Raw genomic sequence first — 72089 nt, 5'->3', positions numbered from 1 at the left:
CCAGAGCTGGGGTTATAGGCACAAGCAGCCATGTAGGGTTTTGTTTATGGGTGCTGGGAGTTTGAACTCAGGGCCTCACCCTGCAGCATGAGCTCTCTTACCCACTCTCGCAGCCCCACCCTAGACATTCCTGTGGGAGATGAGGTGGCAGCCTCTACTTGGAGACAAGCCATGTGTCTATTCTCCTATCCAGAGGACAAGGGGTGCTCAGTGTCCCTTTAGTGGCACCCACAGGGAGCCCTGGGAACTCACCTCCTACCTCATGCACTGAGTTCACAAAAGCTAACCATTCCCACAGCCTCAGTATCCCAAAGATCACAGGACAATGCTGCCTGTCATCCTTGCTGCCCGCCCAGGAAACCACCATCAGGCGTTCCCACAGTAACCAGTGTGCTGTCAAGGGAACCCTGAGCCCTCAGCACCAGATGCCCACACCTGTCTTTTCACTGAGTGAAAGCCAGAGGCTTGAAAAGTAGCCTGCTTCCCTACCATGCCTTGTGTGAGTCTCCTACAGCCACTCTGCAAAGTCCCAAAGCCTGGCCTCGAGCACCAGAAGTCTGCTGTAGGTGTCAAAGTCACAACTCTGGACCTCCAGGGAGATCCATGTGAGAAATACTGCACTCCCCCAGCCCCTCAAACTTCAGAAGAGAGTCTCTCTGCATCCTTCAGCTCCTGTGGCCTCAAGCATCCTTGAGATGTGGCCATCTCTTTTATCATCACCATCATCATCATCACCATCATCATCACCATCACCATCATCATCATCACCATCACCATCATCATCATCACCATTATTATCATCATCACCATCACCATCACCATCACCATCATCATCACCATCACCATCATCACCATCATCATCACCATCATTATCATCATCATCATACACCACACACATCACATCACACCACATCATCACCATCATCATCACCACCATCACCATCATCACCATCATCATCACCATCATTATCATCATCATCACCATCATCATCATCATCACCATCATCATCATCACCATCATCATCACCATCACCATCATCATCACCATCATCACCATCATCATCATCACCATTATTCATCATCATCATCACCATCATCATCACCATCACCATCATCATCATCATCACCATCATTATCATCATCACCATCATCACCATCATCATCACCATCACCATCATCACCATCATCATCACCATCATTATCATCATCACCATCATCATCATCATCATCATCATGCATATGTAAGATGTATATACGGATACATGTGCTATGACACAGAAGTGAATGTCAGAGAACTGCTTGATGGAGTCTGTCCTCTCTCTCCTTATGCAGGTTCTGAGGCCCAAACTCAGGCCACCAGATTTGTACAACAAGCACTTAACCCCCTACGCCCATGGCTGCATTTCTCCAGGCTCTGCCTTGGTTTCACGAGGCTCCTCCTCCATCACCAAGCTTCCTTTGGCCTCTATGCAAGGGCTCTAATGGCATTAGGAGACTAGCAAGAGTATCTAGGCCATCTCCCCCACACAATTCAACCCAGTCATGTTGGCAGCTCCCTTTGGGCCATACAGGATCAAGGGATAGGGTTCTGTGGGTCCAAGGCCATCTGTCAACCTGCCACATGCATCTGGTGGCAGATTCCTCAAAGCAATCTCAGAGAGGACAAAGATGGTTCATCAACTTTGGTAGGTCCTTGAGCTCAGCTACTGCCATCCAGCTTGATGGCACTCACTGAGAGAGGGTCATTGGCTCCCATGATACCCAATGATAGACCAGGCCCAGGCCCAGATCTAGGCTCTGGGCATCTAGAGAACAGAATGGCCTGATTTTGCTTGTATTGCATGAACAGCATTAAGACAGGAGAACAGCCCCCACTCTCCACAGGCAAGCTCCTAAGAAGACAGGGCCATATTCCCTGTCCATACTCCTGGGATCTCCAGACTTCATCTCCCAGGAGGCCTCACATCTGATCATAGGCCTAGGGACCAGCACATCAGGCCTACAAAGGCCAGTTTTCTCAAGTATAGTCTCCTGGCAAACATGTAAGGAAGTGCTGCACACTAGGCTAGGCCCCAGGGAATCCTGGGGTGAGTTGTTCTCTCCCCATTGAGAGAGCCGAGGACCCAGGACCCTGACTAGAATGTTGGTGACATCCAGCTACCATTTCCTTTCACTAGTGACACCCAGCTGCTGTCTCCCCACATACAGCCCAGTCACACCTAATTGTGCACCCAGCCCTCTGCACATGAAGTTATTCAGCAGAAGCCACCATGAGGTTCTAAAGTGTCACCCAACCTCTTGACTCCCAGGCCTCAAATTTCTCAGGACAAAGAGGTAGGACAACCTCCCACAGCACAGACAGGCCTGTTGGTGGTCAGATGAAATCCTTCCAAACCCGTGATAGGACAGCTCTGCATACCCACTAGGATGGCAATAATCACACAGATCCTCAGAGGTTAAACAGCACCCACTGTGAGGCATGAGAAAGCTATATCCTACAGGATATAGCTATATGATACACAATATGCCTCCCCAAATGCAATAGCCCCCATAAGAAAGAATAAAGCTCAAATACACACTATAACATGCAGCAAACATCACACTCTGGTCAGATCTGATTCTACCTGTGTCAAGTCCACAGTCAAATCCATATACACAGAAGCCTGGGAGTGGGGGAGTAAGTGTTCAACAGGGCAGAGCTTCCTTCTGGGAAGCCACTAGTCATGGCCACATGAAGGAATAGAAGGCACCAAACTATCCAGTGAAAACCGTTACAGTGGGAAGTTTGTGTTATGTGCATTTTACCACAACCAACAAACTAAAATTTTATTTCCAGAAAAGGCAATGGGCAGTTTAAATCCCCAGCACCCACGTAGAGCTGTGCAAGCAGCACACATCTGTAACGCCAGTGACGGAGGGCAGAAAAAGACAACCTGTACTCCAGGGTTAGCAAGAGGTCCTGTCTCAAAACATACACTGGAAAACATTAGAGGAGAACCCCCAACACTGAACACATGTGCATATACAGATGTGCACCTGTACACACTACACACACACACACACCCCACATCACAGAAACAATCTAACAATGTTTGGGCAGGTTCATGGTTTTATCTTGGGCAACATCAGCACTGTCCCTGTGACAGGACAAGGGTCCAGGTTCCACTCACCAGAGGTGTCAGCACGCCTGGTCCCACAGGAAGGCTTCCTACAGCCGCCACAGTCTGCACTCTGGATGGCCGAGGTGGGGAGAGTGGAGATGCTTCTAGACCTGTGAAGACAGGAGCCAGGGCACTGTCAGGTGGGACTGCAAGGGACACAGGGTCCAACTTTCTACAGATCTTGGGTTTTCTGAGATTAAAAACCAACAGTTAAATTTTTTCTTTAGACAGGTGTAAACTGAACTGGTTCCCTTCCCCAATGCAACTGGCCCCAGATGCCAGATGCAAAGCAAACAGGATTCTGGGAGGTGGGCCGGGGGTGCGGGTGGGGGACATCTGTGAGTGTCCTGGGTTCTTTCGCCTCATCAACCCACACTGATTTGTTGTGTAGCTATTTCCTCAGGGACCCAGGGTGCCCAGGACTAAGGAAATTAATGCTGGGGAAGTTAAAAGCCTAGCCAAGGCTGATGAATGGGGAGGAGAGGAGACTTCTCAGGGGAGCTGCCAGCAAGCTGTGCTGGAAGCCCCCTGGGATGCAGCTTTCATGGGTCACCAGCCATGCTGGGTGAGGGGCTTTCTGGTGATGCAGCTGCCTTTAAATCATCCATGCTCCTGCATATGTAACTCCCACCCATGGCTCCTGTGAGTAACCCTTGTGCGTCTTCTTGTAAGTACCCCTCACACATAATCGTCTGTTAGTAAGCTCACTGGTCCACTGAGTGAGACTCTGGTGGAATGATTTCTTTGGTCTGTGCTTTGGTCATTGGTGCTCTATCTAGAGTGAATAGATATTGCTCATGTCATCCCAGGAAAAGTCACACAGTCATGACAGACCAGCCCATACTTCTCCTGTCCCACCAATCCCAGTGGGACAGGAGAAATCCCATAACTAAAGTCCTCGTCTTCAGTCAAAGGATAGTTTAGCAACTCTGGCCAGACACTCAGAACCAAGGTCCCTACCTGCCCCTGCAGCAAGGCCAAGTGAGAGCTTGGATTTCTACTCTGTATGGCTGTATCAGGGCCCCTAACTGCCAAGCAGGGAGGTGGGGAGTGGGACATCACCACTGGCATTAAGGATCCTCTCCTCCCCTTCTGTACTGGCTTGGCCATCTCAGGCAGGGCCTCCAGTCCAGGCTGCTGCAGCACAGCTCTTCCCTGTGCTATGGTCCAGTATCAGAAGACAAGGAGAGGCAGGGCTGCCACCACTGTCTGGGGACAACAGGGCTACTCCACCAATGACATCAGTAGAAGCCATATGGAGGGCCAGAACTCCCGCACCTTCCAGTAGAGAAGGAAGCTTCTCCAGGTGGGCATTTGTAGAGGCCATGGACTCCAGCTCCGCCTGAAGGCAGTGAGGCAGGGCTCGTGTCCACCTTCCCTATGGAGGCATCATTAGCAAAGAAGAACTAGCCCAGGGTGGTGATGCATATCTAAAATCCCAGCACCAGAGAGTTGAAGGCAGGAGGATCAGAAATTCAAGGCCAGCAATAACCATACAGTGTGTTCTAGGTTAGCCTGGGCTACATTGGATCCTGTCTTCAAGGTGAAAAGGAAAGAGGAAGGTAGGAGAAGAAGAGGGGGAAAGGATAAACCCATGCAGTTCCATATCAAGTTTCATAATTATGAAATGTGTGAAAACTAATGTCAATGGGAAAGTCTAGAAAACAATGCCTTAAATATAAGGCAATGGCCATGAAAAGAAGGGCTGGCCTTCTCATCAAGAACTATGGAGTCAGAAGGCAGCACAGGACTTAGCGAATGAAGACAGAGCAGACTGCCAAATGCTCTATGTGGGAGGACAGAACAGAGCACTCACACAGATCTGTCAGCAGCAGACATGTCATGTTGTCAAGATGGCCAAAGTGAGGCCAGCAAGATGGCTCAGCCAGATACAGGCCCGATGACCTGAGTTCATCTCGGGGACCCACCTGCCTTAATCAGCTCTGATTGTCAACTTGACACAGCCTAGAGTCACCTGAGAAGGGAGTCTCAGCTGAAGGACTGTCCAGCTTAGACTGACCTGAGCACGTCTGTGGGAGACTGTCTTGATTGTTAATTGATGTTGTAGGGCCCAGACCACTAAACATGAGCCTGTGAGTGAGCCAGAAAGGTGTGTTCCTCCATGGTTTCTGCTTCAAATTCCTGCCATGATCCCCACCCACCCACCCATCTAGGGACTATGCCCTCAAAGTATTAGCAAATACACTTTCCTCTCCAAGTTGTTTCTGGTCAAAGCGTTGCATCACAGCCACAGAAAGGAAACTAGACCACATCAAGCTGCAAGGAGAGAACCAACTCCACAAAGTTGTCCTCTGACCTCCACACGTGCTATATGACACATGCACTACACTCACATACATACACACACACACACACACACACACACACACACACACACATATATATATATATATATATATATATACATACATATATATACAATATATATACACAATAGTAATAAATGCAATATTTTTAAAAGATGGCTAAAGTAACTTCTTCAAACAAAGAAATAATTAAAGAAGGAAGACTGTGAAGCAGGAGAGGAAAATGCATACGATGAGCAAAAATACACAATCTCCCCCTTCTCAAATGTCCTAAATTACATAGAAAAGACTATGCAGCACATCTGATATGACTCTCAATGCATGTGGAGGAAACACTTGGCAATTATAAGTGGGGAGGGCAAAGGGCCATAAAAGGACATAAAGTGTATTACTCCAACTTGTCCTGAAGTTAAGTGGTGATAAGCTAGTGTGTATAGTGCCTAGAGCAAACTCTTGGTTATGCAACAGATGCACTCAAAAACACTGAACGCAGATAAGCCAAAAGGAGATTCTGTTAAGAGTCACATAACCCACAAAAAGAAAGGAAAAGAAAACAGAAGACCCCAAGGAACTAACAAAAGCCTTTACAGGCAGTGATTCCATTTAAATGTAAATGGTCAAAATTATGCTAATTAAAAGACAGTAGTTTGCTAAAAGACATAATCATATCATGTCTACAAAGATTCACTTCCAGTACAATGCCATAGGCAGGAAGGAAATAGAAGGATGGAAGACACATTTTGCAACATAAATCCAAGACAATCAAGATGGCAGTGACAATGCAGATAGAGCATACTATGAAAAAAAAAAACACAGAAAAGAACAGTATATAATGATTAAAATGGCAATTGACAAAGCAGCAGCAATTCTGATATACACGCACAAACAGGAGCAGCAGAGACATGACAAAGCTGACAGACTTAGGAAAGGGGCAGTTCCACACGTGACCCCACCCAGAGCAGCATGACGCATTCTTTTCAATTGCTCGTGGAAATCCACAGTTCTCAATGTATACATTACAAATGCATAGGAATCTTGACTTCTACATTCCTACATCAAGAAACTTGAAAGTAGACAGCAAATCTTACACATAGGCAACCCTTGCTGGAACTGGAGGCCATCCGATGGGGGAAATAAGCCAGGCACAGAAAGACAAATTCTACGTAGTCCTATTTATAGAAGTTGAGAAGTTGATTATCTAGGACCACAGAGTAGAACGGGGGTCTCAAGAGTCAAGGACATGGAGGGGAAGGAAGGAGTAAGGAGAAGATGGATACCAGACATCAGAACACAGCACAGGAGAGAAGCAATCTTAGAGGAATTGCAAAAAGTACAACCACCACGTTCTACAGTTAATTATGTTTCAAAATAACTAGAGAAGGTGTTGAAGGTTCCCAATAGGTGGAAAGAATAACATGAAAAGGTGGGAGTGTTAATCACCCTGATTTGAGCAGTACACACGGTATACATATCAGTCCTATGTTATATCCAACACACAGAAAAATGTTGAGGCATCACCACAGACCACAAACTACCTCAGGGATGATGCAGGAGGCATTAGCACAGACCACACAGGCAGAGGCTATGGCAAAACACTACAATCAACTTCACACCTGTATATTTCGTAGAAAGAATGAAATAAGGCAATTCATCAAGAAATGAAATTACAACATGCCCAATGAGAATGGGTAATTTCAATAATTCCCTATGCCTATTAGGAAATTAAATTCCTAGTTTTAAAACTTACAGTTTTGTAAGAAAAAAATGAGAGACCTTCTGATACATCTGATTTCACTGGGGAATTGCATGAAATATTTAAAGGAGAAATGGTAAGGCAGGGTGAATAAGACCAAAATACATTAAATACATGTGTGAAATGATCAAAAATGATTAAAAATATTTGTAAAAGAAGAATTAATAATTCCAATTATACACAATGTCTCCTAGAAAACAGAAAACACGTCCCAGTGCACTGTATGGGGCCCTTCGGTAAGAACACTGGTATCAACAACAGAAAAATAAAATTTTATGAAAAACCTTGGTTATCAAAACCAGATTCAACAACAACAACAAAACAAACAAACAAACAAACAAAAAACCCCAAGACTTGAACATGAATTCCCTGATGGGAAATCCTTGAAAATATTCACAAATGCGTCTGGAGCTACAGCTCAGTTGGGAGAGCTCTCACCTGGCACACACAAGCCCCCAGTTCCATTCCCAACAGTGCATGAAAAGAGCATGGTGGGTGGTGTGCAGTGTAAGCAAAGCACTTGAGAGGTGGAGGCAGGAGGGTCAGAAGTTCAAAGGTCACCTTTGGCTACAAAATGAGTTCAAAATCAGCCTGGGATACCTGAGATCATGTCTCTCTCTCTCTCTCTGTGTGTGTGTGTGTGTGTGTGTGTCTGTCTGTCTGTGTGTCTGTCTGTCTGTCTGTCTGTGTCTGTCTGTCTCTTTCTCTCACACACACACATACACACACAATACAATATTTATATATAAATATATATTAGCAACTATAATTCAGTCATATACAAAAAATAAATATACACTATGACCAAGTAGAATTTAGTCCAGCATGCAAGGCTGGTTCAACATTTTGTTTTTAAAAAGTTAATTTTTAAAAGGTGTCACCCTGAAAAAAAAAAAAAAACATTCAACAAAATTCAGTATCTATTTGTGGCAAAAACTCTCCTAAAAATAAGATGGGAAATTCCTCAACTTAATAAACACTATCTACCAGGAAACCCATCATCTGCCAGTCATTAAGAAGTCAAGGAATAAGTGCCTTCCTGGAAATGCTTGTGCCCTCTGGAAGAGGCGAAGGTAACAGCTGTCACTGCTGCTGCTGGGCACAGCACCAGATGCTCCCACAAGTATAACAAGGTAGAAAAAGTAAAACCAATCTAGGAGCAAACTGTCCCTGGTTCTCAATTATAGAAAACCACAGGGAATCTAGAAAATCAAAAATTCTCCAGAAATCATACATGAGTCATGGAGGTCTTGAGATATAAGATGAGCACTCAGGGCCAGAAAGATGGCTCAATAGGAAAAAAAAAAGCTTGCTGCCAAGTCTCAGGACCTGAGTTCAAACCCTGTGCCCTGAATAGTGGATGGAAAGAACTGACTCGTCCCCCAGGATGACCTCTGACCTCCACATGCTCACCTATGCTACCCCACATGAACACAAAATAAATCAAGAAGTGTAGAAAATGAAATTCTTAGGTATAAATAAAATAAAACATGTCTAGGAGGTGTGCCCTGACTCTACACAATGATGAAAGAAATCACATATTTATTTTTTAAAGATTTACTTATTTTTATTTTATGTGTGTGGGTGTTCTGCCTACGCGTATGTACATGCACCATGTGTGTGCAGTGCCCTCAGAAGTCAGAAGAAGGCATCAGATCCCTTGGAATTAAAGATCAAGACAGTTGTGATCCATCAGGTGGGTGCTGGGAATAGAACCCAGGTCCTCTGCAAGAGCAGCTTGTGCTCTTAATTGTCAAGCCATCTCTTCAACTTGCCTAACACAATGGGAGCCCTGGGCTGGATTGTCAGCTTACACAAGTGCACATGCACACACACACACACACACACACACACACACACACACACACACACACACACACTACTGCAAAAGAAGAAGAAAGTTAGAAGAATCCATCCACCCAATTTCAAGCTTTATTGTGTAGCCACAGTAATCAAGTCTGGCTGGTTCTGGTGGAGAGACAGAGGCATAGCTATAGACCTATGTGGAGAGCCTAGGATGAGACACACATGTGCAAGTACACAGGCAGAGAGAGAGAGAGAGAGAGAGAGAGAGAGAGAGAGAGAGAGAGAGAGAGAGAGAGAGAGAGCAAGAGAGCTGGTTCCCAGTAAGGGCACAGACAGTTCAGTGAGGCAGGGTCATTTACAGCAAACAATACTAGAAGGGCTACACATGCACAGGAAAAGTAAGAGTATCAAACAAGCATGCCTTGCACAGAATTTCATGAAAATGCACAATAACCTTCCATGAGGAAGAGGAGACCTGAAGCTTTCAGAAAAACTGGGATGAAATCTTCCGGATGCAGGTGAGGCAGCACCTGCTTAGATCCTGCAAACAGCGAAGTCTAGGAACGCAGCAGCCAAGGCAGGACCACAGGGAGGGCAAAGCCTCTCCTCCTGACTGGCCTGATAAGGGGACAAAGACACAAACCACAGAGTGAACATCTGCAAACCACACACTTGAGGGCGCAGAGCACTCAGCACCTTGCAGTGAAACCGCAAACCATGACAATCCAGGTCAGGTGTCGGCAGAACATTTGGGGAATATTTTACAAAGGAAGAAACATGAACTGCCGTAAGCCCATAAAGCTGTTCATCCCAGCCATCGATGGCACAAATGTCACCCTTGGAAGATTAGGGAAGGAGCCAGAATTAGCACCAGACACACCCGCATGGCTTCATATAGTGCCACATAGTAAGTTATGGGCCCAGGTCCATCAGCAGGTAAAGAAAATGTGACAGATACACAATGGAGTATTATTCAGCCATAATGAAGAACAAAATATCTCTTGTAGAATAAAGTAGATGTGGTTGGCTATTATATGAAGTGAAATAAGCCAAACTCAGAAAGACACTGGCTCTTTCTCTCTCCCAGTGGAATCCTAGGAAGATTCTCTGGGGAAACGAGGGAGAATAGTGGGAGGCAGAGGAGGAGAGGGGTACAGGGGGTGTGGGGGGGTACGGGGAGAGTGTGGTCAGAGTGAATGAAACAGTTGAATGAGGCATCTTTATGACGCCCTCACCACTCACTATGAACATACACTGATAAAGTGTCCTTACAGCCAAAACATTAACTAAAATAAGCTATGACTCCATCCCTACCAGGACAGCTAAAATATGAAATATTAATGCTGTCTGGTGTCAAGAAAGTGGAAGAACTGCATGGAACTGGATCGTGCAGACGTGGCTGGTGGGGAAATTAAAGGGCAAAGCTGCTCTGGAAAACTACTTTTAATTTAAATTTGATTTGGGGTTTGGGTGGGGGTTTTGTTTATTTGTTTGCTCCCTTTTAAACATTTATTTGTTGATTTTGTTTTATGTGTGTGAGTGTTTTGTCTGAATGCATAAGAGAGCATCAGAGCCTCTGGAACTGGAGTTACAGATGGTTGGGAGATGCCAGCGCTCTTTAACACTGAGTCCCCAGCTCCCCTTGTTTGCTTTTTTTTTTTTTGAAGTGTGGTCTCATGCATCAGAGGCTGGCCTCAAATTCACTCTGTGGCAGAGGATGGTAGAGAACTCTCAATGCCCCTTCCTCCCCCATTCAAATAAAACATGAGAGATTCTTCACAGCAGCGCTCAGGAGGAAACCTATGTCTGCGGGTGTCTACACCAATAGTTGTGGAGCCCCCATAGGACTAGACTAGGCCCTCTGGATATGGGAGGTAGTTGTGTAGCTTGAACTGTTTGGGGGGGGGGTCCCCAGGCAGGGGGATCAGGATCTGTCTCTTGGTACATGGGCAGGCTTTTTGGAGCCCAGTGCCTAGGGTGTGACACCAGTGCCTAGGGTGTGCACAGCCTTGGTGCAGTGGGGAGGGGCTTGGACCTGCCTCAGCTGAGTGCCAGGCTCTGCTGAGTCCTCATGGGAGACCTTCCTTGACTTGGGAAATGTGGGAATGGGGAGTGGGTTGGGGGGGAAGGCTAGGGGGTGGGAAGAAGGAAGAGGGGGGGATCTGTGGTTGGTATGTAAAGTGAATAGAAAATTTCTTAATAATAATAATAACAACAAAGGAAGAAGCAGGCCCGAGAACACAGCTCCACAGCACAGTGCCTGACTAGCAAGCACTCAATGCCCAACACTAAAAACAGCTGCTAGAAAATTCTCACCTCAGAGGCAGCATAACCTTCCGTCCAACAGGAGTAGACAAAAAAAGGCAGACTCTGGTGAAGGGCACAGGAGGAACAGAAACAATACAGAGCAGAATCCAGCCAGTCTGGACTGGAAAAGCCATGGAGGGGCGAGGAGGACCATGTTATTCATCTCAAGAGTGTGACAGCTAGAGACCCTTTCTCTCCTGAAGGGAAGCACGGGGGCTGGGGAGCCCAATGATGGAAGAGAGGAAAGGCCGGGGTGTCCAGTGACCGAAGTGGGAAGGACAGTACTGTGAACTGACCACACTAGGAAACGGGGCGGGGGTCTGAGCAACTTCAAATGGGCACGCCTCTGGATGGGTAACAAAGTCACAGATTCCATTCTCAGCACCTGCACTGGGCAGTTCATAACCACAATCACCTCTAACTGCAGCTTCAGGGGACCCAATACCTCTGGCCTCCGTGGCCCTGACCTCATCCACACACACAGATATAGACGTAATTTAATAGTTTTGTAAAGAAGCAATCTGGGCAGATCTCTAATGAGCAGAAACTGAAATAATCATTTGAAAACTCCCACAAAGAAAACCTCAGGCCGAGGTGGCCTCTCAACAAATGTTAAGCATTGAAGAAACTCAGGACAATTCCTCAGTCTCCCCTGAGAATGGAAGTGATTTCTTCCCAACTCGTCTCCAGTGCCATCCTGGTCCCCAACCCTACATTACACCCCAGTGTCTCTTGAGAATGCACTTGCAGATGCTGAGGAAACCCCAGCTGTTCTGGAGCAGGTGCAGGGGACAGTGAACCCTGGTGAGCAGGATTAATCCCTGGAATTGATGGAAATGTCCAGGACTCAGTGTCCCACACCAAACTAACAGAATAATTGGCAAAGGGGTGTTCATCATCTCAAAAGCAACAGAAAAAGCATTTAACAGGATCCCATACCCTATGAACACCCTCAGTTCAGTAAAGGGTTTTTACAAAACCAAACCCACAGAGTGAGAGATGACGTCACACCCAGAATCAGGACCAACCAATGTCCACTCTTGCCACTGCCATTCAACCCTGCCCTGGAGGTCAGCAAGGCAATGTGGCAGAGAAATAGAATAAAATACTGGAGAAGGGAGAGGCTGGGAGCAGAGGGGGGACTCCAGCTACTGGCAGTCCTGGCTGCTGGGGGAGGAATGTATTGGCCTTTGCTGAGTTGCCCATGCGCCTGCTGATAGCTCCATGCCTGGGCCCACACAGATACTCTGTTTAAATTCAGTGGGTCACAAAACAAAACCAACACATAAAGGCAGGAAGGAAATTTGCCCTGAGGAGCAGGGACTGAGCAGGGTGGGATGGGGATAAGAGATGGTGAGGAGGTGTGATCGAAGGTATTATGTACATGTGAAATTGGCAAAGAACAAATTAAAATTTGAATTTTTTTTAAAGATGGATATTTAAGATCCCATTTTCCTGGGCCTGGACTTAAATGCAAAACTACAAATACTAAAGAATCATGTAAGCCGAGCAGTGGTGGTGCATGCCTTTAATCCCAGCACTCAGGAGGTAGAGCCAGGCGGATCTCTGTGAGTTCGAGGTCTACCAAGTGAGTTCCAGGAAAGGCGCAAAGCTACACAGAGAAACCCTGTCTCAAAAAACAAAAAAACAAACAAACAAACAAAAAAACAAAAACAAAAACAAAAAAACATGTAAACCTAGTATTTTATAAGCTTTCAAATAAATGTATGCATACATATACACATACATGTGTATACATGCATATTTAATTCTTAAACCTTTTTAGACTTGTTTATATGCATATGAATGTTTTGCTTGCATATATATATACCATATGCATGGCTGGTACCCATAAAGGCCAGAAGAGGGCGTTGGATCTCCTGGAACTGGAATTATAGATTGTTGTGAGCTGACACATGGGTGCTGGGAATCAAACCCAATTTGCCACGTACTAAAATACGTCTTTTAAACGAAGTTACCTTATATAGGGGTGAATGTTCCTTCCAGAAGCCACAGGCTGTCAAAACCCCCAGCAATGGGTAAGGGTACTATCTTCCCTTCCAGTTGTTGGTCAGAGGTGCCCCACGCCTCCCTCTGCTGGACAACACAAGCTGCTGCCATTGCTCTTGGTCACCCACTGGCGCCCAGTGATAAGACACCACCTACTTTGGAAGTGAACTGGTACCAAAACAGAAGCTTCCTCCCTGCTGGACAGCTTTCATAGCACCCAAAACTGCTGTGCAGACTCTGAGGGAAAAAGTAATCAACAGTCTTACCCAGCTGTGAACCTTGTGGGCCACATAGTGACTGTCGCAGCAAAACATGGCTGTGAACGCAACAGTGGCATGACTATTATGGAGGAACCAGCCACTTTCTGCTTGGATTTACGATCCACTCCACAGGAGAAAACACATCTCTGATAGAGTAAATGTGGCCAAGAATCCATGATGTGGAGATCACAGGCCCCAGGGGGAGAAACTTTGCTAAACATATATAGTATCAAACTGCCCTCTAAATATTTATCTTTAGACCCATAGATTAGAGCAGCTCCCAGCCCCATCAGAGAAGCTTCTTCTTGCGGTGGACAGTGGTCAATACAGAGACTCCTAGTTTGTCAAAGTGCAGAGAGTAAGTCTGTGGAGTTCTCAGCCCCAGATGGGACATCTATGTCACACCCCTGTCACCAAGGCTCAGGAAACATTGTGGAAGAGGAGGCAGTAAGACTGTAAGAGCCAGAAGGTGGGGAAGAAAGCTGATCTACCGTGTCTTCAGGACATTGCAAGGCCATTGCACCCGTGAACTTGGAAACTGTGGCTGCCTGTAGAAGATCAAGCCAGGCAGCATCCCAGCATGGGTGATGGAGGGCCTCAGGAGTCTCCGCCCTCCACCCTGTCACCCAGGCTGAGGAATTATTAAGAACATCTGACTTCTAAGGGAAAGAAAATCAGATTTTTTTTTCAGGGCTGTGGCTCTGAAAGGATTGACCATGCTCCAAAGGATGCTTCATGCCAATGGGCATTCGGGTGCTACTAATTCCAGATTCTGTGTGTGATAAAAAGTGAAAAAGAAGAGGAGAACATGGAGTTGGGGTGGGAAAGGGGGACAGAGGTGTCTGGAGGGAGTAAGAGAGGAGTGTTGGGGTGAATATCAACAAAGCACATTGTAAACATGTGGCATTCTCAAAGAATAAATAAAAAATTCTAAAAACTGCTTCTGTAGTAGATATTGCAGACAAAATAAATAAGTAAATAAATAAATAAGATTAGAAGGGAAGAAAAAGAATTATCTAGGGCTGGCATGAAGCTCAGTGGCACAGAACTTGCCTGACTTACAGGCCTGGCACTGGAATGGGGGAGGGGAGGGGAAGAGGAAGGGAGGGAGAAGGTGGGAGGAAGGCAAGAGGGGAAGGGCAGAGAAAATGGTATCTACAGAAGATGACATCATACTATACTTAGCAATCCTAAAGAATCCACCCAAAACTATTACAACCAATAATAAACAGGCTTGGCAGCTCCAGATACCACCAAATATCCAAACGTCACTTGCGTATCTCAGGCAGGGAGCTTGGAACCTGGGGCCTTGAGCTTGTCAGGCAAGCCCCCTACCACTGAGCCCCAGAGTCTTAACTCTTTTTCTTTAAGATTATTTTTATTTTATGTGTCTGGGTGTGTGCCTGCACATGTGTCTGTGTAGCACAGACCAGAAGAGGGAGGTAGCTGCCTGAAACAGGAGTCACTATATAGGTGCTAGGAACCAATCCTGGGTTCCCTGCAAGAGCAGCCAGTGCTCTTAACCACAGAGCTGCCCTTCCCACTCCTTAATTCTATCTCTATTCAATTTGAAAGTGAAATTTAGAAGACAGCAGCATTTATCATCTCATTTGAAAATTAAACTCTTGGAGACAGAGATGGCTCAGTGGCCCCAGCCTAGATGGAGAAGGAAATGCAGGACATTCTAAGGATGGAGCTCAGCCTCCCAGGCAGTGCAAGGCCTTTCCTGGAGCTGCTGCAGTCAGCTGGAGCATCTGTCCCATTACTGAGCACAGAGGTGAGAGGAGGCTGGTCTGGAAAGACAGGCAAGGCCCAGGATAGCCTGGCTTGACAACAGCTTCACAGGGTCCAACCCAGGACAAACTTCATCTACCACAGAAACTACAAAAAGACTTAGTAAGATATGACCTTGAGGCTCACACATCCACTGTGTCATGTCTTCTGTTACCACATTGCCAAGATTCCAGATCAGGGAAAGTTCCAGAACCCTAATTTCTACAGTGGTGGTGGCAACCAAAAGACAAAACACACAGAACCAGGACTGAGCAGGTCTTCTGTAGCTGTAGAATGACGGGGTTCCTGGTGTCCGTGTGAACAGACTTATTTATTCAACAAACATCCCATCCCAACAGGATGCCTGTTACCACTCATCCCATTGTGCCCAGTGTACGTATCCAGTGTCCTAAGAAGAGTGTATGGACAGGGAATGTTCCGGCTTCAGCCGTGATATCAACTCTAAAATTATCAGCACTCATGTATTCCCAAGGTTCACCCTGGAGCTCCTGAAGACATTCAACTAAGCTAGAGTGTTTCCTCCTTTATGGAGGCTTCTGCCCAGTGAGCCCCCTGCTCCTCACTTTGCGTCCCTCCCTCACTTGGGGTGACAGCAATCAGCCTGCAAGGTTTTTCTGTATTCCATGTCTTTCCCCTACATTCCTCTCCTCATCCCTCTACAGACAGCCTTAAATATTTTCCCATGCCCCTTTCCAACACCTGTCCAGGATGTGCTCAGCCCAGACCCAGCAGAAGAACAAAGTTATCTATGACCAAAGCCAAGAGAGGGAGGTGTCCAAGAACCCACAAGCCACGGACTTAGTTGTTCATAACCAACCATCACCATGCACTTGGGTGAAGCCTCTGAGACAGCTGTGTCTTCCCAAGACAAACCTTGGCATGCATGCACCTCTGGTCTCTGTCTTACAGGAAGGACTAGCAATGCTCTTCTTCATCCTTTCTGGGTGACAGACTACAGAACAGGAGTGACAGAAGGCCATGTGTGGGAGGCTACAGAGCCAAGGCCTCAAGGGATTCTCTGAAGTTCCCTTCTTTCCATCCCAGCCAGTCTCTATAAGGAAGCTCCTCGTCCCAAATGCCAAGGGAAGCTTTCTCTTCCATCAGCCTCCTATGACTATCTTCCATCAATGCTGTCTTTGTCCCGCAGGTCCTTCCAAATGACAGTCCCTGGCACATATCCAAAAACAACTTTGCTGTCTCCAGTGCTATTGACAGAACTGCCTGGCTTCTTAGCCCTGTGAAACAATTTACCTTTAGTCATGCTAGAACACACAAGCTCAGTTGGATTGCAATGAGCCACCATGTGGTTTCTTTGGGTGCATTTTCTCCAGTGCTCCTTTCAGTTTCTTAGGGTTGGCTTGGGCCATGACTTCTTTTAAGGTCTTTGGTCAAAATCAAACATGGAGAGAATTTTGAAGGTAGAAAGACAAAAGTTGACTCCTTAGAGACAAAGGAACACTCACTCATATTACTAACCGGATTTTCACCAACTATACCCAGCAAAACTGTCCTTCACAAGTGAAAAGGAGACAGAGACTTTCCCCAGCAAGCAAAAGCTTGTGAGAGCTTTTTTTTTTTTTTTAACCACTGACTTACAAAGGCTAAAGGGAGTTCTCCAAGCTGAAAGGAAAGAAAACTAAAAGGCAACACCACAACACAAAGAATGAAACTCACGGGTGAGTAATAAACAAAGACTTGTGCAAAACTCTGCACTGCTTGCTGCAGTGGAGGCGGGAAGCCCTGAATCAGAGGATGAGCACTAAAAGGCCAAAAGATGACTGAAAGGTACACAGCAGGAGACGTAAATTGTGACAATGGTCAAAAAATCAAGTCAGAGAGTAGTTAAACTATTGAATGCAACTAACTAACCAGCTTAAATTAACTGTTAGATATTTTTACATATGCCTCAGTCATACACAGTGTGTGACTACAGAATTTACAATATAGTTACACCTTTGAGAAGAGAGTCCCAGGGCCGGAGAGATGGCTCAGCAATTAAGAACACTTGCTACTCTTCCAGAAGACCAGGATGCAGTTCCCAGCACCCACATGGTGACTCACAACCATCCATGGCTCTAGTTCCAGTGGATCTGATGATCTCTTGTGCCCTCCCCAGACATGCACATGGTACACACACATACATGCAGACAAGTGCTCATCACATAAAGTAAATTATTAAAAAAGTCATGGGGCTGGAGAGATGGCTCAGCACTTACAAATGCTTGCTGCTCTTGCAGAGGACCCAAGTTTGGATCCCAGCATCCACATCAGGTGGCTCACAACCACCTTCAACTATAGCTCTAGGAGATCTAATGCCCTCTTCTGACCTCCACAGGTTCACATACCCACATATATACACATAAATAAAAATAAAAATCTTTTCAAAAGAGAAGACAGTCGCTCACCCCACCCAATCCACCTGTGGATGGATTCAGGCACTTAACCTCCCCTAACCCATATCCAGGCTCACATTCCTCTCTTTCCAGGCACTTCCCATTCTTGCTAGGAAGGCTCTTACTCCACTCCAGGCAGTGCAGGTTCATGGTACCCCTGCCTGGACAGTCTCGAAAGGCAGAGTCCCTGATCCCTGTCCATCTTGTCACTGCTCAGGCCCATGTCACCCAGCTCCAAGAAAACCTCCTCCATCCCACTCCCCCTGTGAACTCCTCCCTCCAATCCTTCTGGCAGTCAACACCTGCAGAGACCTCTCTGAGATCCTGTTCTCAGGTGCTCACCGTTGGACAGCAAAGCCTGACAAACCAAAGAGCTGCCATCCCCATGAGCTCAGCTGTCTCTGCAAGGAAAGTTAGCACAGCTGGACTTGACTGACATTCCCTCATCAAGGAGGAGATGGGGAGACTTGTGAGAGCCTGACTTGAGTATCCAGCCACACCTCCCAAGCAGTTGTAGGTAACTGTTGTATTGTGTCCTAAATCACACATGGCTTCAAGGCCTCTGGGACGGGCCAGAGAATAGGCACAGGAAGGACTAGGAAAGAGGCTCCATCTCTGTAGCCATCTACAGCCATGCAGAAGCCATCATCCATGCTTGGTGTAGACCTCACAATGTGGCTGCCTTAGGGTCCCCTGTGCTCCTGTGAGTAAGCCCAATAAATTCACTGGCTCCCAAGGTAAATTTGATGGAATTGAACTTGGGTTTGTCATTGGGACCTTGGACAGAGTGGGTGTGCTGCCTAGTCAGCACACCCACCTCCCGTACCCATGGGGGAAATTCTGGTAACATCTACCTTGTCTCTCTTTGAAAACTGGCCAATCGTTCTGCTTGCATCTTCTAGACCTCCAGAGACACTAACAGGCCTCCTCCATTCTGCAGCCTGGAAGGTGGCCCTGACTGCCCCTACAATCTTAGATTCTGAAATGTTTTCTTCAGATGAGGACCACTTAGTGACCATTTAGAGCCCCCAACCAAATTTCAAATACATCTTGAATGGCAAGAAAAGAGGCCATTTATTGTTCCCAACTCCCACATGACAAATCTGACTTTCAGATCTAGGTCCTCCTGTTCTTCAAGTTGGGCCCATGCTCATTCCAGTGGTTCTCAATGTGTGGTCCAGGAAACACTGATGGTTCCCCATGGCCCTTTCAAACCATGTTCATAATAATATTAAGATGTAATTAACTTAACAATATTCTCACTCTCCATGTACAGTGGATTGTGCCGGAGACTGCATAAGTGAGACCGAGACAGAGGCTTCAGAAGCAGAGACACAAGGCCAGCTCTGTCTGCACGGCAGGCCACTTAGAAGCTTTGCAAAAACAGTCTGGAGTGATGTTCTTGCAAGTGTTGGTTTCATTTTGGGAAATACTTGGTGTTCTAGTTTGCTTCCTGTAGCTGTGATACAAAAACTAGATAAAAGCAACTTGGGGATGAAAGGGTTTATTTAGCTTAAAGTTCATCATGAAGGGAAGTGAGTGCAGGAACTCAACAAGACAGGAAGCAGGAAGCAGGACCTGAAGCACAGGCCAGCAGGTAATGCTGCTTACCAGCTTGCTCCTCCTGGCTTGCTCCGATTGCTTGCTTTTTTGTTTTGTTTCTTTCTCAAGACAGGGTTTCTCTGTGTAGCCCTGGCTGTCCTGGAACTCTCTCTGTAGACCAGGCTAGATTCAAACTCAGTGATTCTCCTGCCTCAGACTCCCCAAGTGCTGAGATTAAAGGGGTGTGCCACCACCAGCTTTGCTTTCTTAGGTGGCCCTGAACCACCTGCTCAGGGGTGGCCCCTCCCTCAGTGGGCGGGGCCTTCCCCACATCAATCATTAATCAAGAATGCTCTGCAGGCCAATCTGATGGAAGCAATTCCTGGATCGAAGTTGCCTCTTCCCAGATGTGTCAAGTTGACAACAAAACTATGACAGTTGTGTTGGGACCTCAAGATGGTTCAGAGTGTAAAGGTCCTTGTCATCAAGCAGGATAACCTGAGTTTGATCCCCAGAACCCACATGGTGGAATGCAAACACCAACTCCAGCAGGTTGTCCTCTGACCTCCATGTGTGCATTCATGCATATACACACACATCCACATCTCACACACCACACGCACACACACACCCACACACACACACACACACAAAGTAAGTAAAATAAAATGTAAAAACGATTCAAAGAAATAAATTTCATTTGTTCAGAATTAACTATATTGAAGGAATTTTTATGTTAACAGCTAATAACTTTATTACTAATATGAAAAATATATTAATACATATTTTAACTTTTCTTTCACAATTTCCTTTTATAAGTTTTTGGCAAGGCCAAGATTGGAACCCAGAATCTTGCACACACTGTGCTGCTGGGCTGCTCCCACAACCCCCTCTCTGTTTCCAGTGGTGGGAATTTAACTCAGGCTTTACCCATGCTAAGCTCTCTCACTGGGCCAAATTCCCAGTCCTCTTTCCACTGTGACAGAACTATCAGCAAACATACTCGCAGACACACAACACTCTCTGGGTCCCTGAATCCTGTTGTAAGAGGTCAAAGAGGTCCCGAGCCCCTGAGACTGTTGGTCCCAAATTTGAGAATCACAGTGTTTCCCTCAAATTAGAAACAGGAAAACAAGCCAGCTTGTCTCCCAGGAAGTGACCTGTAGTGATAAAAGCTCCTTGTGATGAAGTGGTGACTGCCTGGTCCCATCCCAGCCATATGACCTTTAGCAGATCCAGTATGTTCTGCCTCCATCTATTTCCCCCAGAAAAGGGAAGGTGTCGTGGAACCTATCTTCTCAGGGCTGGGATGAAGATAATGCTGTACTGAGCGGCCAAGAGCTCCCTTCACGAAAATCCAATTACTTTCCCAGTACGGCCACTGTGAAGGCCCAAGAAGGAGAGAGAAATGGAAGGAACCAAGAGGGAGGACTCCTTTGACCTGAGATGACCCTGACTACCCTAAAGAGCAGGTGGGGGTGGGAGGGCAGCACCCTGCGAAACCAGGTCTGTGACAGCTAATATTGCCAGCTTGATGGGCTCTAGAATCACCTAGCATACCCGTGAAAGAGTTTCACAGTTAGCTTAACGGAGGTGGGAAGACCCAGCCTGAGTGTGGGCAGCACCATTCTGTAGGCTTGGGTCCTGCCCTTGGGAGAAAGATGAGCACCGTGTTCATCTGTCTGCTTCCTGACTATGGATGCTGCCTCACACTCTGGCCACCATGACTTCCCTGCCTTAATGGGCTGCATCCTCAAGCTGTGAGCCAGAATAAACTCTTCCTTATGTTGCTTTTTGTCAGTGTTTGTCGCAGCGGTGAGAGAAGTAACCAACATAGGATCACCACTACCCTGACCAAGCTGAGTTAAAGGTGAACTACACCCACAGAAAGCTATCTCCCTGTGACCAAAGCCAGACTGGAAGCCATTATATGTGTTGCAGCCTCAGGGTTAAGTGGCCCAGTACTTTGAAATACTCACCTCAACCCCTTCACCTAAACTCACTTACACCCCCCAAAACCTTGTCAAAAGTAGGTATCTCAAATGACCAGGACAAGAGCAGGGTATAGCCCCGGCCAGGAAGAAAACCCACAGCCACCCAGCATAAGCCACTTCGAGCCAGAAGGCTGAGACATTCCCCACCAGGACCCCCAAAGACTCAGAACAAACAAGAGATAGGTTGTTTTTGTTTTTGTTTTTGTTTTTATGTTGCTTTGGCAATGGGCTGTCCCTGAATTCCAGAAATTGGTGGCATTCCCACCTCTCCCCTCAAGGAGCTCCAGAAACAGGAGTGAGGCATTTGTCCTTGTGTGTAGAGAATTATTAACAGTAAACCCTGGCCTTACTAGGGCTTCAGGAATGTCCCTCTCAGCTGCATGTGGACTCTGTGTTTGTTTTCAACAGAAAATTCACTATTTACCCACGGCCACTCACCCCCATGCCCTCTTGCACGCAGCTTCAGTAAACATCCTGGAAATGCCAACCTGAGTTGCACGAGGTCTGTGCCTCCTGTGGGGAAACCCACCACTCCCAGGCCCAGAGTGTCCAGCTGCTGGGTCTCCAAGGCCTCTGAGGGCAAATGCTGTTTAAATTAGGGGAAGATGTGAACACTGTCCACCCTCTTAAGGTCCTAATGACAAACCAAAGTTTGAGTCTGCCCAAGTTCATCCCAAGGAAGCCGTGAGTTTACTGGGCTCACTTACACAGTATGGGAAGGGGTGACTGGCAGGAACATGGGGGACCTCAGGGCAGTCACACTGGAAAGTCTTCACCCAGCAGGGGTGGTGACTTCCCCACAGCTGGCAGATGGAGCTCCCTTTTCCCTAGCCTTCCCTGATGTACATATTCTAGCCCCCCCCCCCCCCCCCCCCCCCCCCCCCCCGGCACCATGGCACATGCAGTTAGAGCAGTATTGGCTGAGAAGACTGACCAGATTCAAGCAGGAGTCCAGAGACCCTCATACCCTCTGTGATGGTCAAATGAAAATGGTCTCCACAGGCTCATAAGAAGTGGCGCTATTGAGAAGTGTGGCCTTTTGGGAGTAGGTGTGGCTTGTTGGAGGAAGTGTGTCAATGGGGGTGAGCTAGAGTTTTCAGAAGCTCAAGCCAGGCCCCATGTCACTCTCTCTTCCTGATGTCTGCCAATCCGGATGTAGAACTCTGAGCTACCTCCCCAGCACCATGTCTGGCTGCATGCCGGCCATGCTTCCCGCCACGACAATAACGGACTAAACCTCTGAACTGTAAGTGAGCCCCAGTTAAATGCTTTCCTTTATAACAGTTGCTGTGGTCATGGTGTCTCTTCACAGCAAGAGAAACCCTACAACACCCTCCTCCTAAGTGGGACCGTCAACAGTCCACAAGCCCCGTCCTAATGGATGCTCACAAGCTGGCATAGCTGATCTCAGGAAGATGGCGGCAGGTTAGCTGGAAGGAAAGAACAGGCCAGAGGCTGTTGGCTAACTTCTTATTGCTGAGTGACATTGGAGAGACACAAAGTCTGGAATCAGGGTGCCCGGCAATGGGGCACTTCATCCCCAGGGACCTGATGCCGGGTGCAGGAGGAGGTAGGTGGGGCAGATCCTAATAGCTTGCCAGGCCCCACTGCTGGGACTTGAGGAGGTGTGGGGGGTGACACACAGTAACCTGCCACAGCTAAAGGAGGAGTGATGTCTACTATTGAGGCAGGGAGCCCCTAATGAGAGTACCCAGGTCTCATGTGTGCTGGGGAACCACTGGGGCAGCCCCCTGTGCTCCTCTCTGAGCATCTCCTTCCCACAGAAGTGACCAAGGATAGGACTTCCCACAAAGTTAAGGCTCCAAGCTCACACGCCACCTGTCAGGCTACACAGCACAAGCACATTCTTCTGTTCAACCCTGCAAAGTTGGGAGCATGACACCTTCAAATCCCCAAGGCGATAATGAACTCTAGGCCAAGAGGCCATGCATGTGCAAAGCTCACTAGTTAGACACTCCTTTACCTAGGTCTCCCCATACCCCGATGAATCTTGATGCAGGTAAAATGCATTTTGCCAACTTGGGGGTTGAGGAGACATCTTAGTCTGTAAATCACTTGCAAGCATGAGACCTTGAGTTCAATGCCAAAAAGTCATGTTAAGATGCATGGAGCATACATGTAATCCCAGCACTGGGGAGGTGCAGACAAGAGGATCACTGGGACTCAGTGACCAGACAGTCTATCCCCCTTGGTGAGCTCCAGGCCAATGACAGCCTAGAAGTGGACAGTGTTCCTAAGGATGATACCTGAGAATGACCTCTGATCTCCACACACATAGACACACTTTTTCCCTCTCCATGTCTTAATGGCACTTGGTCTGCCATGATCAGCAGACACTGCCCTGCTGTCTCAATCCACAAGTGACTTTCACAGACTGTGACTAAGGTCACAGAAAATCTTTAAAACATCCATTTATATACTTTTTTTCTTGCTGAGGAGCTGCTAGGTTAATTAATAAAAGACCCAGGAGCATAAAACATACTACATTAGATGAAAATTCTTGGGAGGAAATAGCCACATAAAGAATAAAGGGAACAGGGCTGGGGCACGGCTCAGTGGGAGAGCACCTACCTAGAATGCCCTGTAAGGGGATGAGGGTGTGGCTCAGTGGGAGAGCACCTACCTAGAATCTCTGAGTGAGGGGTTAGGGACATAGATCAGTGAAACACTTGCTCAGCACTATCAAGTACAAATCCCCAACACCCTCCAAATTTTTAAGGAACACCAATAGCTCCATAAAACTCATTCATTTGACTTAGTGGAGCCATGGTGGTCTATGAGTTTACACTGCTTGGGTGCTATAAAAGAGTTAGCCAACAATCCTTTCCAACTTTCAATAACCACAACACCAAAGACAAACTGGCATCCACTAAAAACATGTAAACCTATGAAGATTTAGATAGACTCACAAATGTATGAGAAGTCTAACCAAAGGTTAACAGCAGAGTGTGAGAGAGCATAACAGGTTTACCATGCAATTTGCTCTAGCTTTGCCAGGTATAGGAATGCCTCAAAAGAAAATACTCAGGAAATGAGTAGACACAATATCTAGGTTTAAAAGTAATGCTTTTAGAGAGGAAAGGCGAGAAAGGGAAAATGCTTTTTCGAGAGACCTGGCTCCAGCCCAGCAGGGCCACTGTAAGTGTGCAAAAATTATATCCCTAATGGATGCATCAGGGCGGAGGGTGGGGGTGGGAGTCTCCCAGAAGGAGGCTTCTAAGCTAAGCATCTCAGGACTTGCTCCTACTGTCTTTTCTACTAAAAACTTGAAATTTCTCAAAGTGGATTCGTGGAACTCCTGTAGGCAGAATCCCGGGGTTCTCAGCAGCAGAAATGGGACAGGAGCCCTCCTGCACCCCTGCAGCCCATCTGGAATCCCCAGACCCAGCACCCCTGCAGTCTATCATGTGGAACTCACAGACACAGCCTGAGAGTCTGTGCCTATCAACCCCACAGCCCCACTGAGCCCAGGGACTGGGCTGGGGCAAGCACACCCAAGCACTGCAGTTTTTAGACAACATTCCCATCCATCTGTGCTAGCCCTCTGCTCAGAGGAGACATCTGGCAGCCAATCACAGAGCTCTGCTACAACCCATGGACCCCACTTCTCCCGAAGGTTTTTAAGAGCTTATCTCTCAGGAAATGTTGTGTGCTGCAGCTGTTCTATCCCCCGGACCAGGCGTCAAAGAGACCCCGTTGCTGACCCTGAGCAGGCTCTGGGTACCAGGAGGGGCACATCATGTCCCTTCCTGGTTAAGACTAGGACATCCCCTTGATCAGGAGAAAAGTTCCCATCAGAGGCAACCTGTTACCCAGAAAACCTCAATATTCCCACAAGAGCCCAGAGTGGACCCTGTGAGCCATGTCAAATGGCTCCAAGAAGCTGCTTTCAACATGATAAAAATGCACATCCTATCAAGTAGCATGCTCAGAAACTTCAGCTTTCGCCCACTAACTCAATTTCACACCACAGGAACAAGACAACTAATTTTCTGCCACATTCTGGTGGCACTTCCCGCTGGGTGATATGTGTTTGACTCTGGTAGGGTGTGGGAATGTGGGCTGAGCTCCCTGGGGCTGGCTAAGATACAACTGAAGCTCCTCATTCACTACATGTGGGAACCATGGGCAAGGGGCACTACCAGAGCCTCGGGGTACTGACCTGGAAAGGGGAACAGAAGTCAGCTCACTCTCTCTCCTCCCCAGGGGTGCTGGGACATCAGAACAGCAAAAACATAATAAAGATGCCTTGGAAAGGACAGTGTGCAGAATAGCTTATTCTGTCCATTCTGCAGCTGCTAAGTGCCACTGTCGACCCAAGTCCTAGGTGATGTGTGTGGTCATCAATAGCTGTGCAAAGGCCCTGCCCAATCCAGAGAAGGAAGTCATCCTATTCTTCTAGGTGGTTTGTACAACCCCCTTCATGACAGTCAGAGGCCTCTCTGTGCTCTACAGCACCCAAAAGTCACATGTAACCATCCTCTATCCCCACCAGCCTAGAAGCATCCTTCATCCAGCTCCAGGCCAGACACACAGCAGCAGACCCCCAGATAAGATCTGTTTAGCTTATTTTAATGAAATACAGAGAAACAGGGCCAACTACATCCAGCTCATCTCTGCCCCACAGAAGATGACAGACCTCTCCTTGGGGTGGGCTGGTTAGCTTCTGTACCCAGCCCAAACAAAGGTCACAAGTTTAGGAATGAGGGGATTCCAGGCTCCCAGCCCATCTCTCAATCTGTTTACATTCTTCCTACATCCACATACCAATGCCCAGGTGATGAAAGACAAGCCTGTAGTGGGTCTCCACTTCTATCCTGACTAAGAGGGTCACAAAATTACCAAGAGGTTTGGGGTAACATGCACGAGCCTCCTCAATGTTACTTCCTGTGGGGGTCACAGCAATGGGTGAGGTTCTTGATGAGGTCAAAATGCAAATTTGAGCAGGTGGCTATGACCAGACCTCCCTGCTACCCTAAGGAACCACTGAGGCTGCAAGTCCTGTAGCATCAGGAAAGGGGTCAGCAGGGAGGGCATAACCTTATTTGGAGATCCGTAACATCTGCAGGGTTCCTTGGCCTTCACAGCAGCTCTGTCCCACCCATAGCAAATTTTGTACATGCCCCCATTACTCCCTGGAGCCTGTAGAGACTCTAGAGCCCTATCATTTAGGACTCTTAAGTATTCAGAAACAAAGTACATTATGTCATAGACCCAACTTATAAGGCTCCATCTCTAGGGCTGCTTCCCTGTGGATCGGATAACTCCCAGCATGCTCTTCTGTCACACTTTCTTCCTCATGAGGGAATATAAAACCCCATGCTATCCCCAACTCCTTCACAGGATCCAAATGAAACTCCTCACATCTCAGTGCCCCACCCCGAAGACCCAGTGTTCTAGATAGTACCTCAATCTCCAAGCCTGGACCAGTAGCCTTCCCATGATCACAGCTGTGCATGCAACCTTGAGGTGGGTTAAATAAATGAGTCAGTGACTTGGACTACATACAAACAAGGCTTTCTAAAAAGGCACTTGAGATACTAGGCAGAGATTCCCCAATGCCCAGTTTACCAAGGGCTGTGGGCAGGATCCCTAGTAGCCACCTTCAGCAGCACCCCAGCCTCCTGACACAGGGGCCTAAAGATAGCCAGTTGGCCACTTAGTTCCTCCTTCTTGGAAAAGTCCCTGGTTCCATTTCCTTGAAAATACTTCACACCTGGGAGCTGTGACTTCCAACCACTATGAGCTAGATTTCTTCTTCTTCTTTAGTTAGTTAGTTAGTTAGTTAGTTAGTTAGTTAGTTTGTTTGAGACAGGGTTTCTCTGTGTAGTTTTGAAGCCTGTCCTGGAACTCACTCTGTAGACCAGGCTGGCTTCAAACTCACAGAGATCCGCCTGCCTCTGCCTCCTGAGTCCTGGGATTAAAGGCCTGTGCCACCACTGCCAGGCTCAGATTTATTCTTCTTATCCACTTTAAGCATAGGTGACCCCCCCTTTCCGCCCTCCTTTCCAGGCTACCACTACTCTCCCCCATTCACCTGTGTCCAAGACCTTTCTCAGCTCACTTCAACTGCAGCAATGGAAGGTTCCAGGCTCCACCAGCCTCAGCCTGCTGTCACCTACATGTGGTTGTAATGATTCCAATCAAGACACCTCCAGGGGCCCTTATGGACATGCCACACACTATCCAGCTGCAGGGTGCCAGCCCTGAAGTGGGACCTGGGTCAAGGCTGAAGCTGCAAATGGAGACCCACCTGCTGAACCTCCCCTAGCCAGGTCAGCAAGATCCAGGGTTCAATCCTAGTTGGAGGTCACAAGTCATTCTCCAAGCCAAACTTCCAAAATTATCTCTGCATGCCAAAGCTCAGCTTAATTAGCTGGTTGACCTCATTAACGTTCAAACTTCAGTTCGAAAAAGAGGTCACACACCTACTTAATTTACTACCTCGAATTTCCACGCAGAAACCACTATTTTCAGATGTCCTCTGAAGGCTTCCAGGACTGTGCCCGCAAGCAATCTGTAAACCATCGGGGAGGCCCCTGAGACCCCCACACCGGTGGGCCCAAGATGGAACAGCCCGCATCCCCTTTAAAAGCTCAGCCATCAAAAATTAGTCTCTAGAATAAACCTCTCACCCACTGGGCACCCCCGACCAAGCCCCAGAACCTCTCAGCACCCCACCCACTTGGAGCTGAACAGCTGGAGTGCTTCATGCTGCAACCCCTTGCACTTACTGCAAATGGGTGAGAAGGTCCATGGAAGCCCACCCGCTCTGCGCCCCAGCTGCAGCTTTCAACTCTCCAGGAAGACAAGTTTCACTGGATACCCTAGCCCTCTACCACCGGTCAGAGATGTTAAGGGCGACTCACCCTACACACCCCAGCGATGAGGTCCAACGGATGCCCCACGCCCTTGGACACCGGAGGTGAGGTCCCGCGCGACCCCAGCATCCTGGCAACGAAGTCCTGCACGCACAGGTCCTGCAATGCACCCTCTTCACCCAAGACGAAGTTTACCCGGTGATGTCACCTGGGTCGCACCTGCTGGCTTCTTCAGAGGCCCTAGTCCAGGGGGCAAGGGCGTGATCGGAGTCTGCGTCTTCCCGAGCCCTCCCGGTAACCGGGAACTCAGGGCTGCGCTGCCAGGCCGCCCGGGGAAGGCGTCTGGGGCCCCGGGCGCGCGGGAGGAGCTGCCCGCTGCGCCGGAGGAGGGATGCCCGGGCGAAAGTTGCCAGGGAAACTTGAGCAACTCGAACACCGGTGCCAGCCTCCTGCATAATTCACGGGCAGCGGCGGACGGAGGCGGGGGCCACTCCTCTGCGCCCGCCGGGTCCCCACACCCCTACTACGGTGCGTGGCGGGCAGGGGTCGGGCACCCGGCGGGGGCTCCGTGCGACCCCCGACCTCCCAGAGCCAGCTGCTGCCGCGGCAATCGCGAGCAAAGCCAGCAACTGGGCAGAGTCTCAGAGAGCGCAGAGTCTCAAGGGACAGAGAGATCAGGGCGCAGGTCCCCGCCCAGCGCGCCCCCTGGCGGCCCTATGGCAGCTCCTCTTCTGGGCTTTGCCGGCCCAGGTCCCCAAGAAACATGCTATCTACATACAGGACAGGAGATCCCGGGCATGGGACAGAGGCTGATCCACCTGCGCTGACCCGATGTAGGAGTCAGAAGCGCTGAAAGAAGCAGAGGTTCACAGGCTTAGGGGACAAAGAACTACTGAGCTCTGCACTCAGGTTGCTTTCAAGGCTCTGTAACTGGCCCCTGCCGGGGCAAGGTCTTGGGGGGAGGGGTGTCCCTTAAGAGACGCGAGCCCCACCTGCACGCGCGCATCCCTCTTTTCCAGCTCTCATCCTCAGCCTCTATGAGTACCGGGCCGTGCTGACCTGGTCGCCGTTGCTTCTGGAATGCAGAGGCACGCACATGCCTCAAGAGCCGGGTTAGGTACGCGAAGGCCACCCACTATCCTTCCCCGCCCGTGCGTCTCACCTGGCTCCCACGTCGGGGGCGGGCCCAAGCCCAGGAGAGGAATTGAGATCGCGAACCCGGCTCGGTCCGGGAGGACCAAGCGGCGCCGCGCCCAGTAGGGCAGGAGGTTTGGGGGTGCAGAGCGCAGCCCCGCCCCGTCCTGCGCCGCAGGCGACCTGGGGCGCCGGGGCGTAATGCAACCACGGGCTCTGGCAGCGTGGGGGAGGGGTCCTCTCACAGGCGACCCGCCCCTGTCGCACCTGTCCCGGTCTCTCGCAGTGGCCGTGGTAGCGCCGAGTGTGGGGTCTGTTGTAGCAACCCAGGGAGACGCCGGGCGCCCCGCCCCGGGCTGCGTGGCTCGCGCGCCACCCCCTCCCAGACCAGAAAGTCTCTCCGGATGGTAGAGCCCAACCCCTTTCTGCAAGATTATCCCGACCTCAACCCGCACCATCCGGAGCATGTTAATAGGATTGGGAAACCGAGGCCCAAGGCTCGGAAAACGTTTGCAGCGCGCTTGAAAACTTTGTACCTGGGTAACACGCCTGCGTCTGCCTTCCAGGCCTCCAGAGCTAGAGCACCTTCCGCCCAGGGGAGGAGACCGGGCGGAGCTGGTAGGGAAGGAGAGACAACTGCCAGAATCCTACAGGTGAAACTCTCGGGAGACGCCCAGGGATTTTATTATCTGCAGTGGCAGGCTTTTGCTTCAGCCGAGAGGGAGTTCTAGGCCCCCAACTCCGCACCATGGCAACATGCCCAATCTGTTGGAGGGACCATGGCTAATAATCTCCAAAAACCTTAATAATTTACTGACAGCTCTCCACCCTGCACAAGCTGTATGTCTCTGGGCAAGCTATTGGGGAAGAGGAGTCTGTGTTTTTCAATATTTTGGGAAAGGAGTTTATTGTCTTGGAAATCTACAGTTCAAAGAGGCTGGGGCGAGAACAGAGATCCAGCCTGCAGGTCCAGGCTGTGATTCAGAACCTTGACATTAGGCAGGTCCCAATCTGCACCCTCCTCAGAAAGAATGGAGACACAAATGAAGTTAGTCTTGTAGGATATGCCTGAGAGATTTTCGTGGACAGGTGAGTTCAACATACCAAGAGCAAAGTTAAATATTTGATCTGGATACTTTTTTTCTCCTTGAATAATTGGCCCACATTTCAAAGAAGTCTTTAAGCACTTGAAATTAAAAAAATAAAATAAAATTGTGTTGGGGCCTATTTCAGGACACACGTGGAGTAATGTGGTACCTCCTGGGGAGAGCTGCCAGCTGCAAATTCCAGCCCTCCTCTGCTTCCCGAGACATAAGAGCTGATAGCACATTAGTTGAATGAAGAAAGCAGGAATCCTCAGACAGCAAGAAAAGAAGCCCTGGCTGGATCCCGCAGGCTGATTTCTTGGGAGGGATCCTTAGAGGACTCTGATAGAGTCTTTGAGTTCCTTGCAAGCAACTGGCCATGGCTCCACCTTCCCCGAATTCCATCAATCCTGACCTCAGAGAGCGCATGTCACAGAAATGAAAAATGGATTTTTGGCCCCAAGAACCCAAGTGTAAGATGCATGCCAAGACACCCTGCTTCTGCCAGACCCCAAGCTCCAAGTGCCTGCCTGTCCCCAAGCCTCACTCCTGCAGCCTGTGCTCAGACAGTAAGGGAAGCACTGGAGGCAGAAGTCAGCCTTGAACTTTCTACTGTCCCCATGGAAGGCTCCAGTGCCAACACCATTGTTATGTTCAATAAAGGCTTCTCTTGGGACTCCAGCTTCCACCAGCCCATCGCCGGAGTAGGTGCCCTGACTCACCCATGTCCACACCCCACTGTCTACCCCACATACATACACCTTGCTCTGCTTGCTGCCTGGAGCCTTCAGTTTGGCATTTTAAGGACAGGATCCTGCCTGTGCCCCAGTTTCTTTGTGTCCCTGTATCCAGTGCAGCCTTGTCCTCAGCTCAAGCCACATCCTTGGATCTAACTCCTCACATGGAAAGATAGAGGATGGGGAAACACCAGCGAGAGCCTGAGGTGATATCTCAGACACAAATACACCCCTCACCCTGTCTGTCTGTAAGCCTACTGTGTGCTTTCAAAGGTCCCTAGACCACCACTCATCCGAGTCAGGGCCTCTTCAGGTGTTCTTGCTTCTGGTGGGTCTGCAACTGTGCACATTACCCAGATCCCTGCTTTTTGTTTCAGTTTGTCTGTTTTCCTTCAGTGTAGGAGAGGGGGCATCAGCCTTGGCGCTGCTGAGTTTCTGAGCCCCTCATTTGGTTCTGCACGCTGGCTGCACATGTGAAGATGTGGAAGGAAGGACTGGATGACCTTGCATCTGATAGTGGGTCCTTTTGTCTTGCAATCCCTGGGACAGGCATCTGCCCACCCCAATATTCACAAACCTCATGTTAGGATTTCTCTGAAAGGGATACATACAGAGACCTAGAAGCCAGAGCATCATGCTGTGGAGATTCCAGACAGAACCACCTTCTGGGCCCTGGGAAAACCATTATCAACATATTGTAACTAACATTAGCCCAATACTCACTACACTCAACAGCTTCTGGAGAAGCCCTAGGTTGGGGTTTCAGGCTGTGGGGGCAGGATGGCTCCAGGCTGCCTGAGGGGAATGAACTGACCCAGTGCTTTGGCTAGCAGGAGAAACACTGAAGGCTAAGGATGGGAGGGATACATGGGTGAGTGCACGCAAGGCAGGTGGTGTGTAGAACTGAAGGCAGGCATGTCCTGGTAAAAAGCAGCAGCTTCAGGCAGCACATCTCTCCCCTCCTGGTCCTTGCCAGATCTCTTATACTTCTGTGATGTTTTGAACCTGGTTCCACTGTAGAAAAAGCTCCAGTTCCTTCGTATTCCCTGGAGTAACATGTTTGGAAATGCATTCCTCTCTCAGCTTCTAGTTTGGAACCCCCCACATCCCCTGCAGCTGCACCCCCCCCCATATCCTACCTGTGTCCTAACACAGACATTTAGTGCCTTCCACTCACGTTTCATGGGTTCATTTCCCCATGTTTGTTCTGGAACACCTCCTGGCACTTTATCAGCACACAGGAGCCCAGAGCCTGTTAACTAAACTATGCAGTAGAAAGATGCTGAGCTTGTTCTGGACCAATTTCTGTCTGAAGAGTCTTCCTGGAGGATATGTGGACAGTGGGCAGGAGGGGAAGCTGGCTAGACAGAGGGCCTGCTGGGTTCTAGCCCGGCTGCAGGGTCATCTCTCCAACCCTATGTATTCTCTCTCATCTTCCTGCCTCCTGTTGGTGGTGTAGCCTGAAGACTGTAGGAGTCAACCAGATAGGCTGATACATGCCAGTACTCGAATGTAGGACCGGAAGAATCACAAGTTCAAGGCCAGCATCAGCTAGTGCTGAAGCCCTATCTGAAATGAACAAACAAAAAGAACAGAGGTGTGGATGCTCCAGGGGCGGCTTGCAATCAATGTGGAAGCAGGGTGGACAGTAGTCGGGGGCACCCAGGTCTCTTAAAGCAGGGGAACAGCCTGCAGAAGTTGCCAGGACCTCTTGAGGTGCCTTATGGAGTTTTCCCTCCTGATAGCAAAGACCCAGACAAGAAACTTTCATTGGGTGCCTTGTCATCTGTCTCTTCCATGGCAAGCAAATAAGTAAGTAGAACCTTTCCATGAATGATAGATGGACAGAGTGCCACAGGGCTTGTAGACAGAATCCATCCAGTGCGACTCTGGCTTATTCTGATATGTGTTGACATATCAGCAAACAAATTAAGAAGTATGTCTGGTCAAACAGAGTTGTTACGTCACAAGCTGTATCATTTGAGGATATTTTAATATTCAGTTTAAATTGCACTAAAACACACTTTATGTTTAGATATGAAATGCTATATCAGTAGAATGTGATGCAGGAACAAGAAGAACAAGGCTTCTCACACTACAAGACCTCAAAAATACCTGCCAAGGGCTGTAGAGAGGTCTCAGTGGGAAAAGGTGCTTGTCACCAAGCATGATGACCTGAGTTCCACCCTTTGAGCCCACATGTTAGAAAGAGAGAAGGACTTCCACAATTGTCCTTGGACCTCCACAAGCTCTGTTCTGTAGTACACATGTGTGAACACACACAACACACTAATTAATTAAGTAATTAAAATACCAGCTAATGCAATCAAGAAAAATTAATCAAGAAACACAAGCATTGGAAACAGAGGTCGACTTCCCATCCAGGGCGGTATCTTATTGGAGAGTCTAAGGAAATAATGCTAGAACAGCTTGTCTACTCATGAACAATAGTTATCTGGAAATACAGAGAAAAGCAAAACCATTCCTGAGATTAAGTATGGAAGGACAAAAAGTGCCAAGACACAAATGTGGAGGGCTTTGTGTCAGAGCTGATGTCCTGATTGCCTGGACCTCTCTCCCTCCAGGGACCGCACTGTAACTCTCTCGTACCCAGGATCTGCAGCTCCTCCATGGAACCTGGCAGGTGGGTTCTCTCTCTCTCTTCACCCTGGTCTTAGCAAATGAAGGGAGGAAGCAGAGGAAAGAGGAGAGAAGAAAGGAGAGGGGGAAGGAAATGACTCAGGAATGGGGAGGAAGGGAGAGAACGAACCAGGAAAGGAAGTGGGGAGGGTTGGAGGGAGGGGAGTGTAAGAGGGAGCTTAGTCCAATGTAACTTCCTGTAAACGATAAAGAGAAGACATATCCAGTAAACCATATAGTAACTCAGACATGTTAACTTTTTAAAAAATGTATAGCTAAATCTCTAAGCCATTCTCACAACAAGATAAATTACAGATGCCCTAATGCCTTAACCCTTGAATCTGAAATGACACCATGTGTCCTAGATAGCTTTCTGTTGCTGTGATAAATACCATGGCCGAAAGCAAATTGGGAAGGAAAGGGTTTATTTCATCTTTACAGCTTACAATCCATCAGAGAGAAGTCAGGGCAGGACCTCAAAGCAGGAACCTGGAGGCAGGAACTGAAGCATAGGCCATGGAAAAATGCTGCTCACTAGTTTGCTCCCCGTGGCTTGCTCAGCCTGCTTTCTTATACAACCCAAGACAACCTACCCAGGGGTGGTACTGCCCACAGTGAACCATCCCACATCAATTATTCATCAAGAAAATGCCCCCACAGTCTTACTTACAAGCCAATCTGATGGAGGCCATTCCTCAATTGAGACTTCCTCTCTCCAAGTGGCTCTAGTTCATGTCACTTGACATCAGCTCACTGGGGCTCCAAACACAGAATGTGTAGAGTTCAACACTCCCATCCACTCTGTTATTCCTCTACAGGTTCCCCACTAGGGGACACAGCTGGCCCTATGCCCACTCTGCTCCAGACTAGTGACCTGGAAGCACAGATATGCCTGCTCCTGGCTCTGACTCTGACATCCCCAAGTCCTGTGGACTAGATTTCCTTGACCCAGCTTGTATCTCAGTTCTGCTACTAGGCTCAGCCTCCTCCTCCTCCTTCTCCTTCTCCTTCTCCTCCTCCTCCTCCTCCTCCTCCTCCTTCTCTTCCTCCTCCTCTTCCTCCTTTTCCTGCTGCTATGACTGTGCCTCCTCAGGCCTCCTCTCCCATACCTCACTCCTCAGTGGGCTGCCCCGGCTCATCCTCCTCCCCTGGTGGAACTCCTAGCAGGAGTTCCTTCTTGTATCAGATTTAAACTCGAAACAAAGGAGCCTGGAAGGTCCCTGCATCCTCCTCTGCACGCTGGCTCACAGTCCCCAGCAGAAGACAGTCTTCCAGCTCTGCTCCTGGCTGTCTTGCCCCACCAGGGGGAACAAGCAGGCACTGGCCTCCTATGTGTTTGCCCCACTCCTGGACTGTAAGGCCCTCTGATCCTCTGACTTGGCGATCTTCTCTGCACCCAGCTGACCTTTGTGTTTGCAGAGCAGAGTGGATAAATGCCGGAGCATGGTGGGTCCAGGTTTCCAAGTGAGTGTGACTCAAGAAACCTGTGTGAGCCACAGCTGAGGACCTCAACAGAGGCACAGAAAGGATGCAGGACAAGCCACACACATCCTGGCTGGTAGAGCACAGGGTCAAACTCAGAGCAGAGCTGCAGGTGGTACATCTCTGACAAAGACTACAGCACTCAATACCACAACAGTGTGGATCGAAGTATTCCAGAAAAGGAAGGGCCTCGGGTGGTTGCTCAGTGGGCAAAGTGCTTAATTAGCAAACATGAGGAGCTGGGTTAAATCCTCAGAAACAAATGTCAATAACAACAGAACCATATTGTGGCTGGAGAGATGGCTCAGTGGTTAAGAGCACTGGCTGGTCTTCCAGAGGACCTGGGTTCAATTCCCCACACTCACATGGCTACTCACATCTGTCTGGAACTCAGTTCCAGGAAATGTGACGCCTTCTTCTGGCCTCTGCAGGTACTACACACAGGTCATACACAGTCATATGTAGGCAAAACATTCATACACATATAATAGAAATAATTTTTGGTTTTGGTTTTTTGAGACAGGGTTTCTCTGTGTAACAGTCCTTGCTGTCCTGGAACTTGCTTTGTAGACCAGGTTGGCCTTAAACTCACTGAGATCCACCTATTTCTGCCTCACAAATGCTGGGATTAAAGGCATGCACTACCACAGCCCGGCTACAAATAATTTTTTTGTTTGTTTGTTTTTTCAAGACAGGGTTTCTCTGTAGCTTTGGAGCCTGTCCTGGAACACGCTTTGGAGACCAGGTTGGCCTCGAACTCACAAAGATCCACCTGCCTCTGCCTCCCGAGTGCTGGGATTACAGGTGTGCACCACCACCGCCCGGCTTTTTTAATTAATACTATAAAATATTGTGCCCATTTGCTGACTGTGCACCAATCTTTGTCTTGTCACTGTCCCTAAGCAGGTGTTAAAAAGCTCTTTGCACATGTTTAGTTGGGTTAAGTTTTCCAAGACTTCTAAGGAGTATTTATGCAAAAACTTGTGGTTAAAGCAGAGACCTGAACACCTTGAGTTGGTTAGGGTGTCCCGAAGCTCCTGCCATTACCACCCTCCCAAGGTGTAAAGGGACCCTGTACATTTGCATGGAATCATATGGAGTTGGGCCACCAAACTCTCCTCCACACCTGGTCGTGTTGTTCTGTGTGTGTGGTTTCATTAGAAGCAGCATTTCCTACGCATTTACTTCTCTGAAGGCCATGTGAGGCTTTTAATGTATCGATTGGTAAAGCTGTGAATGGGGTCTGCCTGGACAAGAGATGGAGAAGTTGGCAGGTTGCCCTTGGCTGGAGCAGAGCTAAAGAAATCCATTCTGGGTGGAACGGGTGCTATAAAAGTCAGAGGGAAATGGTTCAGCTTTTGTGACAAGGTGAAAGGCCTCCAGGGACAGCCTGGATGTGGGTGGAATATCCCTGCAGCATGCTGGGCATTCCTGGGAAGAATTTGTAGCCCAGAGCACAGCCAGATAATGAGACGATCCTGTTAGCAGCCACTTAGCTTCCATTCCCTTAGTGAGCAGAAGGTGCTATCCCAGGGTTTCAGTGGGTGTTCTGTGGTATTTTAATAAAATAGGATGCCACCTCTCTCTGCCTGTCCCACTCCCATTTGCTGGGCTGGGTTCAAGGGATATAGAATCTCATAAGTCCAGAGACCCACCTCCTGCCTCCTTCCTTTGGCAGATTCTTTCTCCATTTCTGATGTTTTGGTTTTGAGACAGGGTCTCATGTAGACCAGGCTGGTCTCGAACTCATGGCATAGCCAAGGATGACAAACAGAGCTTGATCCTCCTGCCTCCACCTCCCAGTGGCTGGGATGTCAGGCATGTGGTGCCATGCTTGGCTCAGTGTGTTCTCTTCTAGGCTGGCTCCTGCTGGGCCTCCTTCCCTGGGCTCTGTCTCCAGCCTTCACAGAGCCTCTAATGACAAAGCAGAGCCAAGGCACAGGATGGGGTGGGGGTGTCAGGGACAGAGTGGCCTCATGACCCAGGCAAGCAAGCCCTGACAACACAGTGTTCTCCAGGCTTGAGCCACCTGACAAACTGCTCTGCACATGTCCCCTCCCTACCTGCCCCTTCTGCCATTTGCTTCAGCTGATTCATCATAGCTAGGTGGCCTGGGCTGCCATGGACAGCTAAAGGGGCCTCTCTCCATTCTTCTCTGCTTGAAGGAAAGAATTCAGTGGGAAAAGACACAGATGGTTTGAGTGGAAATTTATTTATCAAAGCTAAACAAAGCCCTCCAAAGACACAGGAGTGGGCTGCCCCATGGTGGGGAATGGCTTAGTGGTTCTACATTGTAGATTTTAAAGAAGGTTTATGAATATGCATGAGGTGTGTGCCATATTCGTGGAGTGAAGTGGCCTTTTATTCTTCCCAACTCATGGTGGACTGCATCTTTTAAAGTATTTCTCCCAATGGTCCTCTAGAAAATCCCACAGTGTAGAGGGGTGTTGGGTTGTCGAAGTCACAATTCAAATGATAATATAATGAACTTGGGGTCTTTTGAATGTGCAGACCTTTCGTGAGTGTGAGTGACAAAAGAGAAAGCAACCCAGTGTGCTGTGCTTCTGATCTACCAGGAATGTCCGATAGATACACAGCATCAACGACAAAGAGGTCTTCTGACCGTCGGGAGACAAGGCCACCGAGACCCAGCGGCGGTTCTCCTCGGCTCCCCCATGTCTTCCCACTTGCCTATCCTGTATCAAAACCTGCTCATGTCCCTTATGGGGCTGCTCTCCGCACCTTGGAAGCCCCGTGTTTCATCTGCTATGTTCCTGAAACAAGCCGAGGTGGACTGAACTGTTGGCTGTTTCCATGGCAGCAGATACTGGGAAATCAGGTGGCAGGTGTGTGAGAGGGTCTCCTCATCACCAGGTGCCCCTTCTTAACCTGCTTTATTGTTCTAACACGGGCCAAGAATCCTGAGAGGGTGTACAACTGTCAGAAATATTACAAGGCTGCTAAGCGGCTGGCCTCCATTTCAACTCTCCAGCCCTTGTTCTTACAATCACTTTATTATCTTTCTTTTTCTAGACACAGAGATTTTAGACATTTTCTTATTTGTTTTGTGAAGATTTGTTTTATTTTTAATTATGTATATGTGTGTGTACCACATGTGTGTGAGAGACCAGAGGCATCAGATCCCCTGGATCTGGATTTACAGGTGGTTGTGAACCACTAGACGTGGGTCGACAGAACTGAACCCAGTCCTCTGCAAGAGCAGTATGTGCTTTTAACTGCTGAGCCATCTCCCCAGCCCCTCGTGTGTGTGTGTGTGTGTGTGTGTGTGTGTGTGTGTGTGTGTGTGTGTGTACATGTGCAGGTGTGTGCCATAGCACACATGAAGAGGTCAGAGGACAGCTTGCAGGGGTCAGTTCTCTCCTTCCTCCATGCAAACCATGAATGTTGAACTCAGGTTATCAAACTTAGCAGCAGGTGCCCTTACTATGTAGGCTGCTTGCCAGCCCCACACAGCCTTTTAAGGCAAAATGTTGGCATTGCCCAATGGGCAGAGACACGTCTGTGTAACAGGCCACTCAAGTTCTGTTTTGGACCTAGCTCTGACTGCTGAGGGCTCAGGCCTCGGACCTAGAGGGGATGGTGAAGGGAGTCGTGGGAGCACTTCTGCTTTGATCCTGACTTCTCTGGTTTGTGTTACAAGCAAGATTGGCTAATTGTGCCCCTATAACTTCTGGGACCTTAAAGAGTCTCTCTCTCTGTCTCTCTCTGTCTCTCTCTGTCTCTCTCTCTCTCTCTCTCTCTCTCTCTCTCTCTCTCTCTCTCTCTCTCTCTCTCTCTCTCTCTCTCTCTCTCTCTCTCTCTCTCTCTCCCACGCAAGGGAACATGCCCTGGTGTGCCACACCAAGAAACCATACCAAATATCCAGAAGCCAGGTGGGGCGGCTGGCACCTGTAATCCCAGTGCTTGAGAGATTGAGACAGGAGAATTCTGGAATTCCGTGAGCTTGAGACAGAGTGAGACGCTGCCTCAAAAAACATCTATAGCACCCAGAACAGAAAACACTGTAAAAAAGTGGCCCACTGGTACGGTGGGTGGAGCAAGGCTTGGTACTTGTACCAGGATTGTTTGTAATGTGCCATGAGGAGCTAAGTTTCCATTTCTACCATCTAGAAGACAGTCTCTTGAGCCAGCTCTCAGACCTCAGGCATATCCAGATACTCTGAAGCCAGGGCTTTTGTGTCAAATAAGGACCCATCCCCTCAGTTTCATTGGGTTTCATGGGGAGGCTGAGCCAGAGCCCACCACAGAGAGGAGGCTCAGAACATGCCCCAGCAGCTCTCATCTATACTGGCTGAGAGACCTGGAGGGAAGGCAAGGGTGCCGATCCATCATGGGAGCATCCCTGTGGAAGGATTAACCCTGCACCTATTGGATGAACCTAATCTGCATCTATTAACAAAGATGGGATTCTAAGGGGGTGATGAATCAGGACAAGAAACTTCTATGGACATGAGCCCCTGCACATGGATCTGGTGCATTTCTGAAATCCAGAAATTCCTCCTGACCTGGTGAAAAACTCTAAACTCCAAACTGGTTGTCAAGGAAATTTCCAGACCCCATGAGCTAGTGACAACTCCCCAGCTAGGTACTGGTTCCCATGAACAATGCAGGTACCTACTCTCATGCCACAGCTAAGATACCAGGAATGTGCTTCTTTACATTCTGGAGACAAGGGTCTTTCTCAGAAGGTGGGGACCAATCCACTGTGCATGTTATTCTTACCAACCGCTGGCTCTGACCATGCCAAATGTGCCAACTCCTTCCAACCCAAATTCTGCCTGAAGACAACACTGGTGATTGTCTGCAGCCAATGTGCTTTGACAATTTACCAGACAAAGACTGAAAGTGGGGAGTGCTGCCTCATGGAGGTATCAGCCTGCCCCACGGTCACCTGGGGACCAACCCTTGGGGACTCTCATGGTAAATTTCCATTATCAAGTTAATTGCATAGAAGAAATCACCCAGTGGGACCAGAGAGGGCTTAATGGATAATAGTACTTGCTGCTCTTGTGGAGGACCTGGGTTCTAATCCCAGTGATCATCTGTAACTCCAGTTCCAGGGGATCAGATGGTGGCCCATGATCATCTGTAACTCCAGTTCCAGGGGATCAGATGCCCTCTTCTGGGCTCCACTGGGTACCAGGCATGCATGTGGTGCACACACATACATGCAAGCAAAACATCTATATACATAAAACAACAATAACAAACAACAACAATAATGTTAATAATGGTTTAAATTATAAAAACACACACCACCTAGGAAGAGTTGCCTGTGGTTGCAGTGATTGTGATCCCAGAACCAAGGAAGCAGAGGCAAGAGAATGAGAGGGAACTTACCCTCTTGGCTGTTCTCTGATATCTACACTGTAGCATATGATCCTACATAAACAAAAAAAAAAATGTAATAAAAAATTTTAAGTTAAAACATAAATAAAAATGAATGAATGAATGAATGAGTGAGTGAGTGAGTGAGTGAGTGAGTGAGTGAATAAGAAATATCCAGGGCATAGTGAAGACTCCTCTGGGCGTCCATGACAGTGCTGAGAGGTTAAGTGAGGACAGAAGACCCTGAATGTGAGTGACACCATCCCATGAGCTGGGCTCCTGGACGATACAAGGAAATGTGGCTACGTCCTGCTGTCCTGTGTCTGCCCCCTGCTCAGCATCACAGGCAAAGCCTCCTCTGCTGCCACCACCGCCGTGCCTTTCCTGCCCTGATAGACTGCATTCCTCAAAATCAAGAAACCAAAGTAGTCCTTCCTCCCTCAGTTGGATTTTCTCTCATCAACGAGAAAAGTAACTAATACCGGGGGACGGAAGCCCCCTGAATCAGAGCTCACATGGAGTGATCCTGAGAGCCTGAGGGCCTGCTTTATTAGCTGTACTAAGTCATGCATGAAGCAGGTTTTTGAAGTGATGACCCCACGGCTCTGGGTTCCACGAGCCCACACCTCATTTATGGACAGCACATTACACAGGGTTATCTGTTGTCTTTTGATTAGTGGGTCTGCCCTTGGCTGCTTCTGTGTGTGTCCTAAGTGCCTTTAATGCCAGCCCTGGGTTGTGTTTACCCCAAGACTGTCACTAAGCCAAGAGATGAATACATTTTGGTGCTTTGGAGGCACAGAGGAAAATATAATCGAACCTCAAGGAAAAAAAGGGTCGACATACAAAGACCCTTATGGGGCAGGGAATGGGGACATGAGCAATGTTAAAAGCACTTGCTGTTCTTGCAGATGGGTTCCCCTCCCATGTTAGGTGGCTCACAACTGCCTTTATCTCCAGCTTCAGGAGATATGATGTCTTCTTCAGGCCTCCAAGGACACCTGCAGACACTAGCATGAACTCACACATATACTCACATGGAGAATCACATACATACACATAATTTAAGATAAAATAAATCTTTCAAAACAGAAGAAGGTTTTCATGGACCAGACAATAACTTTGATGCAGGTGACCTGACTATCTGGATGTGTGCTGTTGTTTTTTTAACTCTGTAATGAGAGCTTGGAGAGCTTCAGAGGCCATGTGGACACATGCCTTAGCTGCCACACGTGTTCTCAAAAATAGTGAACTAGGCAACGGAGCAGCTGAGAACTGCAAACAGCCAGCAAAGTCAGCTCCTGGGCTTGGAAACTTCATGTCAAGCCACAGGACCACGAACGTGGTTCTCCTTTGAGTACACTGGAGCATGCTGTGGTGGGGGATGAAATATTTCCACACTCAGAAATAGTGGCACTTACACAAGAGTGCATTGCGGAAGTGTGAGTGCTTTTATTATTTTTATTAATAAAATTTATTTATTTATTTGTTTATTTATTTTATATCCCAACCACAGTCTCTCCTCCCTCCTCTTCTCCCATTCCCTCCCCACACCTCCCCTTCATCCCACCCCCACCCCCACCAGTCCACTCCTCTGTTTCTGTTCAGAAAGGGGCAGGCCTCCCATGGTTATCAACAAAGCATGGCATTACTTTTAACACTGTCTTTCTTGGAGTTGAGATTAATAACTTCCCAGTCACTGGAAAGCCCTAGCCAAGCCCATTGTGGTTGGGCCCCGGTGACATTTCCCAGGGCAGCTAGGGAACCAGCTATTCCACAGTGGTTGGACAGCAAGCTGCACACATCCCACACTTGGCTAGAAATGCAAGCAGAACTTACCTGCATGGAGGACCCACTTGCTGAGTTAGATAGCAAGGAGACAGCTACTGGTCCCACCTAGAGACAGCAGTGTCTTTATGGGGTTCTAATGTGCTTATCCTAAGACAAACCAGGAGTTTGGTACAGGAGGCCACCTGGGCTACCCAGAGGGACAAGGTGAGTTACATACAGAGGGAAGAGTCTTTGGCCTAGCAGGAGATACATCTGCACAAGAAGGGGAAAGAGGTTCAAACCGTGGTTCACTTCTCACATCTTCTATTGGCTGCTCACCATGTGGGTGTGGGCGATTATCCAGAACAGTTATCCCCATTGGGGCTCAGACACTCAGTCCCCCATTCTCAAAGCCCCCCACCTGGACCTGACATTTCCACCCATGCCTCACTGGCTGGGGAAAGCCATGTGACCTGCCTAACCTCAGCAGGGAGGACACGGGGTTGAATTCCTTCAGTGTTCAGAATGGGAAGAGGACCACAAACAGATGGAGGGTCCCAGGGATTGTCTCAGGCCAGCCTGAGGTACCTATAGTGAGATCCTGCCTCAGAAAAAAATGTCATTGTCATGGGCCATAAAATGGCTGAATGGGTAAAGAGGCTTGCTGCTAAGCCTCACTTCTGAGTTCAAGCCCCAGGACTTACAAGATGGAAAAAAAGAAAGGACTCCTGCAAGTTGTTCTCTAACCTCTACATATACACTGTGACATGCCTGTGCTTACACATATACACATGCAAAATTAATAAATGTAAATAAATTTAAGTATCATTGTTAGAATATTCACAGTATGAATTATAGTGTAACACAACAGGTCAAGTTTGAAAAGCAATTAGGAGCAAACTTTAAAGAAATGCTGGGGGCTAGAGAGATGGCTCAGAAGTTAAGAGCACTTGCTGCTCTTGCAAAGAGCATGGGTTTGGTTCCCAGGACCCACACTGGGCAGATCACAACCATGATAATTTCAACTCCAGGGGATCTGATGCCCTCTTCTGGCCTCTGTGGGCATTGTACTCACATGGCGCACGCGCGCGTGCACACACACACACACACACACACACACACACACACACACACAAATAAAATCCTTTTTAAAAAGATTGCTGGGCTTATAAACACCTGTCAGTTACTTGTCTAGCAGATCCCAAGTTCCTCTCAATTTCCTTTCTTACAATATGCTGGACTGCACTGTGTTCAGTCAACACGCATCCCACACTGCCACCTGTGCTTCCCCACCACAGCAAGACAGTGGCTTGGACACAGGACTCACTTCCAGTTGTGGAACCTGGATGACACCAGCCATGAGAAGCTAAACACAGGTGCCACCACACTCACACCAGCCTAAAGTCCTGAGGAAGAAATGCATGCTAAGATCAGGGGCAGTGTTTGTTACTAGGAAAAGCTGACTGATTTACACAGAACGCACAAAGGCCTTCACTGGGTCACAGATGCTCTGCTGACCACATTCCATCTTAGCAGCAACTGGGACATGCAATCGGTGCCTACAGATACGTCATCTATGTTGTAAACTGAAGAAAAGCTAGCTGGGAGACATGTTTGCCAATGTATATTTACAGTTCAGTTCCACAGGTGTGCACAGGTCTATAAATACACCAAAATTCACCTGTGAAAATATATGTCAAAAATACTTGCCTCTTAGGAAGTAGGAATGAGTATTCATATCAACAGGAACAACATCAGCCTTGTTGAGAAATTAGGGCATATTCTTCACAAATCGTGTTTTTACACTTTTTTTTTTAAAGATATTGTTATTACATGGGTGGTTCAAAAATCATGCGGTGGGTCTACACAGGTGGCTCAGCCGTTAAGAGATCTTGCTGCTCTTGCTGAAGACCCAAGGTTGATGCCCAGAACCCACGTCAGCTCATGATGCCTGCAAGTCCATTTCCAGGGATGCAATGCCCTTTTCTGACCTTTGTAGACACCGCATACAGGTGATGCACTGAGATGTACATGCAGGCATACATGTATACACAAACTTTAAAAATAATAATTTTTTAAAAATTTAAGTAAATGATTCAAACAGTCAGAGCCACAGGTCTTGCTGTTACTGCAGATATCTTTTTGATATTTTCCAGTGACCCCAAGTCACCAACAGGCAAAAAAACTAAAGTTTAACCAACCCTGAGTAAAAAGAATTAAGGATTTAAATGGATGTCCCACCAGGATTAATTCCCACCATATTACCTGAAACTAACTTGTTTCTCATTAAACTGACAGATTAAAATCTAATCCTTATATTTCTACAAGTAAGAAAACAAAATCTTTGCCCTTTGATTTGTTTATCTACTTGAAAAGTTTAGATTTGTCTTTCGGAAAGAAATATGTTGAGCATAGGGAGACAAGGAGACCATTTTATCAAAGGTCTTGAAGAAAAACTGCTACAGAGTGGCAGCCTGGGCACATTTAGCATCCCACGGCCTACCATTCCACACTGACACCTGAGACTCTGTGGACAGAGAGGGTTGAAAAGCCACACGCAGAGTCTATGCAGACAGAACAAAGTCAGCTGTGGCCTGGAGACTGTGCCACAGGCAGGTAGAGCCAGCAAGGGTTGTGAGGTCAAGGGGTGTGGCTGCAGTGTGGCAGCTGTGTCACAGGTACCTGCTAGTGCTCTAGTCTGGGTGTCGTCTGCCCCCAGAGGTTCATGGGCATCAAGCTTGGTCCCCAGTGTCAGAACTCAGAAAGTAAGATCCTGTTCCTAAAATCCCTTCCCTAGGGGAAAAGTAAGCGATGTCCACCCTCCTCCTGAGGTCCCATTAGTCCACCAACGTTCACTCTGGGGGAGCAATGAATTTATTAAGTTTACTTATAGTGCACAGGTGAGGGGCTGTGCACAGGAGCATGTGTGGCCTGAAAGCAGTCACACTAGGAAGTCTACACCCAGGACAGAAGATGACTCCCCATGGCTGTATAGATAAAGACCCCTCCCTCATAGCTTCCTCCCGGTATGCTCTAGCCCTCCCTGAGGCCATGTGTAATTAGAACAGCCTTCTCTCCAACCAGTTGGAAGAAGGAGCTAGAGGGTCCATGACTCTCTCCACCCCTTGGGATATCAATAGTTAATGAGCCCAGCTGTGACGATCTTTTGCAAGATGGCACTGCTGATGTGATGAACTTCAGCTCAAGGCCTCCATATTTGCCTGCCCCCTCTGCCCCTCTCCACTTCTGTTATATTTTGTGTGTGTGTGTGTGTGTGTGTGTGTGTGTGTGTGTGTGTGTGTGTATGCCTGTGCCTGTTTATGTGTGTGTATACATGCCTGTGCATGTGCGTGTGGATGCCAGAAGAAAGCCTTAAGTGTCATAAGGAAGGCCAACCATCTCCTCAGAGATAGAGTTTCTCATTGGCCTGAAGCTCACCAGTTAGGCCAGTAATCCCAGAAGATATACCTACCTCTGCCTCCCAGAACTAGGACCACCTGTGCATGTCACCATGCTGGCTTTTTACAAAGATGCTGGGTCACACTCGTGCAGCACGTTTGCTTTGCTGACTGAATCACCTCCGATAAACCTGTTTCTCTGTTACATTTGATACAGCCAAGGGGGTCTTATAGGAAGCCAAATGCAAGGGGCATCATCCTATAAAGCCTTTTAAACTGTGAGCCACTCAAACCCATAATCCTAGCACTTACAGAAGGAAGATTGTTCAGAGTTCAAGGCTAGCTTGGGTTACAAAGTACAAGCCTGTCTCAAAAAGAATACAAACAAAAGAAAAAAACTTCAGAGCAAAATAAACCTCTTTTTCTTAAAAAAAAAAAATCAAAAATTATTAGCTGGGCAGTGGTAGTGCACACCTTTAATCCCAGTACTAGGGAGGCAGAGGAAGCAGGTCTCTGAGTTTCAAGACCCTGTCTTGAAAAAATTATTTTTATTTTATGTGTATGAGTGTTTTGTCTGTGAGTAACACATGCATGCCATGCCCAGGGAAGCCAGAAGAGAACATATGATCCTCTGGAGCTGGCATTGCAGGTGGTAATAAGCTGCCATGTGAATGCTGGAAACTGAACCCAGATAACTCTGCAAAAGCAACCAATGCTCTTAACCACTGAGCCATCTCTTCAGGCCCCATATTTTCTTTTTAAAGCTTGTGGCATCTAGTGTTCCATTATAGCAACAGAATGGCCTGAGAAAACTATTGGTTCCCAACAGGGGATGGCTTTGCCCCTCAGAAGCCACCTGCCAATGTCTGGAGACATCTTTGGGGTTACATCTTGGAGGGGCCAGGAATTGATAAACATTCTATTCTTTGCAAGGCAGCTTCTATGGCCAAGTTACCCTGCTCCTAGTGTCAACAATACTGAGGTTAGAAGGCCTTGCTGTACATATATCATAGACTTATCAAATTGTTCATGTTAAACACAGGTCATTTATTTCAGTAAAGTTTTAAAGTAATGAAATCCCAGCCCTGCCTATCACTGGCTATGCAATGTGGAGTAATTCACTTGACTTCTCTGGGTCTGTCTCACTTTGAAAACCTGGGGTTCAGCAAAGAATCCATTTCCAGAATGCTTCAGCACTGAACAGGAGCAGGAGATGCAAGCCAGACATTAAGAGAGATGAAAAGAAGGTGCTGGTTGACAGGCCTGCTTCTGAAGAGCACTTGGCTAGTTCAAGCTCAGTCTATGGGACCAGGCTTCACTGTCAGGGGCAGAACTCACTGACGACACTCAGAGAAGGATGTCTTAGCTGGACTCCCATCCTTAAAGACACTGGAGAATACAGGGGAAAACGCCTCTGACCTTTTGGTTCTGATGCCAGGACCAAGACACATCAGTCAGAATAGAAATCACTTCCACCGATGCAAAAACAGTCAAGGAAAAATCGGGCAGCCTGGCACCCTGGGCGTGGGCACTGCCTCTGACTTGACCTTTTGGAGGATTACTAACTAATGGGCACATTCTTGTAGTTGGGCCAAGACCCGGTTGTGGCATTATCCCCACTGGGCACCCCCAGCACGACTCCGTCTCACCTTGAAGAAGGTAAATAAGAACCTCTGGCCTGGTAACAGGAATCAGGGGCCTCAATCAGCCCTTTGTTCCCTTGACAGTGGGTGGGACAGACAGCTTGGTGTTGGCAGCCAGAACTCATTTTACACCTCTACCTGACGCGTGGCTCCAGAGTTTGCTGGAACCTGCAGTGGGGACTGACCACCTGGACTGCTGCTAACCTGCAGGGGGAACTGACTGCCTGCACTGCTGCTAACCTGCAGGGGGGACTGCCTGCCTGCACTGCTGCTAACCTGCAGTGGGGACTGCCTGCCTGCACTGCTGCTACAGCAGCCTGTACCTGCAGTCCACCTTGCTGTAGTGGCCTGAACCTTCAGGCCACCTTGGAAGTTTGCTAAGGGTCTTCCTGGGACAGCAGGATAAGGTCATGAACAGAAGCCCTGCAGCTCTGGGCCTTCCCTTCATTATGTGTCCCCAAGGGACAGAGGCAGCGTTTGAGAGCATTCCCAGAGGGGCCAGAGGGGCCAGAGGGGCCAGGAGTGGATTCCACAGAACGTCAGGGTCCTTAGGAAACATGGGGCTGCTCAGGTGCATCAGGACAATAAGTGAAGCCCTCACCTCTGACCACCCATGTCCCATATCTGCTGAGGGTTTGTCACAGTCTATATAGGGACTAGCAAGGGTTTGAAACAGCCCTGTAGAGCTCAAGCATGCAAAGGTTTCCCTGGCCCGGCCCCTGGTAAAGGGGAATTGCATTCATGCTAGATCGCACCTCTGCCCATGGTGTTCCCTCTGCTGAGAACACTATGCCAGATCTTGCTGGGCTATTCCAGCCATGCAGCTATACATCTCTGCTAGTCTGAGTCCCCCTCCTCTACACACACACACACACACACACACACACACACACACACACACACACACACACACACACACACACACACACCATCTGGATGGTATGAGGCTGGGTGGTATCTTCCCTTTGGGAATGCACCCACCTCCCATCCTCCAACCGAACGTTGACTTTGGGAAATGGCTTTGTCTAGCAGGATTCTCCAGAGCCACCTCCTGTGAGAGGAGCCATGTCAAGGTCACGTGGATGCCTAGCATGACTCACTAGCATTGAATAAGTTCACTGACTCCAGGTCAGATGTAAGTGGCTATTTTTTCTTTTTCTTTTTTCATTCTTTGCATTTTGTTTGTTTGTTTTGTGTTTTTTGAGACAGTGTCTCACTTTGTAGCTCAAGCTATCTATGCAGCCCAGGCTGACCTTAAACTCATGGCAATTCTGCTGCCTCAGCTCCAGAGTGCTGAGATTATAGGTGTGAGCCACCACACCATCCCAAACAGAAAACAGGTCTACATGGAAGAGTGGCTACTGAGGAAGAGAGCTTGCTGCCTTCCCTGCCCCCAAGCTCATATGCAGAGGACAGGCCCTAAGGTCCAGGGACAAGCCAGCCTCCTGGGTTCAGAACAGGCCAGGCTGGTTCGGTTGGTTGTGAGGGAGGAGGAGGAAGGAGACTGGCCATCCTGATCCAGCTTGTTTATCCAACAAACAATAAAACAGAGGCAGGATTGTTCAGAGATGTGGAGGGCATCCATGAGAAAGACCCCCTGGACCTGAGGTCTGCCCAGGAATGTACAGAGCCTGGGAAACAGCCTGAGGGCCAGGGTGAGGAGAGAGAGGGTATGTGGAACATCTACTCAGAAACCCACTTGGAGGTATTTCTTTCCAGCTCTACAGCTGGTGACCTCATTGTGTGTGACCCTGAGCTTTATGTGACCTGGACTGGGCCCAGGATAGCTAGAATGTAGTCAAACATTGATCTGCATGGTTGGCGCAGGTGTTCCTGCGTGATACCAATGCTGGAGGTGCTAGACAGTGATTCTTAATCTGTGGGTCACAACCCCTTTGGATGTTGCATATATCAGATATTTTCATTACAACTCATAATAGTAGCAAAACTGCATTTATTAAGTAGCAACAAAATAATGTTATGGTTGGGGGGTCACCACAACATGAGGAACTATATTAAAGGGCTGCAGCATTAGGAAGGTTGAGAACCGCTGTGCTAGACCACTGCAGAGTGTGCTCCCAGTGGAGGTGACCTCACAGCATCTGTATTGGCTCCGATATTAGATGTTTGAACACTTAGTCCCCAGCAAGTTCTAGCTCTGCTCTTTGGGGAGGTTGTGGAACCTTTAGGGAGTGGGATTTCTCTGGAGGAAGTGAGTCGGTGGAAGGTGAGCCTTGAGGTTTATAGCCCCTCTCCACTTCTTGTACCATCTCTGCTTCCTGACCCACCACTATGTGAGCAAGCAACTTCACACTCCTACAATAGACAGATTCTTTCCCATCATAGTGGACTATAGTCTCTAAAACTGTGAGCAAAAACAAATCTCAAATAGTTTTTTTTTTTTCCTTTCTTCCTTTAAGTTGCTAAAGTCGGGTCTTTATCATAGCAATGAAGAACATAACTAATATAGCTCCTCCAGGATCCGGTGTGGCTCTTTCCTAGCCTGTCATCATAGATTACCACCTGCATCTGGACTTAGTCTCCAATGAGACTGTGGCCGCCCCAGCAGGGACAGTGTCATCCTTTACCAGGCTTCTGATAAGAGTCCTGGAAGAGCCTCTGCTTGTGCCTTTGATCACGACTGGTTTGGAGTCAGCACTGGGACCCCAGATATTCACTGGAGCAACCTGAGGTCACTTGCTTGCTCCTGGTGATAGAGAGGCTGTGAACAGGAGGACGTCGGTCTGGTACTCCAGGGAGATTGGCACCAGATGAGCCTCTTCCTAGGGACAGAAAATGGGGTCAACACCCCAAGCCAACAGCTGCTTGTTGCACATGTGGATGTTCCCAGCCTCCAGTGGGAGTTTGAGGAGAACAGTAGGCACAGCCCTTCCCTCTACTATCAGTAGCCTCAAAGCTGTGGGCTGCAGGTGCCTGGTCTACATGGCAAGTTCCAGGCCAACCAAAGCCATGTAGTGAGATCCTATCACAGAGGAATATATAAATAAATAATAGGGGGTGGGGATAATCCTAGCACTCAAGGGGTTGAGGCGGGAGGATTGGTATGAGTTCAAGGTCGGTCTGGCCTACATAGCAAGTCCCTGTTGTTGGCAATCTCCAGCTCAGGGGCCCATTCCAAGCCCCGCCCAAAGAAAGCCCACCAAGAGGTGCTTCTTTCCCAGAGTTCCTCAATACTGCCTCTACAGGGTATTTAAGATCCAACCCATAAACTTGCCACATGGTTTCCTCTCTTCCCCTGAGACCACTCAAGAATGCTTTGCTCAGATTAAAACCTGGACTTTTTTTTTTTTTTAAGATTTATTTATTATGTATACAATGTTCTGTCCGCATGTATGCCTACTGGCCAGCAGAGGGCACCAGATCTCATTGCAGATGATTGCCAGCCACCATGTGGTTGCTGGGAATTGAACTCAGGAGCTCTGGAAGAACAGCCAGTGCTCTTAACTGCTGACCCATCTCTCCAGCCCCCAAAACTGGACTTTAATTTGGCTTGATATGGCTTATTGCATCAGTGGAGTTACCCACTATTGAGGGATATTTTATAATACTTATCCCCTGTTTGAAAACAAAATAGAAAAAACTATAGCTAACTCTTACAATGTTGGCTTAATATGCATTTCAGGTAAAATAAGCTCTCACTGCCCACCAAACTTCCTTTGAGGAGAGAAACAGGAAGAGGCCCCGAGAGGCTGCTGAGGTGGGGCTGTTGTGTGGCTTCCAGGAGGACTCAAGGTCACAGGGGCCAGGCCAATGGCTTCCCTCTGCCAGAAGGTGTATGGCTGACTGCAGGGCCATCTGCTTCTACTTCTGATGAAGGAACAAGTCTTTACTGTAAAGCTCAAAGCCAGATCCCCAGGCCTCGGCATAAGATAGTCTCCAGAGCAGACATGTGTACTGACTTCTCCCATGGACTCCAGCACATCCATGATGACACCTTGAGAGGAAGACAGTGTCTTTGGTCCAGCCAGCCACCACCTGTGCAGTTTGCAGTGAGATCATGATATGGCTGATCTCAGATGTAGCTTTACATTTTAACAAAAGAAAGAGAAAAATGTAAGATTACTGTGGCCCCAATTCAGAATAGTTTTTGTGTGTTTGTGTGTGTGTCACACATGTACTCATAAACACTTGTTAGTTTTTAATTGTCAACTTTCCATACCTAGGATCACATGGAAAGACAGTTGCAACTGAGGAACTCTCTAGATTGGGTTACTCTGTGAGTATGTCAGTGGGCAATTGTCTTGATTGTTAATGTAGGAAGACCCAGTTCACTGTGGGTGGCACCATTCTCCAGGCAGAGGATCCAGAACAGTATAAGAAAGGAGCAATCAGCCGGGCAGTGGTGGTGCATGCTTTAAAGCCAGCACTTGGTAGCCAGAGGCAGGTGGATCTCAGTGAGTTTGAGACCAGCCTAGTCTACAAAGTGAGTTCCAGGACACAGAGAAACCCTGTCTCCAAAACAATACAAAACCAAAAAGAAGAAGAAAGAAAGAAAGAAAGAAAGAAAGAAAGAAAGAAAGAAAGAAAGAAAGAAAGAAAGGAAGGAAGGAAGGAAGGAAGGAAGAGAGAGAGAAAGGGAGAGAGAGAGAGAAAGAGAGAGAGAGAAAGAAAGAGAGAGAGAGAGAAAGAAAGAGCCGGGCAGTGGTGGCGCACGCCTTTAATCCCAGCACTTGGGAGGCAGAGCCAGGTGGATCTCTGTGAGTTTGAGGCCAGCCTGGGCTACCAAGTGAGTTCCAGAAAAGGCTCAAAGCTATGCAGAGAAACCCTGTCTCGAAAAACCAAAAAAAAAAAAAAAAGGAAGGAAGGAAGGAGCAATCTCACTGAAAGAAGCAAGCAAGGATCCATGTGTTGATTCTCACTCTACTTTTGATGTGGGTATGATGCTTTAGATCCCTGCCTTGACTTCCCCGTGATAATTAACCATAACCAGGAATTATCTCCTTTGAGTTGCTCTTTTTCGGGGTGTTGTATCACAGGAACAGAAATACAACTAGGACAGTGTGTGGGTGAAAGGATTAATGGTGCTGGTGGGTCGTCGGGCACAGTGGAAAAGTTATGAGCCACGGCTATTACTACCAGAGTTAGAAAGAGCTGTATTAGAAAGAAACCAGGCCTGGAGAGACAGAAAGATGGCGGGAACAGAGCAGAGTGGACACAGAAAAGAGAGGGGGAAAAGAGAGAGAGTGTGGGGGTCCGTGTGGCTTTTTAAGGCAGGGGCACAGTCGCCTGTGCCTCCTTGATGATGTAAGATGTTAGACCTGGAAAAATGAGAGCAGGATCCTAACAGTGGGTACATCCGTGCATGTGTGTACAGAGGCCAGAGCAGGACGCCAGGCACCCCAAATCACTTTCTGCCTCATTGTCTTGAGACAGGGTCTCTCACTGAGCTGGAAGCTTGCCATTTTGTCTAAGCTGACAGGCCAGTAAGCCCTTGGGATCCACTTATCTCCACTCCTCCAATGTTGGGGTTACGTGACTGCTGGGGATTCAAACTCATGTCCTCATACTTACACTGCAAGAGCTCTTATCCATTGAACTGGCTCCCCGGCTTCATCATTATTTCTGAAATAATGCAGAATGGTTCGCGTTTGTAAAGCCTTTCCAAAATATGAGGAGTCAAGAGGAGAGGCATGTAGGTCACATGCAAATACACACTTCAAGCAAGGGACTTAGACGGTCTGGAGTTCTGCTATCTGGAACCAATCACCTGCCAAGAGAGCCCCAGGGATGACACCATTGATAACTGCAAAAGCAAGATGCACAGGGCCTGAGGAGAGGATGAACAGGATAGAAGCCTGAATTTGGTAGGCTGGCCACCTCACCACAGCTTCAGGTCTCATCCAGTACTCAGCTCAACCAAGGGCAGTGGGGTTACTATGGCATGGGCAGAAAGTACTGAACCCAGTGGGAAAGGGAGCCAGAGTTGCTGGAGGAGGAAGGGTCAGCCTCAAGGTGCCCAGATTGGATGATGCCCATCAGCCAGTCACTCACACACTCCTCATGTGTTGGGTTTGGTCCATCATCCATCGGTGGAGGATGGAGGGAGCCAGCTACAGACAGCCGAAGGGCTGATCTTCAAAAGGTGTGTCTACCCAGAACTGTGTGATCCTAGTTCAAAAGGGGGTCTTTACAGATATTTAACCAATCAAGGTTGCGTCAGAGTATTGGTGGAGAAAGTTCAGTCAGTGACGTGTTTGCCACATGAATGTAAGGACTTTAATTTGGTCCTCACAACCCACATACGGGGTACAGTGGCACATGCCTGTAACCCCTTAACTGGGTAGGTAGAGACAGGCAGATCCCTGGGGCTCATGGGCCAGACAGCCCAGCCTGATGGTGAGCTCCAGACCCTGTCTCCAAACAAACAAAAACTAATAAACTAAACTAAACAGGGTAGACAGGATTGAGAAACAACACCCAAGGCTGTTCTCCGGCCTCCACTTGCACACCTGCGTGCATGCCCCCAAAGATAAACACCCACACAAACATGCACACAAACACACAAAGGTGAGATTATCCTGTGTGGGGTGACCTTGACCCCCCCCCATACACACAAATGTCCTTACAACAGAAGAAAGGGGAAGACACAGAAGAGGTGATGAGAAGATGAAGATGGAGATGGAGGTGAGGAGGCTCCACTGAGGACCCACAGCCCCAGAAGATGGAAGCGTCGAGGAGGGAGTCAAGCAAAGCCCCTGGAGGACGTAGTGCTGTTACACCATGTCCAAAACTGCAGGAGCAGGAACCCACTTACTGCTGTAGACAGCCATCATCCAAGCAAAAGATCTTGATCAGATCGACTGAGCCTGCTTGCAAGAGTCCCTCAGGATGAGACTTACTGACTCAATGGTCTATCGACACTCCCTCCTTGCTTGAGATTCCAACTGCTTAGCAGCCACATACATGTATGTGCAATTCTGCTCTGATTGCTACTGGCCTTGGGTCTTGGGAATGGATAGGCTTGGGAGGTTAACCGAAGGGACTCCATCTATATGCTATAAGGAAGCCACCATCCCTGCTAGATAAAGACTCCCAGCACAGCTGCTTTGGGGTCATGTGTTCCTGCCAGCAACCCCTCACCCAGGCTCTGTAAGTGAGCTCAATAAACTCCACTTCTAAGGAATCAAACTTTTGTTTGTGGTTGGGACCTTAGGAGGGAGGGTTAGATGTTGCTTACATTACCCAAGGGAAGGAATTTTTAAAATACCTTTACCCTTACCCTCCCACCCCATCTGTGGTCATTCATTCCCACAGCCTAAAGTCTTTGTACAGAGGGACCCCTCCACAGGAATGTACCTCCACAGTGTGATGGATACCTCCAGCTGGGGACCGACTCTCAGGAGAGCTACTGATTTTTCCCCTTCAGTTCAGGCTTGTAATATCAACACTTGAGACGCAGAGGCTGGAGAATCACTGCCAGTTTGATGTCAGCCTGAACTATGTAGTGAGCCCTGGGCTCACCAGTGAGCCAGACCCTGTCTCTGAAAACAGAAGAGCAAAGTGAGGACTGAGGAAGGAGACTAACCAAGCGTGATATATGCTGCTCTTCACAGCAGCAAAGCTTCAGAGCCCAGGGAGACACGGCCTCACTGCACAGATAAAATAAGGAAAAAAAAAAAAAAAAGCAAAAAAAAAAAACAAAAAACCATGCTATTTCACAACCTTGCTGGCCCTCCACTCAGATGGAAAGATGGCTGTGGGTCCTTCTTCCTCCCAACAGGAATGGGCTGCACAAGTTCAGGTTTCCAGAAACTGGAGAGAGGCAAGAAAACAGCATCTCTGGCTCCCCAGGTCAGCCATGCAGGTAGCCTCAGCTATCAAACTGCTTCACACAAGTCCTAGAGATGATGCAGGGTCAGACAACCCATCAACGTGAAGCCCCTTTTCCAGAGCCTCAGGAGAGTGAAAAGCTCCAGTTCCCACTGTGGGAACCAAATGTTGGCAGGTGCAGTAAATGAACATTTTGGAAGGATCCATGTGCACAGGCTGTCTTTGCTGCAGATAAACCTTCATGTGCACTTTCTTAGGAATAAGAAGACTGTTTGCTGAAGACAGGAGCTGTAGTTCTATGTAGAGTGCTTGCCTAGCATGCACAAAGTCCTGGGGCCTGGGGGCCTGGGGGCCTGGGGGCCTGGGTTCAATTGTTAGCAGCCAGTGCATACACACAGACACATACACAGATACACACACACACACACACACACACACACACACACACACACACTTCTGATGAAGAGCTCAGCTGTTTGTAGGAGAGCTGAAGGGAGCTGGAGAGATGACCCTGTGGTTAAGAGATCATTGGCTGCTCTTAGCAAGGATCCAGGTTCAGTTGCTATCACTCACATGGTGGCTCCCAACCATCTATAACTCCAGCTCCAGAGGCTCTGACACCCTCTTCTGGCTCTCACACCCTCTTCTGGCTCCCAAAGGCACCAGACATGCACATAGTACACAAACATACATACGGGCAAAATACTCATACACATAAAATAAATGAATCTAAACAAATTAAAATTATAAAAAGAGAGAGCTGAGGGTGTGGAGAGCAGGGACAATGTGTATCTGAAGTCACCGGGACAGAACAGTATTTGGGAAACCTGTAGTGGTCAAAGGTCAGGGGACCAGAACTCACCATCATGGGTTCAGAACCATGCAGCTCTTTCAACTGATCAATTTCGATGGAGAGGCATGGGGAGAGATCATGACCACCTGAGGGCAGTCATTATCTGGACACTATCTTTATGTCTACCTCAAGAGGCACTGTGAGGTCTCTGAGGCATGCTGGGGACAGCAGGTACAGGCAGGACATGTCTGCCCTGATCAAGAGCCGGGTAGGAGGTGACAAGGACGACACTGAAAAGAGAAGCTTCTTAGACCCTAAGCCCAGACCCCCAAAGAGGGTGCTGGTGTCCCTGATTCTGTGAGGGCATGCCCAAGCTAGGCCTATAGCAGATGGCAGAGAGGATGGCTGCCTCCTGCAGCACCCTCTAGCAGCCCCTGCAGGCACAGCCTGGTAGTGAGAGAGAGCAGCTGGTGTTGTTCAAAGAACACAGCTTGGTGCTGCATCGCCCCCTGCAGTAGGGGCGCATTAGAGCCAAGAGACCACACCCAGCACAGGCTGTAGTCCTTTGAACACACAGCTGCCATATTCAGCTTTCCACATAAATTGGGACTTTGTTCCAGCATGACTTTACCTGTCTTCACTCTCCTTCATACCAAGGACAATTCTCTCACCCTCTCCTCAGCCCAAGAAGTTGCATAAGCCCACCAGTCTGTGTTCATCCTTGGAAGGAACTTCTATTACCACCCCTGTTACATCAAATATATCTTTATACCAGCCAAGCTATTGCCTCTGCATGTACCCTAGTTTGCATCCTGTGGTGATAAAACACTGACCCAAAGCAACTTGAGGAAGAGTTAATTTCATCTTACAGCTTGTATTTCATCAGGCAGGGACACCAGGGCAGGAACTCAAGGCAGGAACCAAAGTAGAGACCATGGAGGAACGCTATTGATTGGCTTGCTCCCTGTGGCTTGCTCAGTTTGCTTTATTATACACCTGCCTAGGGGCAGTACCTCCCACAATTGGCTGAGCCCTCCCCCAGCAATCATCAATCAAGAAAATGGCCCACAAGTTAATCCGATGAAGGCAATTCCTCAGTTGAGGGTCCTTCTTCCCAGGTGACACTAGCTGTGTTGATAAAAATCTAAAACATACACACACCTTGGCTAGTGTAATACTTGGCCATAACTTTAGTGGCTTAGACAACATGCAAATGTTTTGTTGTTGTAATTTCGGAAGTCTGAAGCCAGAGAGAGGTGGCAGTGGGCAACAGTCAGGGTACTGTTTCTTCAGAGGGCTCTCAGGGGGGGTTTGTTTCCAGACTCTGGATGCCTTGCCTCTGGGCATCTCTTCCAAGCCCCAAGACAGAAACCTTTTCTCTCCCTTCCCCATCTTCCTCTGAGCACAATCCAGAAAGTCTATTTGCTTTTAAGAATTCATGTGATTGCTTTGACCTATGTGAATTGTCCAGTGTAATTTGGGGGACTTGGGGTCAAGGCAGAAGAACAAAGGAAGGGATTCTAGAGACTAACATACCTAAGAAAAAAGACTGACAGCCCTTAGTCCACATGAGCATCACTCAGTCGAGGGAGCATGCTCAGAAAAGCCCATTGCTTATGCAAATTTGGGAGACGTGGGACTATGTTAATGACCCTTCAAAGGTCACCATCACTGGGGACTTGCCTCAGCCCTCTTCTTCCTTTTGGCTTTTGGAGCCAGGCCAGAGGTGTGGCATACCTCCAGACCCCTCTGAATCTCTCCTTTAGTAAACTGTTCCTTTCTAGTAATGATCCACATGTCTCTGAACAATCCATCATAAGAGACACAAGAACCTGGGAACCCCAGCAGCTACCCTCTGGACTCTCGTCCACTCCTGTGACAAGGTGAGGAGCCACCTGTTTCTTGTGGCTCTTCCCTCTGTCCTCCCACCTGCTTGCTCCTGCAGTGAGCCTAGCTTTCAAGGCAGCCTGGAGGTGGAGGGTGGTGCTGGGCTGTCCTGTTGGGATGCTATGGTAGACTGAATGTAATTGGCCCCCATAAGCTCATAGGGAGTGGCACTATTAGGAGGGATGGTTTAGTTGGAGTATGTATGGCCTTGTTGGAGTGGGTGTGTCACGGAGGGGGTGGGCTGTGAGGTCTCATATATGCTCAAGCACTACCTAGTGTCTCAGTTCACTTCCTGAAGTTGCCTGAAGGACTCTCAGCTCCTTCTCCAGCACCATGTCTGCCTGCATGCCTCATGCTGTGATGAAAAGGGACTACACCTCTGAAGCCACCCGATTAAATGTTTTCCTTTATAAGAGTTGGTGTGGTCATACTGTCTCTTCACAGCAATAGAAACCCTAAGACAGATGCCAAATAAACCCACCACCCGAAAGAGCTGTCCCTCTTTGTGATTGTGAGCCTGTGAGTTTATTGGGGTGACTTTCAGGAGTATGCACAACTTACAGGAAGCTCCACCGGGAGAAGTCACCTCTTCTGAGCAGTTGTTGCCACTCAGATGGCCTTGGGGAGAGGCAGGGCCTCGTGTGCCTCCCCTCTCCTTCCATGAGGCCAGTGGCTCGCTCTCTCAAGGGCCTCACCTGAGCCACGACAACTGCTCTTGTTCAAAATGGTGACAATCATGCCTGACCCAGAGGAAACAGCCCTATGACACCACTGAGGTCATTTCTGCTACATAAGGTCGCCTGGTCGCAGGTTTAGGGGAGAGAGAGGACCTTTGAGGGCCCACTGTGGTGCTTACGGCTCAGCCTCATCCAGTCGTTAGCTTACAGTGCTCTCTAGCGACACGTGTGTTGCACGAATCTTAAATTGTCTTATAATAAAAACCCAGAGCCAGATATTGGGCTAAATGCCGTAAGATCAGGGAGACAAAGGAACAAGCCACTAGAGAAATTTCTCACCACTACCGAATTCTCAGGCTGAATGGAAGGTGAGATCCTATCTCCATGAATCCTCTGACTGAAAGCCTCTGAGTCCTCAGTGGAAAAGCTATAGTTCCCATCTCCTCACACCTTATATGCCTTTAACTGGCCAACCATTCCACTTCTTCCTAGTGCTGGGATTGATGGCGCGTGTGCTTCCCAAATACTGGTAGGAAAAGCATGAGATCTCAAGTGCTGGAATTAAAGGCGTATCTGCTGGGGTTAAAGGTGTGCGCTACCCCTGCCTGGCTCTGTTTCTCTCCTAGACTCAATCCAATCTCATGTAGTCCAGGGTGGCTTTGAACTCACAGAGATCCAGACAGATCTCTGCCTCCTCAGTGCTAGGATTAAAGGTGTGTGTGCCACCACTGCCTGGCCTCTATGTCTAATCTATTGGCTAACTCTGTCCTCTGATCCTCAGACAAGCTTTGTTTGACATACAATATATATCAGCACACACGTGTCTAAAGAATATGGAGGAGAGGAGAGTGGGTATTTGTGGGGGGTCTCTGTGAATACCACAGCCAGTAGAGTGACGATCCATGGAAGCAAGGAGGCAGTTCAATTCGACTGTAGCTGATTCAGCAGCTGGTGTTGGCTCAAAGTTTGAGAATCTGACCTTGAGTCATTTATTTTAGGCGTATTTTAAGCACAGCACAATTTGGTAAGAAGTTTCCTGGTGATAATTAACTCAATCCCATGTGAACAACAAAGTTAACTCTTGGTGAAGTACAAGTGGCATCTGCCATAAATAAGGTTCTCTAGATTAACTGAGAAAAAAATGAGCTCAAGATAAGGGTCTGAGGTCTCCAGTCTCAGACACGCAGATAGCACAAAGGTCACCAGGCTATTAACCACCTCCATTCCCAGCCTTCTGGGTGGAAAACAGGCTATACGTCTCTTTCTTTGAAGAGACAGCCCTGTGTGTTTAACATTCCTGGTTCCCCTATGCTGATCTGTGAGCACCGGGACCTCTGTGCCTCCTGTAGGTACAGAGGAAAATGGTTTGCTTCTGTGGTTTAGATGAAAAGTTCCCCACAGGCTCATGTCCCCAGTAGGGGGTGCTGTTTGGGAAGCTTGTGGAACCTTCAGGAACTGGAGCCTGGGTGGAGGAAGTGATTGGAGGGACAGAACTTGAGGTTTTATAGCTGGACCCCCCTTTCACCTGAGTGAAGATGTTATGTGACCGGCCTCCGCCTGATCCTGCGGCCACATCTTCCTCCCCATGCGGGACTGTGTCCTGCCTAAAGTGTGGGCCAGAACAAGCCTTCCTTAAGTTGTTTCTTGTCAGGTATTTGCCTACTGCAATGAGAAAAATAAAAGTAACCAATACACACACATATACACACATGCCCACACACTCAAACATAAACACAGACACGTGTAAACACAGGTGCACACACACTCAACACACAACACATGCATGCATACACAGGCACACACATACATAGACACAAATACTTACAAACAATGCACACATATAGACATGTACACATATGCATGTACTCCCATACATGGCCACATACAAACACATACAGATACATATAAACACATACATAGACACACACTCACAGAGACAGATCTCTCTCTCTCTCTCTCTCTCTCTCTCTCTCTCTCACACACACACACACACACACACACACATACACACACTCATGCATATTCTCACACATATTAGGATAACAAACAATGCAAGGAATGTGCTGATCCCCATTGTTCTTGTTCCTACAGGGCTGGTCCTATGCCTCTGGTGTTACCTGCTTCAGACCTCCTGAGCCTGGCTGAGGCACCTGGCCTGCGGGAAGGGCTAGGCCCCAGGCTGCAGGACCAGGCTTCTCACTGGTCCTCCTTTGGGCAACTGTTCTCTGTTGACTTGTGACATAATTCTGGAGGGACAGAAAGGCATCCCTGGAAAAGCTATGGGTGCTAGAATGCTTCCCACCCCTCAATGTAAAACAGCAACTCTGTCTCTCTTTGGTCACCTGGGTCATTCCTGCAGGTGAGCACAGCCCCCTTCTCTGCCTCTACATTCAGTGGCCATCTTGTCTTCCAGAGGCCAATGTAGCTGCACCCTCTTTAGGATCATCTTGTGCAAACATCAAGAAGTTCAAGAGGGACACCAAGGTAGATTGCCCTTTTGGAACAATTAAGAGTCATTAACACCACAGACAGACAGACAGCAGCATGGTAAAGACATTCAGGCCCCAACATCATAGATAAACAGCATGGTGGGGTTTCTGATGAGGGTTCAGGTCCACAAGGGAGATCAGCGTCCCTTCTTACAGGTCTCAGAGGAAGAGGGAGGTTTATGGAATCAGGCTGTCTCTGGTTCTTGGCGAGCTGGCATGGGAGTAGAAAGGAGTTGTTCACTGTCAGGAAGAGGTATGTGGGCAGTGAGGAAGAGGGGCACATCCACCTGAAGTGTACCCCACTGTATGGGTGAGGGATGTGCCACCCCATAGCCCTCTTAGCCCTGGAGTCTGACAACTTGAGCCTGGAAATGTCCTTGGGGACTTGTGCCTGCCTTTCTCTCCTGGAATCCCAAACCTGGGGCATCTGTTAGGGGGTACAGAGTCACAGACAGGCTCTTGCCATTTTTTTTACAGAAGTAGTAGGGAGGGGCTTAGAAAGAGTCTCAGCCCATTTTTGAGTTCAGGAAGGAGAAAAGAGGTCACTGATCACTTCTCCACTTCTCTGATCAAGCAGGTTTTTACTCCGATATCTGACTCCTGAGTTTCTATTGATAAAATAATTAGATAAATGCTTCAGTCTTCGGCAATGTGGGCACCGTGTATGTTTGTTACCTTGTCAGTCAACCACAGACCCCCTCACGGTCAGAACCCACTTCTTTCTTGACAGAAGTCCCCTAATTTTGGGGGGTCCATTTTTTCAACACTCCAACTCCCTTCTGAAGCGGCTCTCTTTAGAACATTGGCACACCTGCCAAGTGGGTTACAATTTGAGGCAACTTATTGCCTTAGCCACATGCAGCTCAGACACGTGTCCAGAGGTCAGCAGAGCAGGTGGTGTGGCACCAGGATGCACACTCTGAGGTCACCAGCCCACAGAGTGGGGTCTCTGGCAGGCATCAGGAAATACCTCCCAGTTGAGCAGCTGGTGTGAGAGGTCAAAATGGAACTAGTTCTGCAATCAGGAGGATGCCAGGACTTTGCAGGAGTCATGAACGAGGGCACAGTTTGATCCCAGGTGTAAGAGATTCCTGCCTTGAAGAGGAAGGCTTTCCAGGCAAGTTGGCTGAGCGAGGGGGTCATCATAGTTGAAGTCAATGAGAAGGGAAGATAAAGAAGGAAGTGAGTAACTTCAGACATTGCAGGCCTCTCTGGGGAGGGTGACCTGTGGTGGGAAGGGTCCCTGTAAGAATAGGACTTTCTGTCCACTTTCAGGCTGGGGTAGTTTAGAGGGTGGGAGGGGGGATTTAGGTGTTTGGTTGGTTGGTTTTGGGTTTGGGGGCCCTTAGTTGGCCATGGCTAAGGGTAACCAGTGAGCAGTCGAAGAATGATGGGTGATGGAAAAGCATCATTGGGGTCCCTTGGGCAGATCAGCCAAGAACCCAGAGAAACAAGTTCCTGAAAGTTCCGTGGTTCAGCCATAACCAAGGAGGCTTTGCAAAACCCCGTGGCCCTAGATAACAGTAGTGTGCTCTGTCAATGAATGGAGGAAATGAAGGTAACACCAAGTGGAGGAAGGGGCAGAGGAGTAACCAGCCTCCAGCCCTTCTGCCAGTAGACAATGTAAATGTAGAGAGAGAGAGCCCTGAAGCCATCCAGGGAGCACCGGATGCCAGCCTTGGCTCCTCAGCCACAGCTTGGAGAGACAGATTAATAGCTTCTATTTGTGCAGCACAGTTCCTTGGCAAGAAGGAATGAGGCAACAATTAATTACATAACCTGAACTTGCCAGCAACATTATGGACCAGTGCCCGAAAGAGGCCTTGGCTCACCTTCCCTGAGAAGAGCAAGGATTGACAAGAAGAGGCCAAGAGTGTCCCCTCTGCAGTGGCCTGCCACCAGCCTGGCGTTTCCACAGGCTCCTTCAAAGGTGTATTGGTTAGTTGTCTCACTGTGGTGACAAAGGCTGACAGAAGCAACGGAAGGAAGCAAAGAAGGGAGGGAGAAAGGGAGGGAAGGAAGGAGGGAGGGAGGGAGGAAGGAAGGAAGGAAGGAAGGAAGGAAGGAAGGAAGGAAGGAAGGAAGGGTTTAGTCTGGCTCACAGCTTAATGGCGCAGTGCGTCATGGTGGGAAGGCATGGCGGCAGACCACTACTCAAGATGCATCCTGTCAGGAAGCGGAGTTTAACACGGGCGCTCAGCCCAGTGTCTCCTTTTCCTTCTTTCTTCAGTCTTGGACAGGTACTGACCAACCGGCACAGCCCATGTTCTGAGTAAGTCTCAATTAATTTAATCCAAATAGATCTTTACAGATGTGCCCAGCAGTTTGTTTCCATGGTACTTCTGATTCGTATCACATTGACTCTCAAGAGGAGCCAGCGTCACCTTGGTGGGAGCTTCAGGGCTGGAGGCTTGCATACATGCTGTCCCAGACAGATGTAGAAACACCCAAGGCTGTGCAGCTATAACCTGTCCCCAAGTCCCAGTCAAGCCTCCCTGCCTGTAGGTGGGGTCACCATCACCAGTCCGCAAGCCCCAGGCTCCTCATCTGTAGATCGTGTGACCTGGGCCCAAACCTTCAGGCTCCCTGTTTGTAGACAGCATGACAGGGTCATGTGGTTCCTTACCTCGGTGTCTCTCTACTGGATAGGATGAACTAGCAAACAGAAGGTCTAGGATTCAAACCCAGTTTCCTCTGCTCCGGAGACTAACCTGTATCCACATACAATGCCCTTCAATCTTCTCCAGTTCTATAGGGCCTCATGATCCAACAGGAAGACTCTTCATGCTGAACATTCCATTTCAACAGCCCAAGCTCTTGCTCATTGCTCTGGCTGCAGAAAATCCTGGAAACCACCTGCCACCTCATTGCCAACAGCTGCCTGGCACATGTCTCTGTGCTGGGACTGGAAAGCAGTCAGCCTGCAGGGTCAGGGGGACAAAGCTCAGAGGGGAGGTGAGAGTGTTCTTTTTGCAACAGGGATGCTCACTGAAGGCTGCTGCTGCCAGTGAGAGGAAAGCCTGAAAAAGGACTAGAGGATCTGCACTTGTGTATGAGTGCAAAATTGGCTAGAGATGGAGGCCTCCCCTCCACACGAGACACAACTGGCTCATGAACCATTTGCTGGAAGCTGGCCTTATTCCTACTCTGTGCTGGCCTATTAGCTGGAGAGCAAGTAATTTCTGAGCATTGTTGACTACTTTCTGTAACAGCATTGTTCAGGTACTTAATTATCCAAGGCTTAGCCGGCCTTTTGGTCTGTTACTTAGGTGCAGTTGCACTGTTGAGTCACATGTTGGTTGCTTATCACCTAGCCATGACTAAAATATGAGTCAAAGCAGACTAAAGGAAGGAAGGGCCTGGTGGGTTCACAGTTTGCTGGGCAGAGTTCCACTGGCCATTGGACTCCAGCTGTAAAGTAGGACCTCAGAGATAAATTATGAAGAATTTGACTGGAGAGGTGGCTCAGTGGTTAAGAGTGCTGACTACTTTTCCAGAGGACCAGTTCAGTCTACACAAGTTCTAGAATAGCTAGGTCTGTGTAGAGACACCCTGAATCCAAAATCAAAAAGGAGAGGGAGAGAGAGACAGAGAGAGAGACACACACAGAGAGAGAAAGACAGAGAGAAACAGAGACAGAGAGAGAGAGAGACAGAGAGAGAGACACACACAGAGAGAGAAAGACAGAGAGAAACAGAGACAGAGAGAGAGAGAGAATGCCCCACAGACATGCCCACAGGCCAATTGATGGAGGCATTTTTTTTTCTCAATTGAGGTTCCTCTTTCCAGATGATCCCAGCTTGTGTTAAGTGGACAGAACACCAACCAGCCAGTGCTCTGCAGCAGGAAGAGTCCCAGGCCTCGGTTTCCCATATGAGTGTGAGGCTGTTGGGTCTCTGCTCATCCTGTCTAACAGTGCCAGATACTTTCCTAAAAAGCCAAAACACACAGGAAAAAGTCAGGCATCACTATGCACTTCTGCACATGGATGGGACATGTCCCCACCTTGTTGGCTGTGTGTCCAAATCCTGAGGGGGCAGATGCTTCAGAAAACCATCTTTCTCCCCAGTGAGTTAGCTTAGCAGGTGGAAGGGGAGAATAGGCCTTCACAGGGTGTCCCCTGAACTTCGCATGAACACACACACACACACACACACACACACACACACACACACACACACTACATGTAATAAAAATAATTGTTTAAAAACTTTTCTCATACTGTGAACAATTCTTTTCAACTATGAAAAGAGTTGGTTTCTTATGAATCCCCTGACTGGCTGATTCTGAGTATGAATCAACCTTGTCTGTGTATCTGGAGTCTTCCAGCCCCTGCACACTCATTACCAGGCAGGTGCCAGAGAACACTGTGATATGAGGCCTGAGACCCTAGAGTGAGTGTTCTCATTATTTTTCAGATTTATGACACCCTGGCCAGTTTTCTGTGAGAGACCTGAAATAAGGCTATGGAGTTGTGCTGTTTTCTGGGGCTTGAAAGTGGCTATAAACAAGAGAATTTTATCTTCTCATGGTCCTAACTGCTGAGAGACAAAAATCAAGGGATGGCTCCTTCTGGGAGTCCTAGTGGGTAAATCTACCCCTAGGTAGTAACCCATGGCACGTAGAGACAGCACTTAGATCAACAACTCAACTTCCTTACAATTTTATTTGAATTGATTCATTAATTCATTTATTTATCCTTCCTTTCAAATAAGATCCCCATCACAGGTTCACAGTCTGAGACAGGGGACTATCCCTTGGGGCTGGATCTGTGACTGGTGCTCACAGAAGCCCTGTGGGGAGGACTTGACCTCTGATCTATATCTAGTCCTCAGTGGCTGTTCTTACTCAGCCAACTAGGTGTTTTCAGGACAGTTCTGGACCTTCTCTAAATGACAGCAGAAGGAGCTGTGTGAGCCCCTCAAGTGGATGTTGCTAGGTAACCCTCCTGGTGCAGCTCCTCCTGAGGACCACTGTCCAGTTTTAGGCCTTTTCTTGGTTTCCTGTTCCTCTAGGCCCGCATCCTCCAGTGCTGAGTCACCAGGCAGAAGCTTACAATGTAGGTACTCAGCTCGGCATGCCTGATGCTAAGAACCTGAAAAGCCTTCTGTCTTGAATGTGGACTGTGGGAATGTCAGCCGTATGTCCAGCCAGTGGCTCTGGATGTTAGTAGCATCTCCAAGTAGTGGCAACAGAGCACATTTCTACGTAGTGCCAAAGAGGCAGGATTCACCATCACCAATGGGACAGGATTCACCATCACCAATGGGACAGGATTCACCATCACCAACCTCAGCTGAAAACCGTGATTCAGCGTTCAAAGTCTTCAGGGACCAAATAAGGACCTTGTGCACACTGCATTCCAGAACTTTCTGAGCCTGAGATTTCATGGTAGTTTATTTAATTGTCAACTTGAAGGATCTAGAATGACCTAGGAGATAAGCCTTTTGGTATTGCAGGAAGCAATTATCTGGATTGGCTTAATTGAGGTGGGAAGACACCCCCAAATGTGGGGGGCACCATCCCATGGGCTGGGGTCCTGGACTGAATAAGAAGGAGGAAGTGAGTGGAGCACCAGCCTTCATCTCTCAGCTTCCTGACTGCGGATGCGATGTGACCCCACAGTTTCGACCTCTGGGATGGACTGTAAGCCAAAATGAAACCTTCCCTTCCTTAAGTTGCCTTGGTTGGGTATTTTGTCACAGCAATGAAACAGATCAAAAAATAAATACAAGTTGTCTAATAAGGATGTAGATGTGTGACAGATGTGCTAGAAGGTCAGAGTATACCAAGACCATGGCCAACACGTAGGTACTCAACCAATGGCCTCCCAGGTACTGTTTTGATGTTTTCAAGTCAGGTGTGCATATTTGTGTGTCCTGTGCCTAGCACAGTGTCTGGCCCACAGAGGATGCAGCTGGGTAAGCATGCCCCCAAACATGACCCTCTTCATAGCTCAGGTCTCCCCTGGAGCCCTTCACCCCAGCCATGGGCAGGTTCAGTACTTCAATCCAGGTTTTAGGACTTGGATCCTTCTCCTGGGATTAAAGAGACTTAAAAGGAAGCAGACACACCCCACTCAGCCCCCAAGGCTGCCTAGGTTTCTGCCTCAGCTTCTTTCACCATACATTTGAACAGCTGCTTCTGGAATGTTCTGGGCTGGCAAGGAGCCATCCTTCCACTCTGGGAACTGGCTGATACTCCAACATGGGTAAAGGGTCATGGGCAACCATTCAAAACAATCTTAGACTCGAGCAATGCATATTATTTTTGGAGGGGGGGGGGGTCTGTTGGTCTGTCAGTCAGTCAGTCAGTCAGTCTGTCTGTCTGTCTGTGCAGTGCCCTCAGAGGACAGAAGAGGGTATTGGATTCCCCCAGAACTGGAGTTACAGATGGTAGCGAGCTGCCATGTCAGTGTTGGAAAACAGCCTGGCTCCTCTCCAAGAGCAGCGAGTGCTCTCCACCACTGAACAATCTCACCAGGCCCGGGGTGTTTCCTTTTGTTTTTTAAAGACAGAATCTCACACTTTAGCTTGGGATGGCCAGGACCTCACTCTGCAGACTATATTGTTCTCAAACTTACAGCAATGCTCCCGCTTCAGCTTCTCAAGTGTTAGGGATTACAGGCAAACGACACCACAACTGCCCCCATATAAATCTTGACCATCCTCATTCACACCACTCTGTGGAATCTGGGAAATGTGGGATTATCCCATTCCCCAGTCACGGGGTTCAAAAAGAAAAGACAAAGATTTAATTTAAAAATAAAAAAAGAAAGAAAGAGAAAGAAAAATTCAGTGTCCTGATACTGGATGAATATTTCCCCTCTGAATTTTTATTTTCTTTTGCTCTTTGCCTGTTTGGGGTAAGCAGTTAGGTCTCTCACAGTGAGGGGCCTGTAGCTTTTGGTCCAGGAAGTTGTGCTAGGATCCTTTGGTGAGACACCTGGGTCCTGCCTGGCTGCGGAGGGCTCCCTGTGCCAGAAGGCAGGCCTGTGCACACAGCATAGTTTCATCGCCTCAAATGTCTCCAGGGCTCTGCCTGCGCAGCCCTCCACTCCTCAGGCCCTGGCAACCGCAGAGCCTTTTGTGTTTTCATGCTGCGCTGGACTATTGAGCTTTGTCCAGCCGTAGGAATTTTAGAGGCATGGCTCGGGAGCATGTTCTTTCTGTCACTGTCTAATATCCTACTGGGTATTAGACACAGACAGCTTGCTTCTTCTTTCTGGTAGCTACACACTGGGTGGCTTCTGGTCTTGGTGAGTCGGAACAAAGCTGCTACAAAGAGCCATGCGTGGACTTTGTAACAATGGAAATTTCTTGCTCGTTTGGGCAAAGACAGCAGAGTAGGACTGCTCCATCCTACGAGAAGAGAAAGTGGAGCTTCATGATAACTCAAAACCAACTCCCACTTTATTTTGTTTTTGTGAGATAAGGTCTTGCTATGTAGCCCAGGCCGACCCTGAATCCTCAATACTACTGCCTCAGCCTCCAGAGTGCAAATTGTGTTCACGTTCCCTCTGTGTGATTTTGCCAGTGTGTTCACAGTGTGATATGGAGTCTCCTTGTTTTAGTTTGTGATTTTCTGCTGGGTAATTATATCAAACTTTCTTTCATAGGTTTTATTCTGGACCAAATGTCTGTGTTCTCTCAAAACATGCGTGTTGTGGCCCCACCTGCCCAGTATGCCTGTGTTTGGACACATGAGAAGTCTTTGTATAAATTTTTAACATTTTATATAACTGTCTAATATTTTCTCTCTCTCTCTCTCTCTCTCTCTCTCTCTCTCTCTCTCTCCTCCTCCTCTTCTTCCTCCTCCTCCTCCTCCCCCTCTCTCTCCTCCCCTCTCTCTCTCTCTCTCTCTCTCTCTCTCTCTCTCACACACACACACACACACACACACACACACACACTCAAATTCACTGTGTATCTGAGGATGACCTTCAACTCCTGATCCTCCTTCCTCTTTCTGAGTGCTGAGCTGACAGACCTGTGACATGACACACCCATCTGGCTACTCTATCTTTTATCCTGTTGAGCTCTAATGTTTATTCTTTGTGTTATTCTATCTTGATTATTGTAGGATTTTTGTTTTGTTTTGTTTTGTTGTTTTTTGTTTTTGTCTTAAATGGAAAGCTACGAAGCCTGCAGCTCTGTTTTTCATGTCTGATTTAGGACATCTGTCTATCTGTCTATCCTCCTGCCCCCACAGCTGGCCTGGTACTACAAAGACCAAATAGGTCTTGGACTCCTGAGCCTCCTGCCTTGGCCTCTGGAGTTCTGGAGTTATAGACATGGCCACCACACCCAGCTTGAATTTGGGGATTAATTTGTTGATATTTGTGAAAGAATCTACTAGGATTTTGATCAGCCTTGGGTTGGGTCTATAAAGCAGTGGGGATGAAGTGGCTCCTTAGCAATATTGTCTCAATCCAGGGATGCAGGATGCCGCTCCATGGATCAGAGTCCCTTGGAAGACTTCCCTGACTTTTAGATCCCGTTTGGTTGGTTGGCTCTGTGCTAGAGTCCTTCCCTCCAAGGCTCTTACAGTAGCTTGATTATAGAAAATCCATGGTCGCTTCTGCCTTGGTCTCATACCCTCCAGAAATGTAGCATGCTGGCTCAGGGATTATTTTTACTTTTACTTATTTGCAGGTTCTCTGGTGTTCTACACATACCAATGATGTCACCTGTGAGGGGACACTGATTTCTCTTTCTAATTTTCAACTTCTTTATTCTTTGTTTTATTTTGCTTTGCTTTGTTTTGTTTTGTTTTACTAGGTGGAATTTCAATATGCTATGAAACAAGGCCAGAATGGAAGAGGGGCCAGTGAGATGGCTCAGTAGGTAAAGAGCTTGCTATGCACCCAGATGAGCAGGCTCCAGCTGCAGACAGGGGAGGACGAGGGCCTAGAGCCTCCTGCTCATCTGTGCCTCTCTGCTGAGGTCTAAGTGCATCTTAGAGTTGAAAAGAGATGGTAGATTCCTTCCTTATGCCTATGAGAAGAGGAGGGTGGACAGAGGGCAGGTCTCCTCCTGCTGGCCCTTTAGCACAGCTCCAGCCCTGAGGAGGGAAACCAATCAACTTGTCTGTGGGCCTCTCAGAACCCAACAAATATCACTGCTCCCCAACATTGCTGCAGGGTGTGTGAAAGCAGCTTTATAGCTGCTAACACTGCTCATTAAAGACCCATGGTGTCCGGGCCAGCCAGCCGCCTCACCATCCTCTATGGCACAGCCTCTTAAAGTGTGACACAGTGGCCCCACAACCACAAATACACTCGAATGAGCAACAGATTCACGGTGCTTGTCCTTGACACTACTCACCCATGTCTTGTCCTGCGACTTTCTTGCAGTATGTACCCTGTGCCCTGAGCAGGCAGGCCGCTGTGCCACAGAGAGCCATCTCTGCCTGAAACACCATGGATCGGAGTCAAGACTACTGTCTGTTATGAATGGCAGTCTTTTCACTGCACATACAAACACCTCCACTCTTATAAAGACTCGATGGCTCACTTATGAAAACAAAGACCTAGTTTTTCTTTAAGACTTTATTTTTTAGTTATGTGCATATGTGTATGTCTGGGGGTTGGGGGAGAGGGGCAGTTATGCAATTGAGTGCAGGTCCCCCACAGAGGCCTGAAAAGGGCATAGGAGCCCCTGGAGCTGGAGTTGCAAGCAGTTGTGACCCCATGTGGATGCTGGGAATGAAGCCCAAGTCCTCTGCAAAACCATGTTTTTAACTGCTGCTTTTACCCTCATTCCTCAGCACCTATCAAATTAACATGACTTTGGTCATATGAAGTTAGGCTGTCCGATTTTAAAAATTGCCACCTTGGGGGCTAGAGAGATGGCTCAGAGGTTAAGAGCCCTGGCTGCTCTTCCAGAGGTCCCGAGTTCAATTCTCAGCAACCACATGGTGGCTCACAACCATCTGTAATGTGATCTGGTGCCCTCTTCTGGTGTGCAGAACACTGTGTACATAATAAAGAAATAATTTTTTTTTTCGAGACAGGGTTTCTCTGTAGCTTTGGAGACTGTCCTAGAACTCGCTTTGTAGACCAGGCTAGCCTCAAACTCACAGAGATCCACCTGTCTCCGCCTCCCGAGTGCTGGGATTATAGGCGTGCGCCACCACTGCCTGGCAAGAAATAAATCTTAAAAAAAAAAAAAAAATGCCACCTTGAGTTCTTGTTCTGGTTAGTTTTATGGCAGCATGACACAAGCTAATGTCATTTGAGAAGAGAGAACCTCAGTTGAGAAAAATGCCCCCAGAAGATCCCCTGTAGGCGGGACAGCCTGTAGGGCATTTTCTTAATTAGTAATTGATAGAGAAGGGCCCGCCCTACTGTGGGCTGTGTCACCCCTGGGCAGGTGGTTCTGGGGTATATAAGTGCAGGGCTGGAGAGATGACTCAGCAGTTAAGAGCTACTGGCTGTTCTTCTAGAAGACCCAGGTTCAATTCCCAGCACCCACATGGCAGCTCGTAACTGTCTATGACTCCAGTTCCAGGGGATCTGACACCATCATACAGACATACATGCAGCCAAAACACCAAAGCACATACAATAAGAATAAATAAATCATTTAAAAGTGTTTAAAAAAAAAGAAAGAAAGAAAGCATCATGAGCAAGCCACAAGGAACAAACCAGTAAGCAGCACTCCTCCATGGACTCTACATCAGCTCCTGCCTTGAGTTCCTACCCTGACTCCCTACAGTGATGGACAGTGCATATGTGTATGTCTAGAGATTGCGGGGCAGGGTCAGTTATGCAATTGAGTGCAGGTCCCCACAGAGGTCTGAAGAGGGTGTAGGAGCCCCTGGAGCTGGAGTTCCAAGCAGTTGTGAGCACGTGCGGATGCTGGGAATAAAGCCCAGTGATATGTTACCTGGCAGTACAAGAAGAATAAATCCTCTCCTCCCAAAATTGCTTTTGGTTATTGTAATTGTTTGAGAGAGAATGACCCCCATAGACTCGTGTATTTGAATGCTTAGTTCCCTGGTTGGTGAACAGTTTGGGAGGAA

This window comes from Onychomys torridus, chromosome 1, assembly GCF_903995425.1.
Source record: "Onychomys torridus chromosome 1, mOncTor1.1, whole genome shotgun sequence".
Lineage (NCBI taxonomy): Eukaryota > Metazoa > Chordata > Mammalia > Rodentia > Cricetidae > Onychomys > Onychomys torridus.
The sequence above is the reverse complement of the archived record's forward strand: the minus strand, read 5'-3'. Positions refer to the sequence as shown.